Source organism: Hypanus sabinus, chromosome 2 (assembly GCF_030144855.1).
Source record: "Hypanus sabinus isolate sHypSab1 chromosome 2, sHypSab1.hap1, whole genome shotgun sequence".
NCBI lineage: Eukaryota > Metazoa > Chordata > Chondrichthyes > Myliobatiformes > Dasyatidae > Hypanus > Hypanus sabinus.
This window is the reverse complement of record NC_082707.1, coordinates 58123725-58195813: the sequence shown is the minus strand read 5'-3', so window position 1 is coordinate 58195813 and position 72089 is coordinate 58123725.

Here is a 72089-nt window from a genome sequence, read left to right as displayed (position 1 = left end):
TCAAATTCACCCTGAAATTTAAGAAGGAAAAGCTAAAATAAGAAGTATTAGTATTACAGTGGTGTAAAGGGAATTACAGAGGCATAAGAGAGGAGCTGACCAGAATTGACTGGAAAAGAACACTGGCAGGGATGGCAGCACAGCAGCAATAGTTGGAATTTCTGGAAGCAATTTGAAAGGCACAGGATATACACATCCCAAAGAGGAAGAAATATTCTAAAAGCAGGATGATACAACGGTGGCTGACAAGAGAAGTCAAAGTCAACATAAAGCTAATGAGAGGGCATATAATAAAGCAACAATTAGTGGAAAGTTGGAGGATTGGGAAGCTTTTAAAGAACAACAGAAAGCAACTAAAAAGTCAAAAAGAAGGTAAAGAAGGTAAGAAGGTAAGCTAGCCAGTAATATTAAAGAGTATACCAAAAATTTCTTCAGATGCATGAAGTATAAAAGAGAGGTAAGAGTTGATATTGGACTGCTGGAAAACTATGCTGGAGAGGTAGTACTGGAGAACAAAGAAATGGGGGATGAACTGATTAAGTATATTGCATCAATCTTCACTGTGAAAGACACTAACAGTATGGTAAAAATTCCAGGTGTCAGGGGTCATGAAATATGTGAAGTTACCATTACTAGGGAGAAGATTCTTGGAAACCTGAAAGGTCTGAAGGTAGATACATCACCATATCCCAGGATTCTGCAAAAGCTGGCTGAGGAGATTATTAATGATCTTTCAAGAATCACCGGATTCTGGAATGATTCCGGAAGACTGGAGAATTGCAAATGTCACTCCACTCTTCAAGAAGGGAAAGAGGCAGGAGAAAGGAAAGTATAGGCCAGTTAGTCTGACCTCAGTGCTTGGGAAGATATTGGAGTCAATTGTCAAGGATGTGGCTTTGGGATACCTGGAGGCACTTGGTCCGCATGGTTTCCCCAAGGGTCTTGTGAGAAGGCTGGCCTCTCACTTAATTGGGAACTACTATATCAACACATCCATCCAGAAGGATGGCTTCCTGGGTTTTCCTGGTTGCCTTAAACACACCTCAATAATTAGCCAATTGATCTGCGAGGCTAGGCAGAAGAAAAGCAACCTAACAGTCGTCCGGTTAAATCTAGCCAATGCTTACAGATCATTTCCGCACAACCTCATTCAGGCTAGCCTGGACCACTACCATATCCAGTCAGTAACGCAAAACATAATCACCAGCTCCATAAGAGGATTCGAGCTACGCCTCATTTCAGTGCACTATACAACCAGGTGGTAAGACCTCCAAAATGGAATTCCAATGGGCTGTACCATCTTGTTTGTCATGGGTAGGAACTTCCTCATATCAACAGCAGCAAACGCAACCTGAAGCCCAGTGTTGGAGCCCGGCATCCGCTAACCTGCAATATGGGGGTTCATGGATTACATCGTAGTAACTACTGTAATCCATGTTCAAGCAAGAAGTAAGAGTTCAAGGTGGCAGTGTAGAGTTGTGTTATCACTGAGGGGCTTCGATGACAAGCTAACAAACCAAGCAGGATTCACAAACAAAAGGACGAAAGTGGGCCACCAGCTTGGCAGACCAGGCAGTGAGCTCCCTGCAATTGAGAGACATCATTGGCAAACCATGAAAAGCCTCGGCTCTGCACACTTCCAATGATGGGGGAGTGCAAGTGTGAGGGATAGGTGTGGCATGGTCCAGCAGAGGTACGGAATTGCAGGGATAAAAGGTGGGTATTGAAAGCAGTGGGGTTGGGGTCACAGGGCCCCTGGACAAAGTAGGATCATCCCAAGCACAAGATCACTTGGGGAGAGCTTTGGAGTCTGGAGCCCTTCTGCATTTCTTTCCTCCTGTGAACCATATATGACACTTTCCCGACACCATCACGGCTGCACACATGGGGGCTGAGAGAGGACACTAACTGCAAGCTTTGTGGTCAGTGGGGTTCACCGGCACACAAACTCTCAGGATGTAAAACAGCTTTAGCATAAGGACGGTATAGGAGCTGCCATAAGATCCTGCTGTCCCTTGCTGACACACTGGAGTGAGAGAGGTGTAAAAAGAGACCAGCTGGCAGAGAGGCAGACAGGAGAGTCATTTTCATAAAGGAAATGGCCATGCCAGCCATATCAAAGAGGCCTAAATCTAATCTGCTGCAAACTGCCAAATCATGGGACATGGGCATTGATGTGGATAGGAAGATACAGTTCCCAGAGGTGGTACAAACCACACTTTGACCAGATATTGTACTATGGTACACTGAAGACAAGGAAATCATCCTGGTGGAGCTCACAGTACCATGGGAGGAAGGATGTGAGGAGGCTCATGAGAGGAAGGCCCTGAAGTACCAGTCCTTAGTTCAGGAGTGCAGGGACAAAGGATGGCAGACGTGGCTATTCCCCGTGGAGATCGGCTGTAGAGGGTTCCTGACAAGGTCAGCATGGAGGTTTCTGACTGCACTGGGCCTGATGAGAAGAGCAAGAACCAAGCAGCTCGCAGGATGGGGTAGGAAGCAGAAAGAACCTCTTGCTGGATTTGGAGCAGGTGAGAGGAGCTGAGCTGGAAGTCGGGAGCAGATGGGTAGTGACTTGGCCACTACTGCTGACCCACCAACTGGAGAGTGGAGTGGTTAAGGGTTGAAACACTGTATGAAGGTTGGGCACTTCCTGATGACATCTGCCCCAGCCAAAGGCTACAGTTACCTCATCAGGTAAATGAAGAGAGCACCCCAGTTTATGATGCAAGTGCCCGACAAATCTGTTGGAAATCTTTGAAGAAATAACAAGCAAAATAGACAAAGGAGAATCAGTTGATGTTGTGTTCTTGGATTTTCAGACGGCCTTTGTCAAGGTGCCACACATGAGGCTGCTTAATAAGCTATGAGTCCATGGTTTACATAGAGTGGTGACATAGAAAAACTACAGCACAATACAGGCCCTTCTGCCCACAAAGCTTTGCCGAACATGGCCCTACCTTAGAAATTACTAGGGTTACCCATAGCCCTCTATTTTTCTAAGCTCCATGTACCTATCCAAAAGTCTCTTAAAAGACCCTACTGTATCTGCCTCTACCACATTTGCCGGCAGTCCATTCCACGCACTCACCACTCTCTGCATAAAAAAAAACTTATCCATGATATTTCCTCTGCACCTACTCCCAAGTACCTTAAACCTGCACCCTCTTGCAGCAGCCATTTCAGCCCTGGGAAAAAGCCTCTGACTATCCACACGATCAATGCCTCTCATCATCTTATACAACTCTATCAGGTCACTTCTCATCCTCCATCACTCCAGACCGAGTTCACTCAACCTGTTTTCATAAGGCTTGCTCCCCATTCCAAGCAACATCCTTGTAAATCTCCTCTGCACTCTTTCTATGGTTTCCACATCCTTCCTATAGTGAGGCGACCAGTACTGAGCACAGTACTCCAAGTGGGGTCTGACCAGGGTCCTATATAGCTGCAACATTACCTCTGGGCTCCTAAATTCAATTCCACAATTGATGAAGACCAATACACCGTACAATTGCTTAACCACAGTCAACCTGCGCAGTTGCTTTGAGCGTCCTATGGACTTGGACCCCAAGATCCCTCTGATCCTCCACACTGCCAAGAGTCTTACCATTAATACTATATTCTGCCATCATATTTGACCTACCAAAATGAACCACTTCACACTTACCTGGGTTGAACTCCAACTGCCGCTTCTCAGCTCAGTTTTGTATCCTATCAATGTCCCACTGTAAACCCTGACAGCCCTCCACACTATCCACAACACCTCCAACCTTTGTGTCATCAGCAAACTTACTAACCCATCCCTCCACTTCCTCATCCAGGTCATTTATAAAAATCACAAAGAGTAGGGGTCCCAGAACGGATCCCTGAGGTACACCACTGGTCACCGACCTCCATGCAGAATATGACCTGTCTACAACTACACTTTGTCTTCTGTGGGCAAGCCAGTTCTGGATCCACAAAGCAATGTCCCCTTGGATTCCGTGCTTCCTTACTTTATCAATAAGCCTTGCAATGGGGTACCTTATCAAATGCCTTGCTGAAATCCATATACATTACATCTACTGCTCATCCTTCATCAATGTGTTTAGTCACATCCTCAAAAAAGTGTATTACAGGAAAGATTCTAGCATGGATAAAGCAGTGGCTAATTGGCAGGAGGCAAAGACTGAGAATAAAGAGAGCCTTTTTCAGTTGACTGCCCATGACTAATGCTGTTCCAGGGTATCTGTGTTGGGACTGATTCTTTTTATGCTATATGTCAATGATTTGGGTGATGGAATTGATAGCTTTGTTGCAAAGTTTGCAGACAATACAAAGATAGGTGGAGGGGCAGGTAGTTTTGAGGAAGTAGAGAGACTACAGAAGGGCTTAGGCAGATGAGGAGAATAGACAAAGAAGTGGCAGATGGAATATAGTGTTGGGAAGTGTATTGTCATGCACTTTGGTAGAAGAAATAAAAGGGTGAATGGAGAGAGGAACAGAGGCCACAGCCTCAGAATAGAGGGGTGGCCTTTTAGAACAGAGATGAAAGGGATTTCTTTAGCCAGAGAGTGGTGAATCTGTGGAATTCCTTGCCATAGACAGCTGGTAAGGTCAAGTCTACATGTATGTTTAAGTTAGAGGTTGATAGCCTCTTGATTGGTTAGGGCATGAAGCGATATGGATGAGGTGGGTGGTGTGAAGGCAGGAGATTGGGACTGAGAGGAAACGTGGATCAGCCATGATGAAATGGCAGAGTAGACTCAATTGACCAGATGGCTTAATTCTGCTCCTATATCTTATGGTCTTATGGAATTTCTCTGATCTGACCCTTAGCAGATTGTGGATCTTATGGTTCATCCAGGGTTCTGGTTGGGGAAGGCTCTGAAAGATTTTATGGAGACACAGTCATCCACAACTGTTTTAATAAAGTCCATATCAACCATGGTGTATTCATCGTGTATTTACTGTGAATGCCCACAAGAAAGTGAATCACAGGGTTATATATGGTGAGATATATGTACTTTGATAATAAATTTATTTTGAACTTTGAACTTTGTTTACTTTTTCTTAAAATAGAGCGGAGTAGAGGAGGGTACTTTAGAGTTTTAACTTTACATTTTGGTTTCCTTTAATGTACTGAGATCCTAACTAGGTAGTTCTATTATGATTACGAAAGTAAGAAGAAAGGTTATATTTCCTGTTAAGTCACACAAGATCTTTCTCTCTTGCCTGGGATTCTTTTTGTCCATTAGCCTCTCATCTATCCTGCTTGTGATGCCAAGTTGTAAATCTGGAGATGATGTTGTTCAAAGGTTCTTCTGAATGAAGGGCAGATCTTATGGTTACTGTTGTTTTATTAGATGTTCATCAGAGTATAGGTCAGACAGGGTCAGCCTGGACCAGCAAGCAAAGCAAGTAAAAAGAAATAAGGTATTTGGCTGCCTCCCTTTATCCTGCAAAGCAGTCTAAAGCAATTTAGATAAGAAAATTTGTGAATAGGTAGTCTGATTGGCACTTCATCTTTTCAATCAAAGGAACTCCAGAGATACTGAACAAAAATGGTAACAATTTATTAAACGTTCATAGACTAACAGAAAGCTAAAATTACAAGGACAAACACAATAAAAAAAAACAACAATCTGAACACTAATCCAACAGAGATTAACTGTTTATTGTCAGTTTTTCTCTTCATTAACGTTTTGTTGAATAGCAGAGATTCAACTTTGTGGAGAGGAACTACTCCTTACTACAGATGATATAGTGCTGTTGAGAGCCTAGCCACACAAAAGGCTGCATTGCCAATATATTTAGACAGAAGGACACAGTTACAGCAGAATTTAAAATGTTAACTAAGAAGAATTCAAAATCTAAGATTTGCTGGACATATATTGATTCTTTCTACAGTACATTTTAGCACATGTACAAAATGGTCAGCAACTACTGACCAAGACATCTCTAATGGGACTTCATAAACCCACAGTAAAAGCAAGGACAGAAAGCAAATCGGACCATTTTCACCCACAGATTCCCTTCCAAGTCATACATCATAATGACTTGGAAATATACTGGGTTAGGTTCCCTTTATACTTCATCTACTGCAGTCACACATCAGGTTAGCCCTACACGTCCCAAAATTGTGCTGTTTTCACTGTTGTAGTCAGTCCCTGAGACAGTGTAAAAGGTCAACACAAGGTCAGAACACATCTATGGATTTGCTTAACAGCCTGTTCTCTCAGAAAATCTTACGATTCCAAATATACCTGCTAATTAGGGACTTTCGGAAACAATATTTAAACATCAATAATTAATAGACTAAATATTACTAATACATTCAAGCAAAAACCTTTAAAATATATTAAATTACTATTAATTAATTTAAAGTTATCTATTGTAAAGTAATGAAAATCAAACATAAAACTTGCTCAAACTCACCTTTCAAATAAAGATTACAAAGCTATTCAGATGAACCTCATGTTCAACCTGAAAAGCCAAATACAAACTGAATCCTCAACTCAGCAGGTAAAATAGCACGTAAGTGCCATTACAAAGACAGCACAGCACTGTCTTCAAAGTTTGTGTAGATTTGGCACGGCATCTAAAACTTTGACAGACTTCTGTCAACACCAAGTGGAGAGTACCCTGACTGGTTGCATCACGGCCTGGTATGGAAATATCAGTGCCCAAGAATGGATACAACCTAGTGCATCATAGGAAAAGCCATCCCATCTTTGAGTACATTTACATGAAGCACTGCCACAAGAAAGCATTATCCATCATCAAAGAACCCCACCATTTAGACCATACTCTCTTCTTGCTCCTGCCTTTGGGAAAGAGGTACAGGAGCCTTGGATCCCAAACCTTTAGGTTCAGGAACAGTTATTACCCTTAAATCTTCAAGCTCTTGAACCAGCATGGACAACTTCACTCACATCAACACCGAACTGATTGCACAACCTTCACTTAGCGAAAGGGCTCACTTTCAACTTATCTCTGACACATGTTCTCAGTGCTACTTATTTATTATTATTATTATTATTAGCTTCCTATTTTGTATTTGGACAGCTTGTTTCCTTTTGCACATTGGTTGTTTTTCAGTCTTTGAGTTGTTACGAATTCCTAACATACCAGCAGCGAGAGATGACAAATTGAGTTGGGTTTTAATATTGAAACCACTATATTTATTTACATCTACTCAAAAATATAGAAAATTAAATAAACCACTTTCTTAAACAGAAGTTAACAGCCTTATGTGCCTATAGTTCCCAAACAGTCAAACTTAGAACCCGTTCTTAACAAATCTTACTCAAGCACAGTCATAAAGTGGCAGTTCAACAAGTCCCAGTAATTCAAGATATAGGTGAGAGGAGAAACTTGTGGATTCACAGTGCAGTGAAGAGACGATCTCGAAGAAATGAAGAAACAGTTACCACAGATCCTAGCCGAAGAGTACTGTCCCGAAATCCACAAAGAGCAATTTCACCAAGAGGCTGTCACGAAATCCACGCTCATGTATCATACAAAGGACAGACACATCTCCACAATGCACAGTGTGTCGCTGATTACCCCAATCCTTTGGGTTAATGGGTCAGCATTAGACTTTACCTTTCTTGATTGTAAGTTGTTCCCTAATAGCTCGAAGTCTGCAGTCTTCACTCTCTCTCTCTTTCCTGCAACTCTCCTTTATAGCACTCTGTCCACATTTGTTTTATACCATTGGCATACATCATAAGGTAACACTCACAGAAACAAAACTATGGATACATAACCAGGTGTAGTTTTTTATTGGTTCTATTGAAATTCTTTGTACTACTCTGAATGCCTGTGAGAAAATTAATTTCATGGTAGTATATGGCGACATATACATACTTTGAACATTGTAGAATGCTTAATCAAACCAAAAAGCCCATGTCCCATCATTTCTTCCATCTGAAATGTTGAATGCTAAAACCAACAGCCATGATGAAATACCTTTATCTGAAGACCTGCAGCAATCTGAAAAAGTAGGTCACCACTAGAACCTCAGGGTGATCGGGAATAGGCAATGAATATTGACCTTGCCAGCAGTGCCTGAATCCTATAAATAAACTCTAAGATTGCAATCCTTATTAGAAATTGCTAAATCCACCAGTGCATAAAATATATTCTTGTACATTTAAACAGTTCATTGATGCTGTATTGCATATTTAAACAACTTACATCACAAGTTTATTTCCCCTCACTAACAGGTTACAATGTTCATATTAAATAAGGGAAAGTTTTTAAGGGGTATCAAACTGACATGTGGATTCCCGCCTGCATCAAAAGGACAGCAATTGTAACAGTGTACAAGAGGAGCAGGGAGAGACTGCTCTAGGATTATCACTTGGTAGCACTCACATCTACCATAATGAAGTGCTTTGAGAGGTTGGTTATGGCTGTAATTAAGTCCCTTTCTGAGTAAGGACTTGAACCCTTTGTAATTCATCTACCACTGCAATAGGTGCACAGCAGGCACAATCTCACTGGCTTTCCACTCTGCTTTGGAGCAACTAGACAACAACAAAATATATCTCAGGCTGCTCTTTATCGATTACAGCTTGGCATTCAATACCATCATCCGCTCTGTACTAATCACCAAGTTTCAAACCCGAGCCTGTATCCCTACCTCTGCAAATGGCTCATCGACTTCCCCATTAGGAAATCACAGTCAGTGCGGATCAGTAATAGCATCTCCTCCTTGCTGCCAATCAACACAGCTACACCTCAAGGATATGTACTGCTCTTCTATCTTAACGCTCCTGTCTATGTGGCTGAACAAAGATCAAACGCCATCTATAAATTTGCAGCCGAAACCACTATTGTTAGTGAAATCTCGGGTGATAACAAGAAGGTGTCCAGGAGTGGGATAGATCAGCTGGGTGACTGGTATCACAACAATCACAACACTCAACATCAGCAAGACCAAGGAATTGATATGCACTTTCAGAACAGGAAGTCAGGAGAACACACATCAGTCCTTATTGAAGGATCAGGGTGGAAAGAATGAGCAGCTGCAAATTCCCAGGTTTTAACTTCTCAGAGGATCTATTCTGGACTCAACACATAGATGCAATCACAAGAAGGCTTACCCATGGCTCTTCTTCATTAGGAGCACCACACTGTTCCTTTTGTTTTGCACTATTTACTTGGTAGTTTCATGTCTTTGAATTGTATACTGCCCCAAAACAACACATTTCACATCATATAAGCTAGTGATATTAAGCCTGATTCTGATTCCAGTCTCCAAAACAATATTAAATATCATAAAAGGCACCACATGATCTTTTTTCTAGCCTTTGTACAGAATATACAAGATTTCTTTTTCTGGCATGACAGTTTGTGATCAAGTAAGTCAGTGAAGTTTAGTAAAGGAGGAATAATCTCTTTGAAGGATACAAGGTTCAGTGACAGGGCGCAAGAATGTACACTGAGGTAAATTCTTTCTCATGGAGAATCCAGAAGTAGGGGGCATAAGGTTTAGCAATTTAGAGCTGATAAATTTTAAGTACAGTAATTGGAATTCTCCACTTCTAGAATTGTGGATGCTTATTCGTTGAATATATTTTCAAGGATGATATTGGTTGCTTTTTTGGACCCTGATATATGGCTATTGTTTGTGAAAGTGGACACAAGGCACAGGATCAGCTATTTTGAAGGGTGGAATAGTCTCAAAGGGCCAAATGGCTTCCATTTCACATTCCTTTGATATCCTTTTGTTGTTGGCATCCTTCAATTCCAGTTTACAGAGCAGCTGTTGGAGTAAAATCCATGAAAGTAATACCATTTCTTAGATCATATGACGACTCTTACATTTATAGTTAAACCTTTGTATTCACTTTCAAACTCCAGACAATTCCATATATTGCTGCCAGGCTTCAGTATTAGCCAATGCACCAGTGCTAATTATCTAGCCACACTGTTTGCATTGCTTATAATTAGTATGATTACTTTTTAGAATCACACATGAACTTGAAGCAAAGAGTTCCAGTGTTATTAAATATTTGTTTGTGTCAACAACATATCTTGATATTTCTTCATTGTATTAATATAGTTTGCCTCTGTCTATCTCTAAGTAACCAATGTACTGGACAATTAAATGTACCATTGTAAACAGCATTAAAATTAAACATGTGGAAAATTATAAATAGCAGCTACCAACTATGGCTTCGTGGTGTGTTTGCTTACTAACATTGGTTTTATTCTGGCTCCTCTGGGGAGAAATCAAGGAGTCAAGATAATGAAGTCAATTTACCTTTATCCAAACAAGTTTTGTAACAAATTGTCTATAAAATCATCTTCATGCCCACAGTTAACTAGGCCTCATGTGGAGGGCAGTATTACTGGTCTTCCGTGGCCCAGAGACGAACAACGTGGTCATAATGGCAATGGAAATGGATGGTGCCATGCCTCCAAAGTATGTCAAACTGATTTTGGCCACTAGCAAAACTGGATCAAGATGTTACCAGCCATAAAAATTAATTGCTTTTTAAAATAGATGTAAATGTCTCTAATTATTAGAAATTATTAAATCATTAAAACAAAGAATCAAGAAAAAAATTTAATATGTGAGTCATAAACACAAAAGAATCTGCAGATGCTGGAAATCTTGAGGAACATACACAAACTGCTGGAGGAATTCAGCAGGACAGGAAGTATCTATGGAGAAAAACAACCAATTGACAGTAGGCCAAGACCCTTCATCAGGATAGGAAAGGAGGAGTGAAGAAGTCAGAATTAGTGAATATAGAACTAATATGTAGATGTAGAAAACCTAACAAAATCATTTATAAAATAGTAAATGAAGACAAAATAAATGTAAAGAAACAACTTACATAACCGCATGCCTATAATATCTTTACCCTGTGACCTGTACTGAAACACAAGATGCTATTTCAGCTCTGAGCTGATACTAAGCTAAGAGACAATTCACCAGCACAGTAACAGAGAGCTCAGTGGCTGGGCAAACAGGTAACTGTCACATTATGAACTTGTCAGCAAGTTCGGGACTTCTACCTTTCTTCACACACTTGGATAGAAGACTAATGTTTACTTTAATTTGAGTACTCCGATGCTAGTAGTTCCATTTAGAGTTACTGGGAAAAATCTAGCTGAATATGTTTCAAAGTATTTCATACAAGATGAGTAAATTGAACAGTTAGAATGCAAATATACCTCTGTAGCGATGTGCTACACACAGAGCTAGAAGTTACGACACGCAATCTGTAAGTTGCACTCCAGACTAGTTTATTCAAACTTCACATCACTGGCTTTTACGCAGTTTCTTTCCCACCCTCTCTGGGCAGAAATGACGTCAGAGGCGCATTACAAAAGTCTCTTCCCACACATGGGCTTTCTCCCCTTGCTGGTGAAGAAAAAGGCCCACCGCCATTTTGGGGCTGACCTCTCTGCTGATGTGCGTGCCATTTTGTGAGCCGGTTCGCCTGCGTAGAAAGTGGGTTGCCACACCTCAATGTTTTCATATTAATGTAACTTTAACATCTAACTAAAATCTCTCACCCTCAGCAGCATAACACACATGTAAACAAACTGGTCATAATTCCAAGCAAACTTACAGCAAGGTTGGTGATATGTGACAACATGCTTATTGATATTCCCTGTTGTTTGTAGCAAAGCATCATAAAAATCTGAAAGTTATAGCACAAGGGCAGACAAGACAAAACTCCTACATCTATTCCTCTTCCTCTTCATCTCTTTCTCTTCCTCCCTTCACTTTCCTCCTCCTAGCTTTGCCTCCCTTCTCCCTCTTGTTCTGTTTCTCCTTCTTCCCTTCTTTCCTCACTACCCTTAAAAAATGTATTCACACTTGAAATTTTTCTGTATTACTATTTTAATAGTCTTGCTATTAAAACACAATGATAGTGAAATATATTTGCTATTTCACAGTTTGATTTGTTGCAACAAAAACTGAGTCACAGATGTACAGCATAAATTACATAGTATTCAAAGAATTTGCACTGTTTGACAAAAATATTTTATTAAGCTGCATTTCTTTAATCTGATATGTGAGCTGGCTTGTGCAATAGAAAAGTATGTAATAGTCCAATTATATTTAAGTTACCAAGTGCACCCATTCTTCTTATCCTGAACCGCAAACTATAATTTGCAATAGATCAATTGCACCATATCTTTGACGGGAAGGTAAAAATTTAGCTTTAAGGTCAAGTCTGTTCTCTGTTTTTAACCTATTCTATTGCTTGCAAAAATTGTATTCCTTGTATTTTTCAAGTTTATCAAAACTGTCACATATCCTTCAGCTCCAAAACATTCCTACATTGAGCTGCATCAAAAATAATTTAAATTCATTGAATTACTGAAATTGAATTACTACAGCAGATGTAACCTCACGGGCTCTCCACTCAGCCTTGGATCACCTGGACAATAGTAATACATACGTCAAGCTTTCGTTTATTGACTACACCTCAGCATCCAAAGCAATCATGCCCTCTGTTCTAATCAACAATCTCCAAAACCTGGGCCTCTGTACCTTCCTCTGCAAATTGGTAGATAGTTCCTTTTCTTCCACTGAGCCCTTCCAGCAGATTAAAGTTCCTGGGTGTCAATGTATCTGAGGATCAATCCTGGGCCTAGCATCTTGATACAACTGCAAAGAGAGCACAACAGTGGATATACTTCATTAAGAATTGGAGCAGAATTGGTATGTCACCAAAGGCACACAAATTTCCACAGATGGACCGTGGAGAGCATTGTAACTGGTTGCTTCATCCTCTGGAAATAAGGGGCACAGGATCAGAAAAATCCGCAGGGAAGTTGCAAACTCTGTCAGCTCCCTAATGGGCACTAGAGTCCCCAGCATCCAGGACATCTTCAAAAGGCAGCATCCATCATTAAGGACCGGCATCACCCAGGATATGCCCTCTTCTCATTGCTACCATCAAGAAGGTAGTACAGGAGCCTGAAGATACACACTCAATGTTTTAGAAACAGTTTCTTCTCCTCTGCCATCAGATTTCTGAATAGACAATGAATCCATAAACACTACTTCAGTATTTTTTCCTCTCTTTATGCACTACTTATTTAATTTAATTTCCATTTTTATATATACTTCTTATTGTAATTTATAGTTTATATTTATAGTTATAATTTATATATATTGCAATATGCTGCTGCTGCAAAACAACAAATTTCACGACGTATTCCAGTGATATTAAATGTGATTCTCATTCTGATATGTCATATTTCAGTCTTGATTCCAGTCTCTTTGGTTTTCTTATGTATTACATTAATGATCAGTTAACTCCACCATTTATAGAAATTAATAATAACAGAAAATTTAAATATGAAGTAAAAAGAAAGCAAAAGAAAAATGAATGGAGTGTGGTAGAATGTTGAAGCTTATTCTAAATGACAGCCCCCCCCCCCAATATCAACCCCCACCAACACCACTGCTGAATATTACATGACAAAAATATCTTTGTAGTAAGTTTCAATCCATTGTACAGAACATAGGTCTGGGCTGGACCACCTTGCTGCTGAAGTTCCATCTCAAGTTATCAATCTAACTGATTATCAAAAGCAGGTAGCTAATTCTATTAATAAAGTGCTTGGATCTTTTCCAAAAGCCCACATTCTATAATAGTAAACTATTCAGATACTACCTTCAATGAGAATTTTTTTTAAATCTAGATCAGGAAATATCCAGGTGGTTAGTTGAAACATTTAATAAATCCTTGGGCCTACAGAGAACTTTAGTCTGAAGATTGGTAATTTCAAACATTGAAATATATTTTATTCACTTATGCCCCAAAATATTTCCTCAACTGTACCACACTAATTTCTCTGTGAAAGCCTAGGGCCAGGCAATTTACATTCCCCAGGCTGCTGCCTGCAGTGGTATCTTTTGTGCATACTAAGTGAGGCTAAACAGTAATTCCAATGTCAGTCAATAGTTTGACTGATACCTTGATAAGACTACTTGCAGCTGAAGGTTAAAATTAGCTCATTCGTAAGAGGGCCAGTTGTCTCTTTGGAATCTGTTTGGAGAGATCGGAGATTATGATCCCATCTATTGATACCAGCTATTCAGCTCTGCCCTGGTGAGCCTTTTGTGAACTAGAGCCAGGAGCAATGGGAATAGGACTGGAGGTGCTGCTCGGCAGTCCCACCTATTTTTTAATGGTTTCAAATATCTATCAGCTGTTGTCATTGATGACAGCCACAGGAGTTGGTAGATCTTATGTCATTGTAAGAGGATCTTCAGCACAAGCAGGATATGATAGAGTTCTCTAAAATTACACATCCTGGCCATTGAATAGATTATATATGAATAGCAAGACTTCAATAAATATTATGAATGCCTGGTTGTTTCAGGACCAGAATTACGGATGGAACACATCTGAAACTAAAAGGAAGGGTGATAGCACAATAGCTTTACTGTGCCAGCTGTAAGATTGGGTTCGATTCCTGCAGCTGGCTGTGAAGAATTTTCACATTCGCCCTGTGATCACGTGCGTTTTCTCAGGGTGTTCTGGTTTCCTCCCACATTCAAAGATGTACAGTTATGGTTAGTGAGTTGTGGCCATGTTATGTTGGAGGCAGAAGCTTGGCAACACTTGTGGGCTACTTAGCATGATCCTTACAGATTTGATTTGATGCCTGTCACTGCATGTGTCAATGGACATGTGACAAATAAAACTAACGTATCTCACCTTTTAATAGGAATGCAGTTATAAACCATTCTGGTGTAGTGACTCTTCCTTGACTGTATGCAAAGCAAAATTCCCCTCGTTATTTCCTAATTAGCTAATGCTTACTTTTCTTCTCTTTTTTGACTCCACAATTTTCACCAACAAGCTATAAACTCTGCAACTTTCTCCTGAAGCTGCTGCACTTCTTTCTCCTTTAAAAATGTTCCTCAAAAGTATTGAGTGTCATCTGTGTGGGAGCTAAAATATATCATTAGCAGTTATGGACTCCTAACTAGGCATCTTAAAGTGCAAGCAAAACAACAGAATGGGAGCTTCAACAAACAAAATTTAACACACAGGAAATACTGGGCAGAAAAACAAAGATTTGGGCCAGAAAGATAAATTTTGAGGAACATTATTAAAGAAGAAAGAACTGTAGCAGCTTCAGGAGAGTGTTGCTGAGTTTATAGCTGGGTGATGAAAACTGTGGAACACTCAAAAACACAGGAGTTGGAGGAAGCACAAGGGTCCATTGTGGGAATGGCACAACCTCAAAATACAAGAATATTCCTTTAGAACAGAGATCAAGAGGAATTTCTTTAGCCGGAGAATGGTACATCTCTGGCATTCATTGCTGCATGCGGCTATGGGGGCCAAATTATTGAGTATATTTAAAGCAGCGGTTCTTGATTACTAAGGCTGTCAAAGATTACAGGGCAGGGGCAGGGTGGGAAGGAAGACAGGAAGATGGAGTTGAGAGGGAAAATAAATCAGCCATGATGGAATGGCAGAGCAGATTCGATGGGCTGAATGGCCTAATTCTGCTTCTATTTATGCCTCATTATTTTGGCAGGGTAAGGATACAGTATGAATGACATTTGATAAAGGCTTTGATGCAGGCAGCAGTTATTTGAATAAATTTGAATGCTAAGCTTTCAAACCAATTACTCCACCCAGCTTACCAGCTGATATCAGAGTTCCATGATCTATAACCACTTGCGTCATACCTCCCCCCACCCCCACTATATTTTGGTTGTCATCTATAAACATTATCTTGCCCACAAACTCTAGACCAACTTCCCTAAAGAGCTCCACTTTGCTGTTCTATAAAAATGTTCCTTAAAACCTAAATCTTTGGTTCTTTGCCTTACACAGCCTTGATGATAAATTGTTTGCAGAGACTGCTATAGACATTTTACATTAAAGACAAAAATATTGTTGCTTTGGTAAGCAAAATTCACTTAAAATTTAACACAAGAAAGTGGATTCTTATAATTATGCTCCAAGTATGTCAATTTTACTAAGATATATCAAAATGTTGAAAATATTACTTTCTAGTCCACCAGCATGATACAAAAAGGCCACCAAAAACCAGGCTCTGCTCCTGACACATACACTCTGCAAAGAGCAACAGAAATGGAAATGCATCCAGACAAGAATACAAATCAACGTCAGAATGATTCTTAAAGTTCAGAATTGCTGAAAAATCTCTGGAAGTAGATACTATGGTATTCAAGGTCATTGTTTAATTCATTTTCTTCATCAGGTTTTCTTTTAAACATTGAATATCCTGAATTTCAGTAGAAAATATCCGATATTTGAAACAAATTATGATGTTATTATGAAGGGACACCTACTAAATGTGGTTATCAAGTTTACATTTGAACTAAATATGCATTTAAAAACATCAGTTTGACATTTTCAGATTTAAATTTCCAGCAATCACATTCATTCAAATGTATAATTGTTGCAGAGTGCAGAGAGCAAAAATCTAGTCTACAGTGAAGTGATTAACATTCCTCTCTATGCTTCAGACAGGCAAAATATCATTAATTGGTTTGTGACTGCAGGCGTGCATTCTAAGACAGAATTAAGCTCTTGGTTGCCAATCACTACAAAAAAAAAAATTCTTCTTTCTGTTTAAAAATAGATGCTTCTCAAGTAATCCATCAACACATTGTGGCGTTTGTCATCCATTTTTAATTTTTGGATCTGAAAAATCATGATGATTGTGTAAAAGTTCAGTTAGCAGATACAACAGCGTTGAATTATCTGGTACATTAATTAATTACCTTACTTGTTTTACAGAAATAGGAAAGGAACTTCAAGTGCGCCAGCACTGGCTGTAATGGTAAAGTGGCAGATCATGTCTAGTGATAGATAAACACAAAGAATGTTTATTTCCTACCATACAAATCCATTTGATATGAATTTGCTTATTTATTCCAACCAGAAAGTAACATAGATTTCAGTACAATTACACAAGCTGGTATCAATTGTACCATAAGATCCATGACTTACTAATGGAGAGAATCCATTGTTGGCAGCGTAAAACTCTATAGTTCAAGGATAAATAGACCTTACATCCAAATATCCTCCAACACTTTGAATCCTGTCTTGTGATCCGCTGAACATTTTTTTTATTAAGCTGGTGTGCTGCTGACCCCAAGAGGAAGATTTCTGCAAGTACCACTCAATATTCCCTAGAAATATTTTTCCTATGTAGGCAGGTAGACCGTTAAAAATTTCCATGACATACTTGTTAATTGCAAATATTGGATTACAATTCTTTTAAGTCTTTAGTATAATGTATTATTAATATGAATGAACTTAGAGCAAATGAGTTATATAATTGGATTCCATACGAACATGTAAAACAATAATAGTTTCTTTTAAGCAGTTTTACATATATGAATAAAGGAAATCAGGGCTGAGAGAAAGCAATTCCACTAACTAAAACTCAGCTGATTAATACATTAACACTCCCATCAGTTTATCCAAATTCTATTTTAAATAAGCTCAGAAAGTCATTTTAATCTAAGATGCTCAATAGAAAACTAATGGAATCCTGCCTATTTTGAACATGAATGTGTGAAATCCCAGGTGAGTTCATACCACTACTGCGATGATTGGCTGCCTGCAGAATGGCTTGTAACTATTACATGATGGCATGCAAACAGACCCGATCTCAGAGCAGACAGGTGTAAAGCAAGGTTACAGCTTTGCCTCAAATATTTTTTTCAATTTTTCTTACCGTGATGCTGTGTTTCATCACCAATATGTTTCCCACTAGAGTAGAACTAATCTGGAAAGCTAATGGGAAATTGTTCAACCTGTATCACCCCCACTCCAGAAGCAAGGTTATCCCAACAGCAATAATCACACGGCAGTGTGCAGACAACATGCGTGTAAACAGCTGAGTGAATGAACTCCTGATCATCATCAGCTCATTCACTGAAGCATACAAGAAAATCAGACTTACTCATAACATCTGCAAAGCATAGGTCTCCTATTAACCTCCTGCACTGAACAATGCGGTGCTGACAATAAGGATCTGTGACAAGACCCTGGAAAGCAAAGACTGCTACCCATACCTTGAGAAATCTCTGTCAGCAAAGAGAGACATGATGAAAACCACTACACCTTGGTGCAGACTTAACTATCCAAGGAAAACAGTGATCATAAATTAAGAACTCAAGCTCAGCACTAAGCTCATGATTTGCTAAAGAGCAGCACTCTCAAAATTCTACTAATCCACTGGTGGAATAAATGAGGCAATGTCAGTGACCTCTTGCAAGCCAATAACCATAGCAAGGAAGCTGTTAATCAGCTCTGATGGATGGGTCACATCATGGGGAAACATGAGAAACAGCAGATACTGGAACCTGGAGGAATAGCTAAGCTGCTGGAAGAACTCAACAAGTCAAGCAGCAGCTATGGAGTTAAGGGGGATCGACACTTCAGGCTGAGATCCTGCATCAAGGCAATTTGTTTGTTTAGCAAGGAACCCAGAAATAAGACACTTACTTGAAGATTCAAGATTGAACCTTCAAAATTATTGCTTATTTTCATTCTTCAGTAGATGTGTGTAATGGAGAACAAAATAATTGTTACTGTAGATCCAATACAACATAAAAAAGTGCAATCAGCGTAAAAGCATAATAAATATAAATATAAAAGCAATCTTATAAAGCACAATGTACAAGTAATAGAACCATAGAACACTACAGCACAGTACAGGCCCTTCAGCCCTCCATGTTGTGCCAACACATATAATCTTTAAAAAAGTACTAAACACACACTATCCCATAACCCTCCATTTTTCTTTCATCCATGTGCCTGTCCAAGAGACTCTTAAATACCCCTAATGTTTTAGCCTCCACCACCATCCCTGGCAAGTCATTCCATGAACTCACAACCCTCTGTGTAAAAAATTTACCCCTGATGTCTCCCCTAAACTTCCCTCCCTTAATTTTGTACGTATGCCCTCTGGTGTTTGCTATTGGTGCCCTGGGAAACAGGTACTGACTATCCACCCTATCTATGCCTCTCATAATCTTGTAGACCTCTATCAAGTCCCCTCTCATTCTTCTACGCTCCAAAGAGAAAAGTCCCAGCTCTGCTAACCTTGCTTCATATGACTTGTTCTCCAAACCAGGCAACATCCTAGTAAAACTCCTCTGCACCCTCTCCATAGCTTCCACATCCTTCCTATAATGAGGTGACCAGAATTGAACACAATACTCTAAGTGCAGTCTCACCAGAGACTTGTGGAGTTGCAACATGACCTGTCTACTTTTGAACTCAATCCCGTTGTTAATGAAGCCTAGCATCCCATAGGCCTTCTTAACTACCCTATCAACCTGTGCAGTGACCTTGAGGGATGTATGGATTTGAACCCCAAGGTCCCTTTGTTCATCCACACTCTTAAGTAACTGACCATTAATCCTGTACTCAGAATTCTGGTTTGTCCTTCCAAACTACATCACCTCACACTTGTCCGGATTGAACTCCATCTGCCATTTTTCTGCCCAAATCTGCAGCCTGTCTATATCCTCTTGTAACCTTCAACAACCTACAGCTCCATCCACAACTCCACTAATCTTCGTGTCATCCGCAAACTTACTCACCCATCCTTCTGCCTCTACATCCAGGTCATTTATAAAAATCACAAATAGCAGGGGTCCCAGGACAGATCCCTGCGGCACTCCACTAGTCACTGACCTCCAAGCAGAATACTTTCCTTCCACAACTACCCTCTGCTTTCTTCCTTTAAGCCAATTTTTTATCCAAACAGCCAAGTTTCCACTTACCCCATGCCTCATGACTTTCTGGATGAGTCTCTCATGAGGGACCTTGTCAAATGCTTTGCTAAAGTCCATGTAAACCACATCCACTGCCCTACCCTCATCAATTTCTTTTGTTACCTCTTCAAAAAACTCAATCCGGCTCATGAGGCACGATCTTCTCTTCACAAAGCCATATTGTCTATGTACAATCTTCCCTTCACAAAGCCATGTTGACTATAAGTACGTGTGGAGTGTGGCTGTATATACAGCTAATATACATGGACTGATATATACATAAGGTGATACTAGGTGCAGGTGCCCCTGAACATAATGTGACGCTGACAGTAAATGATCAAGTGACAGAGTGACTCTTGAAAAGAGGAACTCTTCTAAGTAGCAGCAGGTCAGATGAAAACACAGTAGGGTGTTTCAGTGTAAGTATGAGGTGTGGAGTGCAAGTGTGGATGGGATGTAGAGAGGAGTGGTTAATGTGGATGTAGTGATGGTGTGTGTCGGTGGACTAGGTGGATATGTTGATCATCCTGATGGCTTAGAGAAAGCAACTGCTTTTGAGTGCAATGGTGCTGGCATTGATACCACATAGCCTCCTCCCTCATGGAAGTGGGACAAACAATCCATAAGCAGAGTGGGTTGGATCTTTGGTGATTTTGATGGTCTTTGTCCAGCACCTTTCTGCATACATGTCCTTAATGGCAGGTAGTCTAGTGCCAATGATGTATTAGGCAGTTATAAGTACCCATGGTAGAACTCTCCCGTCAATCAAGAGATTACCAGGTAGACAGATTTTAAAAAAGTCACTGATGTTCTCAAACCCTCTTTGAAATATTATTACATTCTCAACAACTGAAGAGATTCCTTGCTTGTTACCAGTCAGAATGATGAAGGTACATTCAGGGTGGAATTGATAATCTCCAGTCCATGCACCAGGAATACACAGAAGCCCAGTGACATCAGAAATTACAAAACTCATGAAGGCACTCTTGTTATAACTAGTGAAAATCATTCCAATATGCCTTACAAAACCATATTTACTATCTTTCAAAATGAGCTTTCCTGCGATATTGACATTACAAGCAAGGTTAACATTTATTAATCATACTAGTTTCCTTGGAGAAATTACCAATGAACTTTGATTTGTTGCAGTTTACAAACTGAATCTTTCTCATTTATGGTTAAGTAGAGAGTTCCAGGATTTTCACACCTTATCTGTAATGGATAAGTAACAAATGTCCATATCATGTTAATACGTGACCTTAAGAGACACTTAAAGATAAAGGTATCCCTGTGTAATTTCTGCCCCTACGCTTCTGATTGGTAAAGGTGTGGAGGAGTGTGATGTAGCCATTGAGATCTAGGTGATTCTTGTAGACACATAATTTAGGTTTAAATGTAAATAAAAAAATAATAGTATACACGTTATGTGGATATATAAAGGTGTCTGCCATGTTGATTTTGCTAAATTGTGTATTTGTGCGTTTTATGCAATTGGATAATGAGAAGTTCAACAACAGAATAGGTTCACAAAAGATCCTGTCACTAAGAACACACACAAAATGCTGATGGAACACAGCAGGCCAGGCAGCATCTATAAGGAGAAGCACTGTCGACGTTTCGGGCTGAGACCCTTCGTCAAACCCTTCATCAGGACTTCATTAGTCCTGACGAAGGGTTGCGGCCCAAAAAATCGACAGTGCTTCTCCTTATGGATGCTGCCTGGCCTGCTGTGTTTCACCAGCATTTTGTGTGTGTTGTTGTTTGAATTTCCAGCATCTGCAGATTTCATCATGTTTGCTGTCACTAAGAAATTTGATTTTCCTTTTTACAAGAGTAGGTACAGTGTGGGGGTGGGGGGTGGGTTGAGGTGACTTGTTTAAGTCTTTGTGGTGAGGAAACTCCCAAGAGCAATTAGTTGGGCAGCTCCAGCGTTCTGAACAAAGTAAAACAGAAGAGGATGGTGTGCAATTTCACATGGTGGACAACCCAGACAATTTCTGCTCATGAGATGAAATCTTACTGTAATTCACACCGTCAGTGGGGTGAGATACTTATCATAACTTAGCTGCGCACTGCCAACACATCCCTAGAAGAACCCTTTTCATTGCAGTCTGCTATAATTCTCTTTCTGACTTTCTTCTTCTGGCTATTATTAGCAAGCAAGAACTATGCCCTAATGACATCCAGACTGTAATGGATGCAAAAACTTGCAGTGGTAGGAGACCCTTTATCAGTTGTCCTTCAGGGCATCTCCTGACTGGCACAAGCGATTAGTGTGTTTGAAGTTCCCGGTGATTGTTTCTCCAAACTTCCACACAACTTTATGACTGGTTGTTCCTGCCCTCTCCAGCACTTTCAGTAAACCTGCACGGATGTGAAGGATCATGGACATACAGATAACCATAATGTCCCCAAAAACCAGTTCTCCATTGGTCTGTCACAGTTGGCAAATGGTATTAGCCACTGCAGCCTTCAGGAGAAGGGAAATTCCTCTGCTATTGAGGAGAAAGTCTACAACAGATCAGAACATAGTGGTGACCTCAAATTATCATATATGGCGCATATCATCTGCTGGGTGTAGGCATGCTACATTTCCATAGGTGGGGCTGTCCATGGAGGAGCTCTACCAGCAAGATCTGGTGGATCACTGCCACAGCTCCCTTTGTACACACAGTTCTTCAGATTGACAAATCTGGAATTGTTGTCACTAAAGAACTCCAAGGCATAGACCCTTCTTTGACCTCTGCAATTGAAGCCTTGAATCCAGTTGTGCGGGAGGTTGCACAAAACCATATTTAGAGGACACATATATTTGCAAAGTATAGCAACATTTAATATACCAATGGAAGTGCAAGATCCTGGCAAATTCAAAAACCGGTTGCCTAAGAAACAAAGAAGTCTTCTCCACAAATAATTATGGATCATTTTACATCACACAGACCCTAGTCTTCTTGCAGCTGTTTAAACGAAGTTTCCTGAGTGCATCCCACAGCAAATGTTAGGTATGTAACATGGTCAAACATGGCAATTGGGCATCAAATTATTAATGAAATAGGACCAATGTGGCTACAGCAAACAGCAATGACACAGCTATGCATGTCAATGCTACATGTAGGTTGTCTGTATTATTGTGAATAGAAAAACCGCTCCTCTGTAGAACTTCTTCAAAAGGTATTCATATCACCTACAGCAACATTGCAGTGTCTCATCAGTCAAGTCTTCAGCAGAACCTCTGTCAGAAAAAAATTGAATCCAGCTGCCGATGTTATTGGCAGGGAACAAGCTGCACTGACAACTCTTTACCCTCACCCTTCAATAGCCTTCTGAATGGAGTGGCACTAATTACATCAACTTCTTACATCATGACAGCCTTCTCTGTGAATTCCTCTCGAAATTCTTCCTTTCCGCTGGAATATCCCAGGAGACGGTGAATGTTATTACACTGCTATGTGCAGATTTTGAATGCAAAGTTATCGGGACAACCATCTTACAGGCATTTTCAGTATCACTGCTGGGTAAGCAAGGTTTGTTTCCTTTCATTGGTGCCATGAATTGGAATATAAAAGAAATGGTAACAAACAACAGAGGGGGAAGCTGATGGACCAGAACTCCTTACCTGATGGATCCAGACTGTGCTCTCAAGTAGCCAGAAATACATGTAGCACGTGTTAGTGAAGTCAGACTTGAAAATGTGGATGAGAAATGAACCACCCATTCCATTAGTGTCAACTATAATAGTATTCAAGAATTAAGCAAAGTTCACCTAACTAGCAAGATTCAAGATTGCTCAAGTGGATGGAGATGTTGCTCAGCCTTACTGATTGGGGAAAGTAACTGGTTTTGAGTCTAGTCATCTTAGTAGCTACCTCCCTGATGGGAATGGGACAAACAGTCCATGAGCAGGGTGGGTGGAAGCCTTCGTGATGATAATGGTCCCTTTCTGGAATCTTTCTCTATATCATTAATAGTCGATTATGATTCTTCTCCTGGTGGTTTGGTGGATGATCTGGTCACTTATGGGTCTTGAGTTAACTAAAGAGGCCGATCCATAGTCCACAAGTCCGAATGCAGTGTTGGCAGGTGTGGTGGATTTAGCTGGCTGGGCCTTTCCCCATCTCTCCTTGCATTGAAACCACTTTGTCTCAGCAGTATGGTGGAGGTAGTCTTAATTAGTGTTAATTTCTCCCATCTATTCAGGTTGATGTGGCACTTCCTCAGGTGGGTCTTGATATTGTCCTTGAACTGCTTTCTCTGCCCTCCATTGGTGCACTTGCTTCCTTGAGTTGGCTGACCAGGAGTTGTTTAGGGAGGCAGGAGTCAGGCATACGGATGATATGGTTGACCCATCGCAACTGGCATTGAGTCACGATTGTGGCTATGGAGTTAATGCTCGCTTTTTCCAGGATGCTGGAGTTAGTACGTCTGTTCTTCCGGCTAACTCTCAGAATCTTTCAGAGGTATCTCTGATGGTAAGTTTCTAAGGATTTTATGTGCCTGCTGTATGTTGTCCATGACTCCATTCCATATAGCAAGGAGGTCTACAGCTTTATAGACCAGAAGCTTAGTGTTGGTCTTCATATCCCAATCTTCAAAAACCCTCTTTCTCAGCCTGGCAAAAGCTCCACTCACACAGCCTATTCTGTGATTTATTCCAAGGTCAATGTTGGCGCTTGAAAAAAGAAGCTGACAAGATATGGGAAATGACCAGAGTTCTTCAGAGAGATGTTGTAAACCTAGATGGTTGGAGGTTTAGGAACTTGACGTTGGTTGCAGGTTGGTGCAGGACTTCCTTGATGCTTTGATCAAGTCCCAGGAGCTTGTGTGCTCTGGCAAGAACATCCATTATTCACTGCAGATCTTCCTCAGAGTGTAAGCTCTGAAGGTGCTGTCATCTGAATATTGGAGCTCCATGATGGAAGTGATTGACGCCGTGCTTGTAGTCTTGAGATGGCAAGTAAGCTGGTGCCAGTGACGCATTGGGCAGTTTGACTACCTGTTGTAAAGCCCTACTGTCTGCTGGGGTACAGTTTCCACACCGTGCAGTGATGCAGCTTGTCAGGATGCTCACTGCTGCCCATCTGTAGAATGATGTGAGTATGGACGTGCAAGGTCCAGCTCCCTTCAGCCTCCTCAGAAATTAGAGATATTAGTGAGTTTTCTTGACTGTGTAAGATGTGTTCCGGGACATGAAAGGCTCTGGATGATGTGCAATCCCATGAGTTTGAAACTGCTTGCTGTTTCCACTGCTGTGCCACTGATATAAAGGGGGCTGTGAGTGTTTCATGTTTTCCTGAATTTGATAACCATCCCCTTTGTTTTGTTGATATTAAAGAAGATATTATTTGTCTGGCATCAGGTCTCGAGCTCTTTCACATGTTCTCTGTCAGCCATCTTATTGTTGTTGATGATGATCCCTATCACTGTCGTGTCATTGGCAAACTTGACAATGTGATTGTTTAGGTATTTGACCATGCAGTCATGTGTGAGCAGAGCAATGGGCTTAGCACGCAGTCCTGGGAGATACCCGTGTTCAGGCTGATGGGGGGGGGGGGGGGGGTGCTGAGTTGGGGGTAGGGTTGTCCTGACTATCTGAGGTTGTTTGTTAGGAAGTTGCACAGTGGTGTATTTAGACCAAGAAGTAGGAGCCTGTTCACCAAAGTATGGGCAAATAGTGTGGAATATCAAAATGAAATCCAGAAACAGCATTCTGACATAAATGTACTTGCTTTCCAGGTGATGACAGATGCCATGCCATCTGTTATTGAGGGTTCTGTCAGTAAGCATATTGCTGATTGTCCATTGTGGCAGGAATGGAGCAAGGAAGATTACCACAAATATAGACACAGTGAGAAAAATTAAATTAAAAAAAAATCAAATTTAACCCAATTTTTTCCATGCTGAAGAACAGCAAGATATCAAAACAAGTGGCAAGGAAACTGTTGCCAAAGATTTGCACCAACAGTGCATTGATGCAATTTCACATTCTAGAGGCTGGACATTACAACAAAATTAGTTTGCTAGCAAGACACATCTGAAGTAAGTGTTTGTGGAAGGTCCCATTGGTGTAGTTATTTGTGCATCTACTAGAGAAACTGTGATCCTGTTGGATAGGAAAACCATTTGGTGTGCCAGTTTTGTAACAAGGAAGTGGAACTGAGCCTAAGGAGGAGGTTGAAGTCTCAAGTTGAATATATTCAGGGTGTAGAATATAGGTAAAGTATTCTTCCTTGAAAAGAAAACATCCTGTATTAATGAATATTTGCTGTGTCTTAATGAATTTGTGCAACCACTATGTGTACATGAACGTTAAATCTAACAAGCTCAGAAGAGGAATGGCAGCTCTAGTCTGGTCTACCATTCATTAACTATTGATGACCTGATTGTAACCACAATTCCATATTTTCTCCTATATCTGATGTTGTTTCTCCTACTTGCCTACCTACGTGGCTATAAGAATGAAATCTAAGGCAGATTTATTTTGGTATTGTTGAAATGCATTGATAACTGTCACTTGGCAAGTTTTAAGTGAGTACACAACACTAAACCTTTTTTTTAGTGTTTTCCTTGGACCAGTCTCATGAAAATTTGTATAAGGCTTCATCATGTATTGAAAACATGACACAACACAGCACAGTGGCAATGAACACCAGTGTAAATAGACTCTCTCATGAATCAAATTTAATCACTTGTCACTGTTGGGGAGATTAGGGCAGAATGGAACCAGAGACAGGTTTAATATCATTGGTATGTGTCGTGAAATTTGTTAACTTAGCAGCAGCAGCACAATGCAATACCTGATAACACAGAAAAAACAAGTAAACCGATTACAGCACGTATGCATGTATATTAACTAGTTAAATTGAAAAGTGCAAAAACAAAAAAAAACACATATTAGATTATTAATTATGAAAAATAATATTAATTCAACATATTATAATTAGACACCCAAAACAATATATGAGTGCTCTAAAGTATCAAGAAACTCAGACAACAAATACCTTCCTGGAAGTAAAATGAATCATGGAAACTGAAGGAGAATGAGAGCCCAAAATTATGTGATATGCAAGTATAAAAATGATAATCCTGTTGCAGAATGGACAAGAAGCAAATGTCATGCTGGCAAGTGTTCTGGCACTGTCAAAGAAATGCAGAAAATGGAAGATCATCTTAATCCAAAGCCATTAAAAGTTGCTGAAAATCATAACAAGAAACCAGAAGCAGGCAAGACATTTAGTTTAGTACATTATTTCTTTAAAAAATTAACTGTGTATGTTAGTTCATCAAAGAACTTAACTATACTAAGAAATTTGGATGTCCTTTAATTCTACCTTACATAACACGTATATGCATGGATTGGTAAATGAACAAATACAACGCACAAATTTTAGTATTTGAACTGTGTGTAATTGCTGAGCTGGTAGAAATAACATCAAGAAGAGTTGAGAATTTTATTTAGCACAAACAACTAGGAAAACTGTAGTCCACATTTGGATGCCATGGAACAAATCCAAAAAGGTGAATCTGAAAAGCAGAATACTGATTTGATAAAATGGGCTTAGTCCAGTGCTATCATTATTTTGTAAGATTAGTGTTAACATTGCAATGTTAAAGCCAGCACAAAAATGAATCTCAGGGTAGTATATAGTGACATATATGTACTTTGATAATAAATTTACTTTGAACTTTGGTCAAGCTTTACTCTGTCAGGTTAGCACAGTCAAGGGTTTCAGTTGTCAAAAATAGGATCAAGTTTCAACAACTTGGTCAATGACAAGACAAGGCAGGCAACAAAATAGTTTCATTTGGTAACTCAAAGAAGCAACAGAAAAGAGAACTTCATACTTCAGAACTCAATTCAATCAATGTAGAAATTGGATTGAACAGTATCTGTGACACAGTAACTGTGACAAATAAGACAAATTTTGTAAATGAGTATATGTTATTAGTAATTAATACAAAAGCATGTAAATTGTCGTAATTCCACCCTAACAGTGAAATTTTACTAAATTTGGCAGTCAAATACAATAAGGAGTCTCTTCTTCACCTATATTGGATGAGACTCCAAATGAAATAGGGGAATCAGAGGAAAAGAATGAAGTGGACAACCAAATGGACAAAGAAAGCTATCACAGCTAAGGCAGAAACCTCCTAGGTAATACTTCATTAGAAAAGATTGGCAGGTGACGGTCACTGGTTCATACAAAATGTATTTCAATATCTGTCTGACCTAGAATATATTATATCCAAATTTGCTGAAAACCTGAGCTGCAGCAATGGTATGCATGAGATCAATATTTTCATTGTATTGTTTATATCTTGCAGTGTATATTGTAAATAGCTTTAATGCAAGTTGTAGTATGAAATTGAACAAAAAATGATGATCAGAAAACACAGTGGACTAACTCTTGGGTTTTCAGACTTTTTTTGCTATTTCTTCTACTATAACAAAGTCCACAATTTTAATAATGGGCCATTTACTGGAATAATTTATTTGATTATAAGACTTTTATGATTCATTATCCTTGAGTGGTATTTCAAGAATTCTTGGAAAAAATTCTGCAATCATTGCTAAATAAAGAAGTGGATCTGTAGAATAGCCAGACAAGTTGTGGTGAACAATGTGATTTCCCAGCAACACTTGGAACACTCTGTTGATATTCTGGAAGGTGTCATAATCTCAGTCACTGGAATCTGGATCAATGAAAATCCATTTTGATGAACTTACAGCATCTGAAATAAGATTCATATTTCATTACAAAATTCATATCCTATAACTATACTTTCAAGGTCAAGAAAAACTATTATATCCAGGGAATATGAAATGTAATACTAAATTTATCCTGAAGTAGGGATTGTTTTTGAATAGGAGACTTGTAAAAGGAAAAGAGCAGCTTAGTTGGCAAATTAACACATAATACTATGTTCATTAAGTGCTTCATTTAATAAGCAGAGAATAACAATTAGTTCCCCAGTACCATAGTCTATTCTTCTAGAATACTGCTAAGGACTGAATGAGACTTTAATTAGAGTCATGAGAAGGTAACATGTGTGCTTTGCACATCAGCTTCTTCAGAGACTGAAGACACCTGTTGTGAATTTGGCAAAACTTTTAACACCATCAAAATTTATTTTAGAAATAAATAGTTTGTAAAATATTAAAAGCAATTCATTTAGTATGTGGTTCTGCTTATATCTTTAACATCCAGGAAAGATGATTCCAATCTAAGTCAACATGGTTATATTTATCACCTTTGTCTCCAAGGGATGCTCACTTTCTTTAGGAACTTTAAAGAAGCCATAAAATGCCTGAAGCTTTGTTGAAATGGCAGGTGTACTTTATTGTTCTTGTTTTAGTCAGCAAAGTTTATCACTAATTTCTCTGGACTATTGTGGAAGTAACAGATGCATCTCTACTTACAGCTCTATTTATTTAATATGAAGAGTTATTTTAACCTAAATACGAAACTTATAAAGTGCCAGGGTAACAAAGTCATTGTAGCCCCAAGAATGGGACAGTTTATTGAAGAATTGCCTTGCCAAAATTTGTCAGAAAATGATGATTAATCAGAAATGTGCTACTCCCAGCCAGGGATGTTCCTTCAAAAAAATGTTGAAGTAACATTCACCTTAAGTATAGGGAGCTAAGTCCAAAGGTCTGGTGTTCTGCAATTTCTAACTTGGCAATTTGATTCACTTATTTTCATTCTTTGTTTCACACCCATAGGATTCTCAAATCAATAAATTTATTGTTAAATCTTATTTTTCCATTCAACACTTAATTTGTTTAAATTAAAGGACATTTTAGGGCTGAACTTAATTTATGATCCTTCTGAAAGCTTCTTGTCAGCCAGAACTCATCTGAAAGATAAATTATTGCCCAAATGATACAATGAGCATCATTAAAATTTAAGCAGTATTACAATTCAATCAATTTTGCTTTGGGAGATCTATTTTATTTATGTTTCTATGACTGAATAACTGCAATCAGTTCAGAACAAAATCTCTCCCCATTTTAAACTGCTTCAGTAACAAATAATACTTCATTTGACTGCTATAATAGAAACTACATAACCAGAGAACCAGAAGTGTGCAAAAAACTCAGTATGATTTTTATTTAAATAGAACATAAATCTTAAATTCTACAAAATGCAGCAGAAATCAATTTCATCTCATTTTTAGTTTGAGTAAACATGACTATCAAACATGTATTCTCTTTTTCAGTTGGGTAAGTCATAGCCAGTGGTTTAATATCAGTATATTCACAGGTTTCTTTATTATCAAAAAATGTATCCAAATACAACTCTGGGATTTGTCTTCACCAGATAGCCATGAAACAAAGAAAGGTCATGAAAGTCATTCAGAGAGAAACATCAAACCCACCTGTCCCTTGTACAAAAAAGAACAGCATCCCAATCATCAACCTCCAAAACCCTCCCCCCACTGAAAGCAGAACAGGAAAATCAACCCCTAAAAAACAACCACTTCCCTGCACAAAAAAAACTAACAAAACATCAACCCCAAACACTCTCCTCCTCATACAACGATACAGAAAAGCAATGGGGAATTAAAAAAAACACAGAATATAAAAACCATAAATCTGAAGAAGTCCACAATCCATAAACACAATAGTCAAATCCACTAACACAGAACCACAATACCATCCTCTGATATTCATCGAAAGAGAGGGACACCACACGAGGCAAAAAGGCCTACCCACCTGCCACAGCGAGCTACGTATTTCTTATTAATATATAATCTTAAATGTTAATTTTTTTTGTGCAAGGTGCCAAACTTTAAAAAATAATAAAACCATGTCAGAGCTTCTTTCATGATTTACTTAAACATATCTAGAGATACCAGAAATATCTAACATGTAAACCTTGCTGTTCTCAAGGAGTTGTTTTCTGTCATGTATTTATTAGCAGGAAACAACTCCTGATTTCTCATCTCCATTCCACTCCACTCTGTCACCACCAATATTGTTTAAATAGATTGTCAATTACCTGCAGTGCAGTTAATGATTGATTCCTACCAGCTGGAGGCCGCAGTTCAACAAGGTGATATGTGGAGTAATTTAATGTTGCCTGTGGCAGTCCAGGTATAGAAGGTCTGGTTTTGACATTAAGGCTACAGCACAAACTAGTAGCCAACACCGGTGAATAAGTAGGTAATTCCATCAGACTGGGTGAATGAGCAGAGGGTGCCTGGAGTAGAATAAACCACTAACTGAAGAAGAAGAAAGAGAGAGAAGGGTTTCAGACCAAGGGGCCATATCCTCCCAGTGTATTCAGGGGGCAATTCACCAACCTGAATTTTCATGAACACAGTTTACAGGATAGATACTTTAGAAAGAATAGCTTTATTAAATTATGCTAACTTACCCCTTACTAACTGAACTCAGGGCAGGATGAGGAAACAAGAGAAACTCAGCAGATGCTGGAAATCCAAGCAACACACACAAAATGCTGGAGGAACTCAGTGGGCCAGGCACCGTCTATGGTAAAGAGGAGAGTTGACGTTTCAGGCCAAGATACCATTCATCGGACCTGGAGAAGAACAAGATGAGGAGTCAGAGTAAGAAGGTGGGGGAAGAGGAGGAAGAAACACATGTGTGGGGAACTGCCACTCCCCCCCACCCCGCCCCCCCCCCAGGAGGAGGGAAGGAGTGAAGTAAAGAGCTGGAAAGTTGATTGATGAGATTGAGGAACATTGAATGTCAGAATTCCAAGCTTCCAAGCTGGATCACAAATGCTGTTGATCTGAGAGAGGGTAGAATTTTTACACCCTCATCACTGTCCTGTGCATGGTACCTCAACAATCTTAGTAATCTGTGAGAGGATGGACTGGTTATCTTCTGCAATTTGATTGATCTTTCATTGATCTTGTTATAGTTACAGTTCTATAGATTTGCTGAGGAAAATTAATCTCAGGGTTATATATAATGATATATATATGTACTTTAATAATAAACTTTGAACTTAAATTACTGTGAGTCTTTGCACGATTTGAAAAATTGTAACTGCTATTATCACATGTAGTACAAATACTTCAAGTGAGGTGATATATAGATAAACGCAAATAAGATTTGGCAGGAGCAATGCTGTGTATGGCTAACATCACAAAAACCACATCTTACTGTCCATCACTTGTATTACATAATAGACACAAATTTACCTTAACACATAAAATTGAATCTTGTCAGTGGCTTTCTCACAATTCAATTGTCACTGCTTTGTTTTCCCTAGTGATGGAAAATAACCATTACAAATACAAAGTCTTGGTCCTTAATTTGTGTATGGATGTTTTAAAAACACAAAATAACATGTTTGAATTTTCATTCTGTTTCCCTCTGAATTTTTATCACTGTTCCTGAATCCAATCAATCCTCTGTTTTTCTCTCAGAGCTTGAATTCAGGTGAAGTTCATCCACTTGTTAGCATCTTTTTCCATGTCCTCATGTGAATATTTTATATTCTTTTAATCTCATTGGTTCAAGAGTTTGACAGACACTGTCCCGGTCCACTCGGGTACCAGAGGCTTTGCTTCTCTCACAGGGTTCCAGTCAGCACAGGAACAGACCCTTCAGTCCATTGTGTCCATGTTGGCCTTGTGTGTAATTATCTTAATTAATCAGAATGAAGATAACTAAATCTGAACTTTCTTTCTGTTGCAAGATTATCTGAATAGGCTTCAATCTGACTTTGTGGATGTTGGAAATTTAGCAATGATGCAGCAAGCAGTGAAAAGCAGAACCATCCTTTACATAAAATGACACAGGCTATTTGACCCTTCAGGTGAACAATCCCACTTGTCACATTCCCCAACTCCTAGTTCCCTGTATCCTTAATTTTCTCTGCAACTGTAACACTACATTCTGATTTTTTTCTTCTTTTGTCCTGCCTCGATGTTCCTAATATGGAATGATCTGTCTGAATGGTGTGCAAATAATAGGTCTTCCCTGCTTCTAACTATATATGACAATAATAAACCAATTACAACCATGTAACCACTATTCTTTGTAAGATAATACCCTAAATCCATGCACATCAGCAAGTCACAGATTTAAATATTTTAACAAATGGATCCCGCCAACTTCCTTGGAATATGTTAGTCTTAATATCTGTTGATATTGAAAATGAATTATTTTCCTTTAAGAAACTGTGCCACTCACACTCAAGCTCAGGTTACAAATAAGTGACTTACTTATACGTACTCAGCATATGAATGATACGATATATTGACTCAGTTAAAAATATGTTTCTGATTGTTAACATAAAGAACAGTGAGTTAAAGGAATATAATGTTCTTTCTGAAATCGAAGATTTTAAAGTTTTATATGGTGGTAGGGACAAATCGATAGGTTGAATTTCTTCCATAATATTCCAGAAATCTGCTTCAGACTGTTGATCTTGTTATTGAATCAATAAACTCAAGAAACCACAGTGTTGGGTAGTGAATAGACAGTTTTTAAATGATATTGAATAAACTGGACAGTTCAAAATAAAGGCTTACTATTTTTTACTGCTCAGCCGCAGCATGTAATTCCTCAACTATTAGGCCAACCATCTTGGGTATAAATTGCAACCATTTGTTTTCAGATTCAAACAAGGGAAGATGCCACCACTCTACATTTAATTTCTGATTTTGTTGATGCAGCCTGGGAAAAGAAATCAAACTGATATCTGTGCAATTGAACATCCCGTTTGAACAAATCTGGAGCAACTAAGAGTCGATTTACACTGCATTTCATCCACTTGTTCAGAGTAAAAGCTGCATTCCAGTTATACCATGTGGCTCCTGAATAACTGGAACTCTATACCTTCTGCTAATAAGAACAACATACTCCTGTTATTTAGGCAGTTTAAGCATGTAAATACTAAAATACGTTAAGAGAAAAATCCCTGCTTTCTAATCATTTCAACTAAATTTAGGGTTTTATATTGAGATCAGAACGCCTTACAAAGTGGCTAGAACGTCAATAAATTCTAAATCTAGAATCATGTCACACCTGGTTTCACACATTGCATTTAGTATAAGTGGAAAGCTGAAATCAATTTGCACAAACATTAACCTGCAATTTAAATGCAGCCTGAGACTGCCCATTTGTTAACATTTCTTTAATATTTAGGAATTAATCTTAATAGCTAAATGTTGTTAAAAAGAGGAATTAAATTAATGCAAATTACTCAGATTCAGAAGCTGTTTGTCATGTCCAAGGAATAATAACATAACTGGGTGCATGGACTGAGAAGCAAAGATATTTTCTAAATTAGTGAAGGAGATCAACCAAGAAGAAAATCATTTCAATGTTTTCCAGTTTGCTTCTTTAATTCATGTCACAAATCTCAAACAAGCAAGCATTATCTTACATGTAAAATAAAATATTAGACTCAAATACCGGCACTTTGAGTTACAATTACAGGTCTAGTTACTGTCAGGATAGGCAAACAATTAACATCAAATAAAATGCAAACATGAATAGAATTTCTGCCTTGAGATCAGCATTTTTTTATATTTATAGATTACCATTTTTATTATGCATAAATATATGTATAACGCATTAAAAAACTGTATCAGAAACCAACAAATACCTGCTCATGCTTGAACTTAAAGTGGATGCAGGGATAACCAATATTTAGGAAGCTCAAGTAAGATGCTGTAAAATAAATGAATTTTATTTTGTTCAATCCTTGACCTTTGAAAAGGTGAAGGATCTTTGGCTCAAATTCATTTCCAACCTTCAGTGCCTGGGGACTGAGTTGATTTCTGTAATATTGCCTTAGTCTTATCTCTGGCCACAGCATGAATGTCCTTGGGGATAAATGTATATGTAGGTTCACTCACAAATCCAAATCTGGGACATCATTAAAAGTGTTACATCATGCTTTGCAAAGAGAAAGTTACTGCCTGGGAGGAATACTCAGCAATGAGAGTATATGGTACATTTTCCAGAATAGAAACTAAGTTAATCTTCAAGAAAACATTCTCCTTCATCTTGATAAAATGTTCCATTTCAACCACTTTTGCTGTCAATCAAGACATAAGACACATTCTAACAGATTCGATCATAATTTTACTCAAGTGGTGAGCCATGATCAAAAAAGTATGTTATTCTCATTAATGGGATTTTCCAGATTAAATTCAAAAATACAAACACAACAGGAACTTACATGCATATAGCACGTTTCAACATCTTAAGTCATCCAAAAAACCTGACTTCACTTTATAGAATACATGGAGTTTGCCTTAGCAAATTTTAAATTGAACTTAAGGAATAATGATTGTTTAGTTCAATTTTTGAAATCTGATTAATGTGCAATTCATTCACTGAATGATAATGAAAAATTACTCTGCATTTTTGTCAAGGACAAGTACTCAAGATATTAAGGAGACAAAGAGATACCAAATATCAATGCCCTTAATGTCTCTACATGGAAATATTTCAGTTACAGTTTATGCACATGTCATATTACAATTCATTTGGTGCAAAATGTGTAACTACCCTTTTGTATTATTCTGGCTCTTGTAGAATAAACTTAAATATCAAAGGAAGCAAGACATGTAATGTTACATTTTGAGGTGGAGACTGTCCTTGTTAAATTCAGATAAACTTATCATTTTTATCGAAAACATTTCTTAGTAAATACTTTTGTAGATATTTATTCAAGCAAAACATTCACACTGTACAATGGGTGGAGTAAATCAAAAACAAATAATGACTCGCAGCTGTATTTAACAGCTATAGCCATAAAATTTCTGATATAAACAATACTGTGCAAAAGTCTTAGGCTTAGGCAGTATATGGCTAGAGTGCCTAAGACTATTGCACAGTACTGCATTTGTCAATGTGGAGTGGACAGCGAAGTTGTAAATCAGGCGAGAGCAGAGGATGTTGTGAATGGAGAGGGTGGAGTGCCATTGGAGGGGTGTGGGCTGAGTGGCAGTGACCGAGTGCCAGGGATAGGAAGTGGCATGGGTACAGACACACCAAACTCTGAGACAGCAGGCAAGCTCATTTGGTTCCAAATGGTTAGTTTATTGATCATTGCAGACTGCTTTCTGGTGCTTCGTACTTCCTTCCCCCCTACCTTCCCTTTTTCCCAACCATGATCCCCCTCTCCCTGCCCCCATCCCACTCTCAGTCCACAATAGAGACCCACATCAGTATTAGGTTTATCATCATTCGCATATGTCAAGAAATTTGTTTTGCAGCAACAGCAGCAGTACAGTGCAATACATAAAATTACTATTGTACTGTGTAAAATTCTCAGGCACCCTGGCTATATATATGTGCCCAAGACTCTTGCAGAGTACTGTACATCAACTAGAGCATGTTTAAAGCCACCAACGTTAGTCAATGTTCATGTACATTTCAAACAAGAAGTGGTCATGCATTATGTTGCTTCACATTAACAATGCTAAAAATTATATTGAGTCATTTATTCACATTTTATAAATTATTCAAGTATGAGTATCAATATTCATATCAATATTCATTTGTTAGTTTAATGAAACTATTACACAAACCTATCCTAACTACTTATTTTTTGGTGGAGTATTCCTTACCTTCATTGAATTATGGCATAAAGAAATGACAACATTTCAACTTACACTGAGTGGCGACTTTATTATGTAGATTGTACAACTGCTCATTAATACAAATATCTAATCAGCCAATCATATTGCAGCGACTCAATGCATAAAAGCATGTAGATATGGTCAAGAGGTTCAGTTGTTGTCCAGCCCAACCATCAGAACATAGAACAGTTCACAACAGGAACAGTCTCTTCGGCCCACAATGTTATGCTGAACCAATTAAATTAGTAATCAAATGGCCAACAAACTGATCTTCTGCCTGTACAATGTCCACATCCTTCCTTTGTCTTCACATTCATGTGCCTATCCAAACTTCTCTGAGAAGTCTCTATTGTTTCTGACTCTACCACCACCACAGGCAGTGAATTCCAGCCACCCACCTCTCTCTGTGTAGAAAACCTGCCCCTCACATCTCCTTTGAAATTATCCCCTCTCACCTTAAATGTATGCCCTTTGGTAATATACATTTCAACTGTTGAAAAAAAGATATTGTCTGTCTACTCTATCTATGTCTCTCATAATCTTATAAACCTCTATCAGATCTCCTCCAAGCCTCCACTGCTCCAGAAAAAAACCTCTCACTATAAAACATGCCCTCCAATCCTGGCAATATCCTTGTAAACTTCTTCTGCACCCTCTCCAAAGCCCGGAAATCCTTCCCATAATGGGACAACCAGAACTGTATGCAATACTCTTGATGCAGCCTAACTAGAGTTTTATAAAGCTGCAACATAACTGCCTGGTCTTTGAATTCAGTGCCTCAACTAATAAAGGCAAGCATGCCATGTGCTTTCTTAACCAGCCTGTGTAGACACTTTCAGGGAGTTATGAACTTGAACTCCAAGATCCCTCTGATCAGCAACACTGTTGAGGATCTTGTCTTTTAACAGTGTACTGTCTTTTTGCATTTAACCTACTAAGGTGCAAAACTTCACACCTGACTGGTCTAAAGTCCAGCTACCATTTTTCCACATATTATATCCTGCTGTACTTTTTCCCATCTTCTACACTAACCACAATACCATCAACCTTCACATCATCTGCAAAATTATAAACCCATCCATCAAACCCACCCAGATTTCAAACTATCAGTCCCATTGTATCTATTATTTTTCTCTTGCCTAGTTTTTGCTGGCCCTGACATCTATCTTCCTCTCCATCCTTCCACCTGGTGTTCTGGTTCCCATGCCCCTGCCAAATGAGTTTAAACACTTCAGAGTAGCACTAGCAAATCTCCCAGTCAGGATATTGGTTCTCCTCCTGTTTAGGTGCAACAAGTCCCTCTTCTACAGGTCACCCCTGCCCCAGAAAAAGTTCCAATTATCTAAGAACCTGAAATACTATCATCCTATTCCTGCCCTGACTAGTACATAGCCCTGGGAGTAATCCAGAAATTACTACCTTGGAGGTCCTGCTCTTCATTCTCTTTCCGAACTCCCTACATTCTCTGTGCAGGACCTCTTCCTCTTTTCTACCTATGGCATTGTTGCCAATGTGCACCACCACCTCCGGCTGCTCTTCCTCCCTTGAGAATATTCTGCAGCTGCTCTGACACATCCTGGACCCTAGTACCTGGGAGGCAACACACCATCCTGGCATCTCTTTCGCAGCCACAGAACCTTTTGTCCATCCCCCTAACTATTGAGTCTCCTATCACTATCACTCTACCTGACTTTATCCTTCCCTATTGAGCCTCAGAGCCAGCCACAGTGCTACTGGCCTGGCTGCTGCTCCTATGCACTGGTAGGTCAACCCCTACCCCCCTCCCCCCCTCCCCTATCACAGTATTCAATGGGAAATACTTGTTGCTGAGGGGTAAGGCCACAAGGGAACCCTGCACTAATTGCTTACTCCCCTTATTTCTCTTGGAGGTCACACATTTATTTATTTAATATTGAGGTACAGTGTGAAGTAGGCCTTTGGCCCTTCAAACCGCACCGCCTAGCAATTCACCAATTTAATCCTAGCCTAATCATGGGACAATTTACAATAACTGATTAACCTACCAACCAGTATGTCCTTAGAGAACAGTCCTGAGTTGTCGATTCCTTGAATGTGAGTCTGTACAGTGTGTTCAAGTGTTATGGTGAGTGAAGATGTCCACACTGGTTCAGGAGTCTCATGGTTAATGGGTAGTAATTGGGCCTGAATCTGTTGGCATTGGACCGAAGGTTCCTGTATTCCTTCCTGATGTTACCAGTGAGAGGAGTGTATGGCGTGGCTTTGTAGGGCTCCTTGATGATGGATGCTGCTTTTTTTATTGCAGCTGTTGTGTGTTTAATATTTCAGTAGTATTTGAGTAATATTGTGAATATATTGTTTAATTAAGCATTCTTGTTCATTTAAAAAATTCATTATGGGTTATATGTATAAATAAGTGAATTGCATAAATCATGATGCTATCATGTGATACGCACACACCACGCTCAAAGTAAAAAACAAAGTTAGACTTGTATTCCTGGCTCCATCTTTGTCTTACAATTATGTTTATGTTTCGGAGTTACAAAGCATTGAGATATTTCTAAAACAAATCCAAGATGACTACCAAACTGTGGAAGCACAGCAAAATGGGTGAGTCTCAAAAAGTGCAATGCAGCATGTGTTCTTCAGAAGAGAAGACACAATTGGGTTTTTTTAAAGCAAAAAATGGAAGAATTCATGGGTTCATAATAATCATTATTATCACTGGGTGATAATAATCATTAAACAAAAGAGCAGAAATGGCTGGCCAAATTTGAAAGATTGACACTTCCCATTACACAACAAATAATTTTGTATACTGAATGGATTAAGCAATATTTTAAAGCAAATGGAATAGCCAATGAAAAGCGAGTGCCAATTTGCTGAGTGCATTGGGTTTAAAGGCATACAGTTTGCTTAGACATTTGACTGCTTCTATCAAACCAGCTAAAATGAGTTTTGCCAACATTGTAAAAGTAATGCAGAAACATTTAGAACTAAAAAAATTATTGATTGCAAAAAATTTCAGGTTTCAAAAGTGGAATCAGAAAGAAGGGGTGTCCAGTTCAGTGTACATGACTCAATTGAAGAGATTGTCTGAGCATTGTCGATTTGGAAACAGGCCTAATGATGCACTGAGAGTTTGTTTAATTTGTAGAATCTTGCAAGAAAGCATTCCAAACCAGCTCCTACATTTAAAGGAGCAGATGAAATAGCTGTATCAATAGAAACTGCAGACAGAGGCACATTTGTGTTGCTGTCAGAAATGAAAGTGAGTGTGAACAAAATGGCAGTGTCTAAACAGCAACCAAGTCTGGCCAAAAAAATTGTGTTACCATATTGGCAGGAGCTCACATACACCAAACAAATGTAGTTTTAAAGGTGAAACTTGCAGAAAAGGCAACAAAGTAGGACGCATACACAGAGCATGTCAGGCAGACAAAAATAAATGAACTGCACAGGGAAGAAAAAAACTAAAAAGTCAAGTTGCCGTTTCAAAAACAGAACTAAAGTGCACGCTGTTGATAAAGTCAGCTTAACTTCCTTATGGAAAAATCTTGCCTGACAAACCTGTTGGAATTCTTTGAGGAGACTACATGTAGGATAGATAAAGGGAATGCAGTGGATGTTGTATATTTGGACTTTCAGTAGGCCTTTGACAAGATGCCACACATGAGGCTGCTTTCCAAGTTAAGAGACCATGGTATTACAGGAAAGTTACTGGCACGATTGGTAGGAGATAGCAAAGAGGAATGAAAGGATACTTTTCTGGTTGGCTTTCAGTTGATTAGTGGTCTTACACAGGGGTTGGTGTTGGGACCACTTCTTTTTATGCTATATATCAAATATTTAGATGATGGAATAGATGGCTATGTTTCCAATTTTGCAGATGGTACTAAGTTTAGTGGAGAGGCAGGTGGTGTTGAGGAAACAGGTAGGATGCAGAAGGACATAGACAGCTCAGGAGAATGGCCAAGAGAGTGGAAATGAAATGCATTATTGGAAAATGCATGGCCATGCACCTTGGTAGAAGAAATAAACATGCAGACTATTTTCTAAATGGGGAGAAAATCCAAAAATCTGAGATGCAAAGGGATTTGGGAGTCCTCTGAAGAGGTCTAGAATACAAGAGCAGGGATGTGATGCTGAGGCTTTATAAGGCACTGGTGAGGCCTCACCTTGAGTATTGTGAACAGTTTTGGGCTCCTCAGAAAAGATGTGCTGGCATTGGAGAAGGTTCAGAGGAGGTTCACAAGGAAGATTTCAGGAATGAAAGGGTTATCTATGAGGATCATTTGATCGCTCTGGGTCTGTACTCACTGGAATTCAGAAGGATGAATCTCATTGAAACATTTCAAATGTTGAAAGGCCTAGACAGAATAGATGTGGAGAGGATGTTTCCCATGGTGGGGGAGTCTAGGACAAGAGGGCACAACCTCAGGACAGAGTGGCATCCAATAAAAACAGAGATGTGGAGAAATTTCTTAAGCAAGAGGTTGGTGAAGATGTGGAACTTAATACCAAGGCAACTGAGGAGGCCAGGTCATTGGGTGTATTTAAAACAGAGTTTTATAGGTTCCTAATTGGACATGGCTTCAAAGGTTATGGGGAGAAGGCCATGGAGTGTGCCAAAATGCCATAATTCTACTCCTATGTCTTAAGTTCTTAAGGTCCTATAATTGAAATGACATTTACATACTGGTTTCAAGACAGGTCATCTGATATGAGACATAGAACATAGAAATCTACAGCACATTTCAGGCCCTTTGGCCCGCAATATTGTGCCGACCATGTAACCTATTCTAGAAACTGCCTAGAATTTCCCTACCTCATAGCCCTCTTTTTTTAAGCTTTATATACCTATTTAAAGACCCTTTTGTATCCACCTCTACCACCATCACTGGCAGTGTGTTCTACACACCCACCACTCTCTGTGTGAAAAATTTAACTGACATCCCCCCTATACCGGCTTCCAAGCACCTTAAAAATATGCCCCCTCATGTTAGTCATTTCAGCCTTGGAAAAGAGCCTCTGCTATCCACACGATCAATGCCTCTCATCATCTTATACACCTCTATCAGGTTACCTCTCATCCCACATCACCCCATGGGGAAAAGGCCAAGTTCACTCGACCTATTCCCATAAGGCATGCTTTCCAATCCAGGCAACATCCTTGTAAATCTCTCATGGTCCAGTCCGTGAAGTCCGCATTCTGGTTCACGGTCCGGTCCATGGACTCCGGACTCCAGGTCTTCTGGCTGTCCATTGTTTCAGTTGGGATTAATCACAGGCACCTGATTCTCATATTGGGGCTGGAATATGTGTGGCCCTGGGTTTGAGTATGGTTGCTGGTTTGTCTCATCAGTATCCTGTCCTTGTCTCTGTTGGGTAAGCCAGGCTGTCTTTGCCGTTACCCTGCAGTTGGATCTGTCCCTTCCTGTCCTTGCCTCTTAGGGTAAGACGGGCGGTCTTTGCCGTTACCCTGCGGTTGGATCTGTCCCTTTCTGTCCTTGCCTCTGTTGGGTAAGCCGGGCTGTCTTTGCCGTTACCCTGCAGTTGGATCTGTCCCTTTCTGTCCTTGTCTCTGTTGGGTAAGCCAGGCTGTCTTTGCCGTTACCCTGCAGTTGGATCTGTCCCTTTCTGTCCTTGCCTCTGTTGGGTAAGACGGGCTGTCTTTGCCATTACCCTGCGGTTGGATCTGTCCCTTTCTGTCCTTGCCTCTGTTGGGTAAGACGGGCGGTCTTTGCCATTACCCTGCGGTTGGATCTGTCCCTTCCTGTCCTTGCCTCTTAGGGTAAGCCAGGCTGTCTTTGCTGTTACCCTGAGGCTGGACTGTTCCCTTCCCATCCCCTTCTTTCAGCAACTCACACCTGAAGCCTCGCCTGTGTCCTTGCCTGTATCGCTGTCAAGTTTAGCCACTGTAGTGAGACCGGAGCCTTGCCACGCCAACGGAAGGAACTATCTATTGTTGAGCTTGTAACTGTCTCGTTGTGTCCCTGTGTTTAGTGTCCGTGTATGAGTCCCGGCCCTATGTGCTGTCCCCAAGGAGGTGTCCTGACTCTGTAAGCCCCGGCCCTAGGTCCTGTTCCTAAGGAGGGGTCTGGGCTCTGTTCAGTGTTCCTGTGCTCGGGTCAAAGGCTCAGCAGGCAGGCGGTTTGCCGCTACTCAAATGGACTGTGGTTGTTTTGTCGTTTCATATCCAGCTCAGTAGGCAGGCCGTTTGCTGCTACTATCATTGTTTGTTGTTCCGTGTCCAAGTCCAGTCCAAGTCTCAAGCTCTGAGTCACGTCCAGTCTGGGTCAAAGACTCCAAGGAGGTTCCAGTCCGTGTCCATGTCCAAGTCCTAGCCCAGGGACTGTATCCTAGTCTTGTCCAGCGTTGTTTCTCCCCCACTTCCCTTGCTTTCTGACACACCAGGTCCCACTTTCCCTAGTACTTCAGAGTCTGTGTCTTGCATTTGGATCTGTTCCCAATGCCCACCTTTTGACAAAATCTGTTCTGCCCCCTTCCTATAGTTTCCATATCCTTCCCGCAGTGAGGTGACCAGAACTGAACACAGTACTCCAAGTAGTGTCTATATAACTAAAATCTTATATAGCTGTAAATTACCTCATGGGTCTTGAACTCAATCCCATGGTTGATGAATACAACACACCATATGCTGCCTTAACAACACTGTCAAGCTGTGCAGCAGCTTTTAGTGTCCTATAGACATGGTCCCCAAGATCTCACTGACCCTCCACACTGCCAAGAGTTTTACCATTAATATTATATTCTATCTTCAAATTTGACCTACTGAAACAAACCACTTCATACTTATCTGGGTTGAACTCCATCTGCCACTTCTCAGCCCAGTTATGCATCATTTCGATGTCTCCTTGTAACTTCTGACAACCTACTAAACTATCCACAACACCCACAACTTTTGTGTCATCCACAAACTTACTAATCTACCCTTCTACTTCCTCATCCAGGTCATTTCTAAACATTACAAAGAAGAGGGGTTCCAGAACAAATCCCTGTGGAACACCACTGGTCACTGATCTCCATGCAGAATATGAACCATCTACAACCACCCTTTGCCTTCTGTTGGAAAGCCAGTTCTGGATCTACAAAACAAGGTCTCCTTGGATCCCATGCCTCCTTACTTTCTGAATGAGCCTTGCATGGGGAACCTTATCAAAAATACCTTACTGAAATCTATAAACACTGCTTCACCTTCATTGATGTGTTTTGTTACATCCTCAAAGAATTCAGTCAGGCTTGTAAGGCACAGCCTGTCCTTGACAACGCCATGTTGACTATCCCTAATCAGATTATGTCTCTCCAAATACTTATAAATTCTGCCTCTCAGGATCTTCTCCATCAATTTGCCCACCACTGAAGTAAGACTCACTGGTTTATAATTTCCTGGGTTTTCTCTTCTGCCTTTCTTGAACAAGGGAAAAACATTGGCAACCCTCCAGTTCTCTGGTACTTCTCCTGTCCCCATTGATAATGCAAAGATCATCACAAGAGGCTCAGCAATCTCCTCCCTTGCTTGCCACAGTGGATAGCGGTATATTTGATCCGGACCCTGTGACTTATCTAACTTAACGCTTTTTAAAAGCTCCAGCACATCCTCTTTCTTAATGTTTATATATTCTGGAGTGTCAGTCCACTGCAAGTCATCCCTTCAATTGCCAAGGGACCTTTCACTGGTGAACACTGAAGCAAAGTATTCACTAAGTACCTCCACTACTTCCTCCAACTCCATGCACACGTTTCCACTATGGCTCCTGATTGGTCCTATTCTCACACAGCTCATCCTCTTGCTCTTCACATACTTGTAGAATCCCTTGGAGTTTCCCTTAATCCTGCTCACCAAGGTCTTCTCATAGCCCCTTCTAGCTCTCCTACTTCCATTCTTAAGTTCCTTCCTAGCAACCTGTAATTTTCTGGATTTCCGATAGTACCTAGTTTATTGAATCTTTTGTAAGCTTTTTCTCTTCTTCTTAACTAGATATGCTACATCCTTTATATACCATGGTTCTTTTACCCTACCATCCTTTCCCTGCTTCAATGGAACATACCAATGCAGACACCATGCAAATGTTCCCTGAACATTTGCCATATTTCTGCTCCCAATTAAAGCTCCTGACTGTCTGCCTAATAGCATCATAATTGTCCCTATCTCAATTAAATGTTTTCCCAAATTGTCTGCTCCTATCCCTCTCCAGCACTATGTTAAGGTAGACAGAGTTGTGATCACAACCTCCAAAATGCTCCCCACCAAGAGATCTGACACCTGACCAGAATCATTTCCCAATATCAAATCAAGTATCTCTCCTCTAGTTGACTTATCTACATATTGCGTCAGGAAACTTTCCTGAACACACCTAACAAACTCCACCCCACCCAAACTCCTTGGTCTAAGGAGATGCCAGTCAACATTAGGAAAGTTAAAATCACCTAACACAACAACCCTATTTTTATTGCACCGTTCCAGAATCTGCCTCCCTATCTGCTCCTTGAAGTCCCTGTTATGATTTGGGGTCTATAAAGAATACCCAGTAGAATTATTGCTCCTTTCCTGTTTCTGACTTCCAACCACACTGACTCAGTAGACAATCCGTCCATGAATTCCTCCTTTTGTGCAGCTGCGATACTATCCCTGATTAGCAATGCCATGCCCCCACCTCTTCTTCCTCCTCCCCTGTCCTCTTTGAAACATCTCAAGCCCCGCACACTCAACAGCCATTCCTACCCCTGAGACATCCAACTCTCGTTAATAGCAGCAACATCATAGTTCCGCATATTGATCCATACTCTGTTCATCTGCCTTGATGATGATACTCTGCATTAAAATAGACACATCTCAAACCATCAGGCTGAATGCATCTTTCCTCTATTATCTGCCTATCCTTTCTCACAAACTCCCTACAAGCTGTCTGTACTTGTGTGCCAACCACCCCATCCCCTGCCACTTCACTTAGGTTCCCATGCCTCTTGCAAATCTAGTTTAAACCCTTCCCAATAGCATTAGCAAATCTCTCTCCCAAGGTATTGGTTTGCCTCTAGTTCAGGTGCAACATATCCAACTTGTACAGGTCACTCCTTCCTCAAAAAATGTTCCAATGATCCAAGAATTTGAAACCCTGCTCTATCTCCTCAGCCTCTCATTCATCTGCCCTATCTTCCTGTTTTGACCATCCCTAGCTCATCACACTTGGAGCAATCCAGAGATTACCACCTTGGAGTTCCTGCTCTTCAGCCTCCTTCCTTGCTCCCTAAACTTACTGTGCAAGATGTCCAGGCTTTTAAAGTTACTGAAGGTCTCCACCTCTGATCCCCTAATGGTCACTGGCTCATGGACCCCAAACTTCTTCCTCCTGTCGTCAATAATCAGCTCTATGGTTTTTCTGATGAGAAGTGGTTGTTGTGGCACCACTCAGCCAGATTTTCAGTCTCCCTCCAATATGCCAATTCATCGCCATCTTTGATTCAGCCAACAACAATGGTGATGACAGCAAATTTAAATATGGTATTGAAGCTGTGCTTAGCCTCACAGTCATAAGTATAAAGCAAGTAAATCAGGGGGCTATGTATAGACTCTTGTGGTGCATCTGTGCTGATGGTGATTATGGAGGAGATATTGTTGCCAATCCATAGTGACTAGAGTCTGCAATCGAGGATCCAGTTACTCAAGGGGCTATCAAGGCTAAGGGCTCAAAGCTATTGATTAGTTTTGAGGGTATGTTAGTTGTTAAATGCTGAGCTGTAGCCAATGAAAAGCATCCTGATACATGCATTATCACTTTTCAGATGTTTAGGAGCTGAGTGGAGAGCCAATGAAATGTATCTAGTGTTGACCTGTTGTGATGGAGGTAAATTGGAGCAGATTCTTCTTCCTCGGGTAGGTGCTGATATGATTCATCACCAACCTCTCAAATCATTTCATCATAGTGGATATATGTGCTACTGGATGTTAGTCATTGAGGCAAATTACCAGGTTCTTCTTGGGCACTGGCATGATTGAAGTCTGCTTGAAGCAGCTGGGTATCTCAGACTGCCAAAGTCAGAGGTTAAGGATACCAGTAAACACTCCAGCCAGTTGATTAACACTGGTCTTCAGTATCGGCCAGGTACCCATTCTAGACTAGATGATTTTTGAGGGTTCATCCTCCTGAAGGATGCTCTCATATCAGCCTCAAAGATTGAAATCACACAGATGTTGGGGGCTGTGGGTGTTTGTGAATGTGTCTCCAGGTTTTGTCAGTTAAAGCGAGCATAGAAGGCATTGAACTGATTTGGGAGTGAAACTCCATTGTCACCTATGTCACTTGGTTTCACTTTGTAGGAGGTGATTTAATTCAAGCCTTGCCACAGCTGTTGAGCATCCATCAGTGATTCAATTTTGGTCCCAAATCGCACCACACGTGAGATGGCTTTCCGGAGATCATATCTGGACCTCTTGTATCTTACTTGTTGCTAGACCTGAATGCCTCTGATCTGGCCTGCAGCAGATTGCAGATATCATGGCTCATTCTGGTTGGGGAAGACTCTCAGTGATCTCATGGATACCATTCATCTACAAGTCTCTCTATAAAGTCTGTACAACTGACTCATTCCCTGAACATGACCCTGTCCAAAAGCAATCCCATAGCTGGTCCTCTGCTTCCCATGCCTCCCTCTTTATTGTGCTTACCTCTGGAGCCCTGCTCTTTAGCCTCTGCCTGCACACAGGTAGGAGGAGGACAACCAGATGATCAGCTTACCTGATCATTTTTCTCAGATTGTAACCTATCTGAGGGTTACATCTCTTCCCTCCCCTAGCATTGAGTTCAATACGAAGTATTTTATACAAAATAAGAGAGTAACTCCTAATAATTCATCTGGCCAAACTCTCCTGTCTTTAAAAGTGGACTTTTGATAGTGATATATTTGAAGTTTGAAGTCCTGCACTCACACAGATTAATGTACTTGCTCACAGCGTAGAGAGAAATGTTTGTAGCACACCTATTTATAATTTGGCCAGTACTCTCAATCTCAGATTGAGTGGCATAAGATTCATCATTATGATTTGTTTCCCAAGAAAGTCTTGAAAATGTCATCAATATGCTACTTGAATAGTGTCAAAATAGTCATGCAAAAATGTCACCTTGTGGTGCCAAAAGGAATAACTCTGTAGATAAGTTAAAGAATTTCTGCAGTTGTCTTAAGGAGCTCTGGATTTTGTTGCTTACTTAATGGATAAAAAAATGAATAAATCAATGTATACTTCCTGTTGAAGAAGCTACTATTCCCATTCCTTCATTTGATGGCATTCAAAAACACAGAGCTAGGTTAGTGTAGCAAGTGGCATGAAGCAGAAAGATTGAAGTGATGGGCTAAATTTACACAGCCTCAAGATCCAGTTCAACATTACTGTCATTCAACCATACACATGTATAGTCCAAATGAAACAACATTCCTCTGGACTAAGGTGCACAATACAGTATATATAACTCACACGCAACACATAAAAATATTACTACAAATAAATTAACAAGCAATAAGGTGCATTTATGATTCAAGTTAAAAAATAAACTGTATAACATTACTTGTGCTTCATGCATGATGAGACCTGGATAGCGGCAGGGAGTCAATAATCTCGCGGCGCGGGTGAAGAAACTGCTTTCCATCCTAAAAGTTCTTGTCCTAATGCTGCGGTACCTCCTGCTTGATGGTAGGAGAATCAATGAGATTGTTGGACAGATGGGAGGAATCATTGACAGTACCTGATAAATATCTCTGATGGGTGGAAAAGAGACCCCCATGTTTCTCTCAGCAGTCCTTGCAATCCTTTCAATTCCCATACCGGATGGAGATGCAGTTGGTCATGACACTCTCAATCATGCTCCCGTAAAAATTGTTTAGAATGGTGGAAGGGTGCCTCGCTCAACTCAGTCTCCTCAGGAAGTCCAAAGGGCTTTTCTTGACCAAAGGGCTGCTGTTGAGGGACCAGGTGAGATTGTCCTTTACGTGCACTCTCAGAAACTTGTGTTCCCAACTCTCTGCTCAAAGGAGCCATTTATGTGCAGAGAAGAGTTGTCAGTCTGCAACTTTCTACAGTACATAATTATCTCTTTGGTCTTGTCCATGTTGAGACTCATGTTTTAGTACTTGCACCATTCTATCAGCTGCTCTACTTCCTCCCTGTACACTGTCTCATATTCGCTGTTGACAAGGCCAATCAATGCACATTTTGACTTCAATATATTTTTCTATGAGCTGAAAATGGTGAAACTGAGAGCTGACTAAACAGGCCATCTCCTTTGAGATACAGGAGAGCATTGATGCTGTAGAAAGAACTTCATATATTAGGAGGGAACAAAAAGGGATGGGGGAGAACAATTTACCAGAATTTGGAGAATTCATTGTTCAGCCAGAAACAATAGATATCAATCAGAATTGGCAAATTCATTTTCAAGTCAAATACAAAAAGAGATAGAAGAAAGGAAAGATCAAATTGAGGAAGAAGTAAAACTCAAAAAAGCAAATAATGAAAATGAGACTGGTGAAGCTTGTGTTGTATTGCTCAATATTAATTTTTGATGATTGCAGAAGTTTGAATCGAGTTTCCATGACCTTTCATGCCACTTTAAAAATCATAATACTAAGGTCGATTCTACCGACAAGACTGATCCCATCTTCAAGTCAAGTTAGTTGTAATAAGCTGGATCTCTGAAAACAAATGGTTGCTGGCTATTTTCTAAGTAGTTATGGCTGCTCTACTGGCAATTGCTTTGTCTTGCTGAATATATGATGAAGTTTGGCAAAGAGCTTGTCTGGTAAATCCAATACAATATAGTCATGATGATGCACCCTGAAGACCAAGCCAACAGTCTACATGTATGTATGCTGATAAAGATGAGAAAATCTGCAGATGCTGGAAAGCCAAAGCAACACACACAAAATGGTGGAGGACCAACTGCAAACTATGACAAGGAGCAAGGGGGAATCCATCACCAATACCTGCTGGAAGGTGAGTGATGCTAGAAGAGAGTGAGTGCCCATCTGTGAATGCAAAATCCACCCAAGTCTAGATGACTGCATTAGTGTGGTAGTGCGGTTGATAGCTCACTGGAGACATAGGGAATATGCAGTATCTTCTTGCCTCCATGTAGCCTCATCAGCATCTAGCTAAATGTCTGGTCTTGGGACATAGGTGCTTGCCTCTCTTCTGCAAGTGCAACAGAATGCCCTCACCACTCACAAACCCACTCAGACTGAAATGGATTCTGGGGAGTCGAGTGGAGGCACCCAGTCATCCAGTGATACCAATCAATCACTGTCAGTTAGTTCCTTGAATGTTTCTCTGTGTGTGGAGATTCAGAACATTGATGACACCACTCTTGAGGTCAGCTATTTGCCTCCCACCATGACCACCCAGACAGAATGCCCATTATGTTCCACAGCTAGCCAACCTTCAGTTGACCAGGACCAGCAGCAGGAATTTGGCTGAAAGGGTACATCTCTGCAAATCCAAGTGGAAGGGAGGGCCCTGCTACCTACCACACATTCAGTATGCTGTAGTGCTCAGACATCAAAAGCCATTTAAGGCTGCCAACTTGTAAACCACAAGCAAGTTATTCTTAATAAGTAAGTTTCATTTATTTGGTTTTGCTCTGTTATAAGTAGCTCTAAAATCACCAGCGATGTTTAAGTGCATTGTGATTTAGAGCACGTAATATGTTTCAGCCAGCAGGGATAAGTGACACAGGTGTGACAGTTTCTTACACTGCACCATGCTCTGATGCATCACTGAGAAAGGTTGCTATTGTCGCACATCGCATGCGATCAAAGCCTTTATTGCAGCTAGCCAGTGAGGAATACTTTTCTGTTGAAAGTAATTGCCTCACTGAAACAGAGCCTATGCTTTAGTGATTTTTTTTATTACTGACTGTGTAATTCTGGCAATTAATGATCATAACCTCCAGTGGGAAATTGCTGGCTATCTTTGAGTTTCTCTCCCTGCTTGCTCTTCTTTGACAAACCTTCAGATTCAGATTCAAATTGATGTACGTGTACATTAAAACACAGAGTGAAATGTATTGTTTGCATTAACAAGGAACACAACCTAATGGTGTGCTTGGCGTAGCCTGCAGGTGTTGCTGTACATTTCAAAGCCAACATAGCATGCTCATAATGCTCTCCAGAACAACACAGAACACAACAACAACAACAACAAGCTCCAGCTCTAGCCATTGGGCTTCAACTTGTGGACGTCCAATCAACCTTCAGTATCAAACCCTGGACTGGCTGATGGCAGGATCCAAAACTCCAGGCTCTAACTCCGGGCTCACCAACTCACTGTCCCTCATGCCTCCTGCTCACACATACATCGTTCCCAGAATTCACTGAACTGTGATAGACCAACATTTAAGGATGTCATACATCCACATTGCTGTCCTTTGAGCATGGAGCAGAGGCTTAGACTAGGGATGTCCTTTGTCACCTATCCGCATCTCTGGCTTTCAAATGCGGAGCATGGAGCAGAAGCTTAGACTCCGGCCTAATCTCTAGCACCTCCATATCGCTGCTCTAAACCCATAAAATGACCTCTAACTCCCCACACTCCTGTCATTAAACCCAAACTGATCCCTAACGCCCTTAACTCCCTTCTCTGTCCCCAAAACCATCCTTACGAACTTAAAAAGCAACTACATCTGAGCCACAACCTCAATGGAACTGCAGCTTGGTGCCATCTTGACCAGAGATCTATTAAAATCTAAGGATGCTGAGAAATATGAGCCAAGTTCAATGATGAAATAAAATATCTGCATTTATGCTATTATTTTATTGGAACGTACCACACCATTTCCACCACTACTTTCCACCTGACCTGGAATTAACAAAAGTAGATTATATGACATCAATCCAAAGTCAATACTTGTGTAGGTAACCTTGACTCTGCACTGACCACTGTAGCTAATGTGAGCAAAATAAAATACAGTGTTTGTGTGGCTATGCTTCCATTAATTATTTTCCCATTAATATGTTCCTTTTTCACAGCAAGCCTGACCTGGAGTTCATGAGGGACTTCTCACTGTTGACTGAGAATGGAATTCAGTGGCTTGGAATGTTATCATCTCAGGGATATCCCGACACATGGCACACCAATCTGATCAAAATGTTATGATATGTATTGCTCTGAGGTGCATGGGCTGCACTGAACAATGTTGAGCAGCATTCAGAAGCTTTCAACTTCCAACGAATGTTTACAACTGCAGAGGTCTCTTGAGGGAAGTTAATTTTATGCAAAAGTCATTGCTATTTAGACCAGGTGTCTTTCATCAGGCGAAAGATATGGTGGCATGACCTCTAAGTCAAAGGATCAGGGATTCATTCATTTGCGTAATATGATAAGTATCTGAGGGATTATTAAGTATTGTCTGGGCTCACCCAGTTGCTACTTGATTATATTGGATTGCACGGGGAAAAATGGTATTTGGCAATGCATCAAGAACCATTATTTTGCAAGTAGCTTAGGAGAGTCATCTCTCAATGTGTCCCTTCGTGTCCATCTGGAAAGGCTTTCCACCTCTACTCAGCTGGGAGATTAGGTTGATTATGGTGGATAGGCAAATCCTTCTCGTAGTCTCCATCGTCCTTCTATCCCTCTTTCTCCTTCTATCCTGCTGAATTTTAAGTCTACCTCAATGCTCTCAGCCTCCAGGCCTTTGATTTTCAATAAAATTTTGAAATGTAAGAATTGCTGGCAAGGACGGTATTTAATGCTAATCCCTAATTGCCCTTCAAAAGATTGTGAGTTACATTCTCAAACCACTTCAGAACTTCCAGTGAAGTTTCTCAAACAGTGCTATAGAGCTTGGGGATTTAAACTCTCCTGTGATGAAGGAATAGTGTTTCCAGGTCAGGATGGGATGCAGCTTGGAAGAGAACTTGTGGATGATAGTATTTCTGTGCATCCTTTTCTCTACCATCAAGAAGCCCTTTTCCATAAAACCTTAAGACCTAGGAACAGAATTAGACTATATGATCCATTGAGTCTGTCCATAGACTCTGTTCCTACTTGATAGCAAAGAAAGAAAAGGGTTTCAGCTGCAGAAGAATCTGAAACCCATAGTGGATCCTCACAGAATAGGATTCACTAATAATCACATTGCATGTTGCAAGTGGAATATATTTCAGTTGCGGAAAACAGGTAAAGAGAATAAACATTTGCAGTGATGAAGGGTGGGCTACTGAAGCAGACTGCTTAGTCCTGTTTTGGGTTTGAACTTCTTGAATATTGTTGAAGCTCACTCATCCAATCAAATAGAAGGCATTTAATTGAGGTCCAAGATGAAGTTTTCATAATAATAGAAAAATGCTATGACTTCAACATGAAAGATTAACTCAATTTCTCTTTCCACAGAAGATGCCTGACTTGCTAAGTATTTCCAGTACTTTCAGGGTTATTTTTTTCAGTTTTTCAGCATCTGCAGTGTTTTCTTTATTAATTTCAGTCTGTGACTTGCATTAGGGTGCATGACTGATGCTGGGAAAAATTCTTGTACACTAATATGGATGGCAACCTAAAGTACTCTATCCAATTTCCCAATTGCTATGTTTTCACCCCAGAATAATCTTAGAGCAATCAGCATGACAATAAAAGAGTACTATGTGTTCCAATTTCAAGACTAGAATGTCATTAAAAGTGCAAGTGGACTGAAATTGGCAAGACTTAAAGACAAAAATCTCCTGGAAACAATCAAGTCAGGCACTATCTATCACAGAGAAACAGCAAGTTAGGGCAGCAACAGTTGCAAAGGAAAGACGAAAGGAAAGAAGAGAATAAATTGAAAGATGCTGCTGAAATGGAAAGCAGAAGAGATTAGTAATATAAAGAACAATGGACAAAACAAAATAAGATGACAATGTGGCAGTAGAGGGAATATTCCACATAACTTTCCACTGAACCTGATTATATAAAATTATTTTGTACATCTCTACTCATGGACACAACAAAGTTTCAATTTATAAATTCTAATAGTAAAAAAATCAAATGCAAAGATAAAGCTGAGATTTTTCAAAGACTGAAAACATTTTATAACTCTCTGACCAAAGCATGAAAACAATAGAGATTAATAGCCAGGTCAGATGGAAATTATTACAAAGCCCTATGCCATTTTTGACTAGCCTCATCTGATTCGTGACTCAAATGGTGATTGATATCCATTTTAGACCTTTCTAGAGTTCATTTCCCGTTCTCTGTGGGGCTGGGGTGAAGTGTAAGGGGAGGTGTTAATTAGTTTCCCATGGAACTAGAAAGGTTAAAATTGCTCCTTTGGAAGCCAGAGCATCAAACTGCCTGGTGTGAAGGTAGTTACAGAAATATTATTAGAACCAATAGGTACAAAGTCAATAATCACAAAGAACATTACAGCACAGCCCCAGGCTGTGCATCTTAACTGGCCTGAATCATCAGCTGAACTCCAGGTGGAACTACCCTCCAGCATTTCTTACTTCGCCTTATACTTTATTATCTCCTTCTGTTCTTTCTGCCCTTGTAAAGTTTCATGCGGTTGGAGACCAACATAAGGTGCATTACCGCCGTATACTGAGGTGGAGTGAAGAGCAAGGAGACAGGAAGTATACCCACAAAATCCCTCCTAACAAAAGCTCAAATAATATCAAAAATTCCAATGCTGTACAGAAAGTCAAAAACTCGAGTTACTACGATGACTGTGATATCGTAACAAACTTCACATGTTAAATTGTGTCTGTCCCAGAGAACTCAATTTAGCAACAAGATGCTTCCTTTCCACCTCATAGGAACTGCATTCAAACAATATATGCAGCACTGTTTCTTGATAAGTGCACTCCCTACAAATCCTGGTATCAGGTATATTAATTCTGAAGAAGGATTTATTCAACCTAGTTGGTTCAATACATGTAACTTTAACTTCTTCCCTCTTTTCTACCCGTCTCCCAGATGAGTTCCCACCATCCTCTGAATTTTATATAAGTGCCATCCTTTCTTTTCTTTATCCCAACTTTGTTGCCACAGTGATTGAATAGACTTTTTAATTATGACTGTCATCTCACCTTTATGCAAAGGAACCACTACATTTATATCCTCTGTTCCTTTCTAGATCTGCATTAAATGTAACTGTGTTAACAACCTCAACTTTCCTAGTGAAGTTTACATGGCCATTACTCTACATTTAAGTATATATTATGTAATTCTCATTTACAAACTGTATTTGAACCATGTGATATTTTAAACAATCATCTGGTTCTCTAAGCTATATCTGAAGGTCCAAATACCTGAATATTAATTCATTTTATTTCCTTGAATAATTGAACATGGCTTAAAATGAATAGTGATCCAAAGTGAATTGTAATAGGAATAATGGGCTCTGACACTTCTATTAAAATATAATGTGGTTCATGACTTGTTGATAAAGATAGAGTCTGATTGTCTCATTTTCTAAAATAAACATAAAAATATCTCATTGCTTTAAAATGCAGTGACTAAAATCCAAAATGCCAGGTGGTGAATTAATTAGCTTTCATACATAATGAATTATTGTAGTCAACTCTTCACGATGTTGTGCGATCTAGTCTAATGGGATCCAATGAATTTATTTTTAAAACTACTAATTGTCTAAGTGGTTATTAGTATTATTCAATGATGTACAATTTACACTCCTGGGATATCTATTATTGCAGTATAATTACAGTCAAAATGAATAATAAATGGTGTCATTAAAAGAATACAAATCAATGTATATGTTTTGACAATATCCAAAATACAAAATTCTTCCGAGTATAAGTCACTTTTTCAATAAATTCTCATCAGTGAGTCAAGAGATCCAACTAGAAATATATTCTTTAGTCTAAACCAGTTTATGTCAATTTTGTCATGACATTGTTAAAAGAAAAAGTTGAGATCAAAGTGAATTATTTGTAAAGTTTTTACTGATAAAGTGCTATTGTGCTCATTCAGTTTTATAATTTGAAGTTTTGATCATTATATAAGTAGATTAAATACCTGATTCGAGAATATACAGTGGCCCCCAAATATGATCAGTATCTACTTTTTTTAATCAACTAAGGTTAACAAATTACTTTAGAATTGGAATTGGTTTACCATTGTCACATGTGCTGAGATACAGCAAAAAGTTTTTCTTGCATATTGTTCAAATCATTACACAACGTATTGAGGTAGAACAAAGCAAAACAGTAATAATGCAGAATAAAGTGTAACAGCTAAAGAGAAAGTGAAGTGCAGATAAACAATAAGGTGCAAGATCTTAACAAGGCAGATTATGAGGTCAAGAGTCCCTCTTATCATACTAGGGAGTGATTTAATAGTCTTAAAACAGTGGGGTAGAAGTTCTCCTTGAGCCTAGTGGGACATGCTCTTTAATTTACAGCTGCCTAGCACTGTGCCAGTAGTTTGATGGTATCAAATTATTAATTCACATTTACCATATTTTATGCGGTGTATTACTATAGAAACTTAACCAGCCATGGTCTATAAATTATAAATTAGGTATTAATGCACAAAGATTGTTTTACTCATTATTATAAGAAGCCCTTTTTTGTAAATGCTATGTACAATTGAGAAGGTAGTTGAGAAATAACTTTATCTTCTGCATTCAAAACTTCAAGAAGCTTTGAATGTAACTTACATCTAAACAAGATCAAATCTATGAATTTTCCTTTAACTTGTTAGCTTGACCTTTTTTTCCACAGAGGCAAGAAAATTGTCCTACTTTATATTGAAAAAACTTGCAGTAAGATTCTATCCCAGTGATTCTAACAAGATCTGTACAAGTGTTAATTTCTGCTAACAATTTTAATGTTAAATTGTAGTGTAACTCCTACCTTACGTCACCAGGTTAAGAACCATTGTTCTCTCAGTCTTGTTAAAATTGTTGTTATGCAAATTACAAAGCAAAAGAAACATCTTCCAATAATGCTTTGAATCTAACATTTTAGTGATTGCCATATTGTTATGAGGGGTGATTGATAAGTTTGTGGCCTAAGGTAGAAGGAGTAAATTTTAGAAAACCTAGCACACTTATTTTTTAACATATCCCCCTCCTACTTAGCGGTCATGGAGCATATGGATCCCTTCTTTGTAGAAGTGGTCCACACCAGGGGTGATTGAAAAGTTTGTGGCCTAAGGTACAGGAGATGAGTTATACAGCTCTTGTTACATGCACATGCAGTTCAACTCTTTGAGTGAAAATGCAGAAAGTTTGAAGTTAAGAACTCATCTCCTTCTATCTTAGGCCACGAACTTATCAATTACCCCTCGTATTCCCGTTGAATTGTTGTTGACTAATGGCAACCGTATGAATAGTGTAGTTGTCCATAGGGTTTTCGTGGCACGACATGGAAATAGATTACCAGGCCTTTGTTCTGCACAGATACTGCCGCTGCTCAAATTCAAACTCAAGATCATCCACCTTTAAGTCCAGTGCTGATGCCGTTACACCACCAGCTGGGCATATTAATGTTATATTAATACTAATGTCACATTAATCACCTATAAACTCTGTAAAATTTATAAGGTAATACACAACGTCCCCCATTAATGAGCTCCCACCCACAAGCACAAAATAGGCATTTGTAAATGTTTCAGCTTCAAATCAGTGCAAAGGTAGAATCTATCTGAATCAGGCACTTAATCTAGGCTTACAGCATTGAAAAGTTTGTCTTACATCAGCACAGGAAAGCAACTCTAAAGTACAGATAATTGGGCCTTTGTTTTTGCCTGAGCCTAGGAGAGGATAATTAATGTATCATGACAAACAACAGCTTCAGTAAGTGTAACCAGATAGTCATGTACCTCAAGTGGAGAGCTGTAATATTGTGAAGAATCAGATGATTGTTGGCATTGAGACTTGCTTTTGATGCACTTGGGAAAAATATTGAGGTTACTTATATATATTTTTCCACTTGGTGAATTAAGCAGTTTCATACCATGTGAAGTAACCATATCACTGAGAGGCAATTTATTTCTAAATTAAGCAAATGTCATAAGGATCTTTCATGGAAATGCTGCCATTTGGCTGTCTTTAATTGGTAATGGTTCCTTAAGTTTGTCATAGCTGGGGTTGAGGTTATGGTTAGTGGGGATAAGTTTCCACTACTTATTAAATGCTCCCAATGCCATGCACCTCAAATAGCCTCTGACAACCAAGTCCAGCACCTGGCCTTCACATGTGGTTTATCTACAAAGCCCAGTGGAACAATTTCTACTGACGGGAGAAGGGGCAAAGGTGAGTTACTGGTGCCTCAAAATCATTCGCTTTGGGCAGATGTGGCTCATCAGCCATAGATGGTAGCTCAGCTAGGATGAGGAAAACTCTGTACCCACTCAAGTGGAAGGGATTGGGAGTGAACCCTGAAAAAGTATCTGGAGCTGAAGTCACTAAGGCAGCCTATGATGAGTTCAGTGCTGACTGGCAAGTCCTGTATTGATGCTGCTGCAAAACTGTATCAGTGTCTGCTGTTCCTTTGGATTCATCAGCTGCACGGAGGGGGGGAGCCTGCTGTGTGGGCAACAGCTTGCTCTCCATATTGCACTGCCCTGGCGTTCCTATTGACATGGTCAACTAGAATGGACCATCCATAATTGACCTCAATCAGCAGATGACCTCCAGTTGCTAGAACAAAGAAAGAGCAAAAAGAAATGGAAAAACTAATGTTGTATACGGATCACCACAGAGACACGTCTTCATTTTCTATTCATTAGTAAAATTACTACAATTTAAAGTTTTCCACTTTTTGGAGATACCTAATGACTTTGTAAGATGTTGATTTTGTTGCCTAACTAATGCACTTTTCTAATATTCTTTCTGACTGAAGTAACAGGAAAATAACACACAATTCATTGGTTTGAAAAGACATTAATTGGACTGGACAGCAATATAGAAATTTTTGTCAAGCAAATTAAAGTATAGAGTGTTTACAATTCAAAGACCAAAAGCTATAATTAAATTTTTGTTGTGTATTTTTATTGGAGCCATGTCTTGTCATTGATTTCTATTAAATATGATTTGTAGGTTTAGATAATCACATCTTAACTATTAGAATTTTCTAAATTCTAATTACCAATGCCAAGCTAAAGTAAACATTTTCCAAAGTTCGATGAAAAGACTGCAGCGTGGTGACAGCAGAAGATGTAAAAGAGAGGAGGCAGAGGGCTTCATTCATGTTCTACAGCTTGTTGCCAAAGTATCACCATTAGACAGAGCCAAGGTAGGTTGACAAATTGATCTGAACTAATGAGAAAAAAATGAGTCATCATAAACAGAGTCAGCAAAAGAAAGATGTGGAAAAAATAATTAGACTGACAAATACAATCCCAAGAAAGAGAAGAGAGGAACATTAAAATAATATGAAGGAAATCATTCCATGAGCAACAGGAAAATAAAAATGACAGATTATTTTGTCTGTTTGTGTGGGACAGAGGGAGAGAAGAATAGAGAGTGGATGCCGATGAAGCTGTCACTTGGATTGTGTTAAGTGGTCTGAAGTTAGGAGGCTGCTTATGGTAGACTTTTCAGACAGTAGTTTTGACAGCTGGTGACCTGCTCACATAACTGATGCTTTGCTGCATAGATTCCATGCCACTATCCAGCTGTGTGAAGTTTGCCTCTACAATACAACTTGCTTCTCACAGCACCTTTATGTCCAAATATGATAGATGTCAATCTTGCACTCTTATCTCATGCTATCCCATTGTCTACTGCCCAAACAGTCTGTCCATTTGAAGCAGCCATTCATTTTTACTTCTAATTTGGTGTACTGCACTCAGTCGCAAGATCTTCTCTTCTCTCCATCAGTTAACCATAGGTGTACTGGATGACTTCTTGCAGAACACTTACGTTCAGTGTATGAGTGTACATCTGCCCCAAGTTATCAAGTATAAATTCACTGACAGGTTTTCAAAGCACAAATCTTCAATGTGAAGGAGCTAATCTATTACCTGCAACTTATTCTATATCATACTCTCATTTTAATCTGTCCATGAACCCCTGTACTGCTTTAATAGTGCCCAATAGGATCTTGAAGAACAACACCTCATTGCAATGTTCTGGACTCACTATCACATTCTACAAACTCAGATAAGTTACTTTCTTGGCTTGCATCAGAACTGACTAGCTCTGCTGTCATTCCAGCTCTTCACTTAACAGCTTTTAAGTTCTTTGTTCATGTTCCTCTTTATAATGTCTTCATTAACCCATCTATTTAACTAACACTATAACCTTGTCCTCACCCTATGAGAAATATTCCCTTTGTCTTGTCACTAAAGCCAAAGGGCATCAATATTTCTGCAGCAGATGTTCTGTACAATAAGAAAACAAACCCTGCTTAACTGAAAATAATATTCTGAAATATATCTGACATGAGAAGTGACACAGAGGTGAAAATAAGTGCCATCAACAACTCTGATATTGCATCTGAAGTGAATGCAATATGCCAAAATAGGTACCTCTAAAGTCAGTGGTGGAGGTTCTTTTATTTCAACCAAAGTGATACAGCACATGAATAATTTACATCAACTATTTCAAATATCAGTGCTTATCATATTACTTGCTACTTGAGTCACAGAAGATAATGAAGACAGCAGCCAGGGTAGAAAGATGATGTGAGAGGGGTTAAGGCCACTGTAGTGTTGAAAGGCAAGGGGGGCTTGAAGGGATAGGTGGCCTACTTCTGCTCCCATTTTGTTGTTTGCTTTGGTCAAACAAGTCAACTGTCCAAAACGTATTTTTAAACAAAGCATGGAGGGTTTATGGGATGTCTAATTGAAATGTAAATTACAAAAGATTCAGAACCAGAATGAAATTCTAAAATCAGAAATAAAGTTTGGCTTCTTAAAAAGGAATTGCCCAGATGAACTCAGATGAATTAACACATAAGGCAACATATTTTAAGTTCCTTCTAATTTGTTAAATGAAAGCTGTGGTGAATTTGAAATATTTTGCAACTGTGAGCTTAATGAAAAAACTTCAAGTAAGAAATATTTGTATACTTCTATTCAATGTTATTTGATCTTTAACTTTTATAATCCACATTATAATCCCAAATGATACGAAATAAAGCTGGAATTTACAATGCCTGACCATAAATGAAAGTCAAATTGTAATCATGAACATGAGTACATGCAACTGCACTACCATTCTAGCAACGACTTTATCTAATTATTATCATGAGTAAAGACCTACTGTGGTGAAACGAGCTGAACCATAGCATTGCCAAGTACAATGGACTACAGAGGGAAATCTGAGACCTCTTGTTTGACATAATTGGAAAGATAGCATTTTATCTATGACCAATCAATAGGTTGGCAACCAAATTAGTCAACAGGCTCCCTAGATATGCAAATCAGAGACTGGTAGTATATAGAGTACACTAGCTGCCTTTTCTGGACTCAGCTGGTTGAATGTACATTTTGAATGTTCACCTCAGTTGCAGCTAGAATACAACTTTAACAGAAAAGCTAAAGGTTATTGTTGTAAAGGAGGTCAGATAGGATATAAAACTTCAAAGTTTGATCTGTTGCTTGTGTGCTGTCACTAAAGATGATTTCACACTGTAGTGTTTACAGTCTGATTTTAAATTATCAGCCATGATCTGAACACTTTGTCCTTGCATTAATGGAAGTGAAAAATAAGAATGCTAAATGAGCAACTAAATCAATATTGATCATTTTACACCCATATCAAAATTACATAATTAAATAAGATATCTACTAACAATATCACTTTAGTGTTATATATTGTTGAACCATTTATGTTGGTATGGTTTATTTTGTTGTCAACGTTTGAATTAATGACAGTTCATTTCCTCTGTACCCAGGTTTCACTGTGAATATAATCACTCTGTATCCAGATTAAGATACCATTTCACACAATATGGTTCACAAGAGTATTTTGGAGCCTACAATTACCAATTATGTTCAACGACTGTACATTCCACAACCCTGAATGGCCTTGAGATGGTGGTACCAAATGCCACTTTAATTATACAATTTATTTATTACACACAGAAAAATGTCACAGTAGTCACTGAGTTCAAACTAGAATCTCCTGTTAAGCAAATAAGTTATATTTTGTTTGTGCCACAGAGCTGAAGTGCTAAAGGTATCCAAAAGTACATAACATTAGCAATTTAATGAAACATTTCAGCATTACAGCCTCTGGGCATTTAGCAAATTCAAATGAAGCAGAGGATATTATTAGTATTAATAAAAAACAGGTTTAAAATAATTTCCAATTAGTAAACCAGGAAACAATTATTTGTATAAATTCCATATATTTTTCTAATCACACGTGAAGTGTTTTTGAAAGTATGTTACCATTAAATATGCAAATCGGTTTAGTATTGTTGCATGTACTGAGGTACAGTGAAAAAATTGTCATGTATATCAGTGCATTTAGGTAGAACAAGGCACAAAAATAATATTGTGCAGAATAAGTGTTACATTTACAGAGAAAGTGCAGTGCACTTAGACACCAAGATGCAAGGAAGATTGCTGGGTCAAGAGTCTATCTTACCATACAAGCAAACTCTTTGACAGTCTTACAGCAGTGGGAAAGACTTGAGCTCAGTTGTATGTGCTTTCAGGCTTTAGTATCATCCGTCTGATGGAAAGGGTGAGAAGGGAAAATGTCCAGGGCACTGAGGCAGCAACAACTGCAGACAGGCTGGTTTCCATGATGTGCTGAACTTGCAGTTCCTTGTGCACAGCTATTGCCATACCAACCCATGGTGCATCTGGATACAAAATCAGTGAGGAGTGAAGCAACATGCTGAATTTCTTCAGCCACCTATGGAAGTAGAGATGATGATGAACTTTCTTAGCTGCGTCACCAACATGGACAATCTACAGATGGATGATCTACAGGTCAATCTATGAGTATTGTTCACTCCTAGGAGCTTGATGTTCTAGACCTCTGCACTGCTGATGTATACAGGAGCATATGCACCACCCCCATTTCTGAGATGAATAACCAGCTCTTTCATTTTGCTGACAGTGAGAGAAAAGTTGTTGCCATGACTTAATGTTATATGAGATACAGCTGACTATGATGGTGTCATCCACAAACCCATAGATGGAGTTAGTGCAGAATCTGGCCACACAGTTGTGAGTGTACGCGGGATAGAGTAGAAAGCTGAGGACACAGATTTGTGGGGCACCAGGATTTGGAATAGACAGGAAGTCACTGATCCATTGCAAAGGGAGATGTTGAGTCCCAGGTCTAGGAGTTATACAACATAGAAAACAGGGCCTTCAGATCAACATGTCCATATCATCAAAGCACCTACCTAAAGGCTTCCATGTTCCATCTAAGATGGAACACAATGGTACAGGATAGATGGAACATAAAACTATACAGGATAAGAATAAGGAAACTGTGTTAGGAATGATAGGAATTGTAAGGCACTGGTGTGAGAACAATGGTCAAGTATGCTCAACTTGATTCTGGATAATATAATTTTGCCGGACAAAGATGGCCAGGTTTTCATGTTCTATGGATACCCGATGTCCATCACAGCTAAGTGGATGTCTTTGAAGTAGTTCCATTATAATGCATGAAACATGGGACCAGATATGTAAGTAATTGACTAGACCAGGACTGATTAGGGATAGTCAACATGGCAGCTAAGTTGCATGTAGCAAGCTTCCATAAACTTTGGACCTCATTATATTGGGTCTGGTTTACTGCCTGAGGTGTGGATATAAAGGGACTATTGATATGGGTCGCTGGGTCCAAGTTTCCTTCCGCTGGGTAGACTGGGCCACAAGTGACAACCAGGCCTCAGGAACCGAAGGTTGTGCCCTGTATTGCTCTAACGATCTTAGCTGTGATTAAGGATGCTTGAGCTGTTTTAAATATAACTAATAATGAAATATGTAAAAACAGTTTAAACAGTATTAAATAATTTACGGAAACAAAAATTATGAAGGTATGAGTTTAATTAAATTATATTGAAGAACAAGAAGTTAATTTAAAACATTAACTAAAATAAAGAAAATTAAACAAAGCAGTTGATCTAGATTTATCTATTCACTGAAGTTCTATATCTCATTGCACTGCCAAAGCTAGCTGATGCAGGTCAGCTACCCCAGTGTCTAACTTCCAGTTTGTCTTGTGTTGCAGTGTTCCAGTGTGGACGAGAGCTAATTAAAAATTCCGCTAATATCTGTAGAAACCCTTCTGATACTCCTTCACCTTGTCTACTAGAGCACACTCATGCCAACTTTTAGTTATCCTGATTTTCCTCAAAAGTGTTATCTTGCATTTCCCATACTCCACAAGTACCTAAAGTGTTCCTTTCTGCATATACCTACTACACACCCCCGTCTTCTTAATCAGGACCTCAATATCTCTCAAAGACCAAGGTTCCTTAAACCCAGTATCATTGCCTTTTATTCTGACAGGAACATGCAAACATTGTATTCTCAAAATTTCATTTTTGAAGACTACACAATTACCAAGGACACCTTTGCCAGGAAGCAACATGTCCAAATCCAAAACCAACATGTACCAAACCCACAAACTACATGTACCAAACCCACAAACAACATGTTCCAAACCCACAAACTACATGTACCAAACCCACAAACAACCTGTACAAAACCCACAAACAACATGTACCAAACCCAAAAGCAACAAGTACCAAACCCACAAACTACATGTACCGAACCCACAAACAACATGTACCAAACCCACAAACAACATGTACCAAACACACAAACAACATGTCCAAACCCACAAACAACATGTACCAAACCCACAAACAACATGTACCAAACCCACAAACAACATGTACCAAACCCACAAAGAACATGTACCAAACCCACAAACAACATGTTCCAAACACAAAAGCAACATGTACCAAACCCACAAACAATATGTACCAAACCCACAAACAACATGTCCAAACCCAAAAGAAACATGTACCAAACCCACAAACAATATGTACAAACCCAAAAGTAACATGTCCAAACCCACAAACAATATGTAGCAAACCCACAAACAACATGTACCAAACCCACAAACAACATGTTCCAAACCAAGAAACAACATGTACCAAACCCAAAAGCAACATGTACCAAACCCACAAACTACATGTACCGAACCCACAAACAACATGTACCAAACCCACAAACAACATGTACCAAACACACAAACAACATGTCCAAACCCACAAACAACATGTACCAAACCCACAAACAACATGTACCTAACACACAAACAACATGTCCAAACCCACAAACAACATGTACCAAACCCACAAACAACATGTACCAAACCCACAAACAACATGTAGCAAACCCACAAACAACATGTACCAAACCCAAAAGCAACATGTACCAAACCCAAAAGCAACATGTACCAAACCCACAAACAACATGTACCAAACCCACAAACAACATGTACCAAACCCACAAAGAACATGTACCAAACCCACAAACAACATGTTCCAAACCCAAAAGCAACATGTACCAAACCCACAAACAATATGTACCAAACCCACAAACAACATGTCCAAACCCAAAAGAAACATGTACCAAACCCATAAACAATATGTACAAACCCAAAAGTAACATGTCCAAACCCACAAACAATATGTACCAAACCCACAAACAACATGTACCAAACCCACAAACAACATGTTCCAAACCCAGAAACAACATGTATCAAACGCACAAACTACATGTACCAAACCCAAAAGCAACATGTACCAAACCCACAAACAACATGTACCAAACCCACAAACAACATGTACCAAACCCACAAATAACATGTACCAAACCCACAAACAACATGCACCAAACCCACAAACAACATGTACCAAACATACAAACAACATGACCAAGCCAACAAACAACATGTACCAAACCCACAAACAACATCTCCAAGCCCACAAACAACATGTACCAAACCCACAAACAACATGTACCAAACCCACAAACAACATGTACCAAACCCACAATCAACATGTACAAACCCACAGGCAACATGTACAAACCCACAAGCAACATGTCCAAATCCACAAGCAACATGTCCAAACCCAAAAGTAACATGTACCAAACCCACAGGAAACATGTACAAACCCACAGGCAACATGTCCAAACCCACAAGCAACATGTCCAAACCCAAAAGCAACATGTACCAAACCCACAGAAAAGTCCAAACCCAAAAGTAACATGTCCAAACCCAAAAGCAACATGTACCAAACCCAAAAAACATGTCCAAACGCACAAACAACATGTCCAAACCCACAAACAACATGTACCAAACCCACAAACAACATGTACCAAACCCACAAACAACATGTTCCAAACACAAAAGCAACATGTACCAAACCCACAAACAATATGTACCAAACCCACAAACAACATGTCCAAACCCAAAAGAAACATGTACCAAACCCACAAACAATATGTACAAACCCAAAAGTAACATGTCCAAACCCACAAACAATATGTAGCAAACCCACAAACAACATGTACCAAACCCACAAACAACATGTTCCAAACCAAGAAACAACATGTACCAAACCCAAAAGCAACATGTACCAAACCCACAAACTACATGTACCGAACCCACAAACAACATGTACCAAACCCACAAACAACATGTACCAAACACACAAACAACATGTCCAAACCCACAAACAACATGTACCAAACCCACAAACAACATGTACCAAACACACAAACAACATGTCCAAACCCACAAACAACATGTACCAAACCCACAAACAACATGTACCAAACCCACAAACAACATGTAGCAAACCCACAAACAACATGTACCAAACCCAAAAGCAACATGTACCAAACCCAAAAGCAACATGTACCAAACCCACAAACAACATGTACCAAACCCACAAACAACATGTACCAAACCCACAAAGAACATGTACCAAACCCACAAACAACATGTTCCAAACCCAAAAGCAACATGTACCAAACCCACAAACAATATGTACCAAACCCACAAACAACATGTCCAAACCCAAAAGAAACATGTACCAAACCCATAAACAATATGTACAAACCCAAAAGTAACATGTCCAAACCCACAAACAATATGTACCAAACCCACAAACAACATGTACCAAACCCACAAACAACATGTTCCAAACCCAGAAACAACATGTATCAAACGCACAAACTACATGTACCAAACCCAAAAGCAACATGTACCAAACCCACAAACAACATGTACCAAACCCACAGACAACATGTACCAAACCCACAAATAACATGTACCAAACCCACAAACAACATGCACCAAACCCACAAACAACATGTACCAAACATACAAACAACATGACCAAGCCAACAAACAACATGTACCAAACCCACAAACAACATCTCCAAGCCCACAAACAACATGTACCAAACCCACAAACAACATGTACCAAACCCACAAACAACATGTACCAAACCCACAATCAACATGTACAAACCCACAGGCAACATGTACAAACCCACAAGCAACATGTCCAAATCCACAAGCAACATGTCCAAACCCAAAAGTAACATGTACCAAACCCACAGGAAACATGTACAAACCCACAGGCAACATGTCCAAACCCACAAGCAACATGTCCAAACCCAAAAGCAACATGTACCAAACCCACAGAAAAGTCCAAACCCAAAAGTAACATGTCCAAACCCAAAAGCAACATGTACCAAACCCAAAAAACATGTCCAAACGCACAAACAACATGTCCAAACCCACAAACAACATGTACCAAACCCACAAACAACATGTACCAAACCCAAAAGCAACATGTACCAAACCCACAGACAACAAGTCCAAACCCAAAAGTAACATGTCCAAACCCAAAAGCAATATGTACCAAACCCACAAACAACATGTCCAAACCCACAAACAACATGTCCAAACCAACAAACAACATGTACCAAACCCAAAAGCAACATGTACCAAACCCCCAAACAACATGTCCCAAACCCAAAAGCAACATATACCAAACCCAAATGCAACATGTACCAAACCCACAAACAACATGTAACAAACCCACAAACAACATGTCCAAACCCACAAACAACATGTACCAAACCCACAAACAACATGTTCCAAACCCACAAACAACATGTACCAAACCCACAAACAACATGTCCCAAACCCACAGACAACAAGTCCAAACCCAAAAGTAACATGTCCAAACCCAAAAGCAACATGTACCAAACCCACAAAGAAAATGTTCCAAACCCACAAACAACATGTACCAAACCCACAAACAACATGTACCAAACCCAAAAGTAACATGTCCAAACCCAAAAGCAACATGTACCAAACCCACAAACAACATGTCCAAACCCACAAACAACATGTCCAAACCCACAAACAACATGTACCAAACCCACAAACAACATGTACCAATCCCACAAACAACATGTACCAAACCCACAAACAACATGTACCAAACCCACAAACAACAGGTACAAACCCACAGGCAACATGTACAAACCCACAAGCAACATGTCCAAACCCACAAGCAACATGTCCAAACCCAAAAGTAACATGTACCAAACCCACAGGCAACATGTACAAACCCACAGGCAACATGTCCAAACCCACAAGCAACATGTCCAAACCCAAAAGCAACATGTACCAAACCCACAGACAACAAGTCCAAACCCAAAAGTAACATGTCCAAACCCAAAAGCAACATGTACCAAACCCAAAAAACATGTCCAAGCGCACAAACAACATGTCCAAACCCACAAACATGTACCAAACCCACAAACAACATGTACCAAACCTAAAAGCAACATGTACCAAACCCACAGACAACAAGTCCAAACCCAAAAGTAACATGTCCAAACCCAAAAGCAATATGTACCAAATCCACAAACAACATGTCCAAACCCACAAACAACATGTCCAAACCCACAAACAACATGTACCAAACCCAAAAGCAACATGTACCAAACCCCCAAACAACATGTCCCAAACCCAAAAGCAACATATACCAAACCCAAATGCAACATGTACCAAACCCACAAACAACATGTACCAAACCCACAAACAACATGTCCAAACCCACAAACAACATGTACAAAACCCACAAACAACATGTTCCAAACCCACAAACAACATGTACCAAACCCACAAACAACATGTCCCAAACCCACAGACAAGTCCAAACCCAAAAGTAACATGTCCAAACCCAAAAGCAACATGTACCAAACCCACAAACAGCATGTTCCAAACCCACAAACAACATGTACCAAACCCACAAACAACATGTAACAAACCCAAAAGTAACATGTCCAAACCCAAAAGCAACATGTACCAAACCCACAAACAACATGTCCAAACCCACAAACAACATGTCCAAACCCACAAACAACATGTCCAAACCCACAAACAACATGTACCAAACCCACAAACAACATGTACCAATCCCACAAACAACATGTACCAAACCCACAAACAACATGTACCAAACCCACAAACAACAGGTACAAACCCACAGGCAACATGTACAAACCCACAAGCAACATGTCCAAACCCACAAGCAACATGTCCAAACCCAAAAGTAACATGTACCAAACCCACAGGCAACATGTACAAACCCACAGGCAACATGTCCAAACCCACAAGCAACATGTCCAAACCCAAAAGCAACATGTACCAAACCCACAGACAACAAGTCCAAACCCAAAAGTAACATGTCCAAACCCAAAAGCAACATGTACCAAACCCAAAAAACATGTCCAAGCGCACAAACAACATGTCCAAACCCACAAACATGTACTAAACCCACAAACAACATGTACCAAACCCAAAAGCAACATGTACCAAACCCACAGACAACAAGTCCAAACCCAAAAGTAACATGTCCAAACCCAAAAGCAATATGTTCCAAACCCACAAACAACATGTACCAAACCCACAAACAACATGTACCAATCCCACAAACAACATGTACCAAACCCACAAACAACATGTACCAATCCCACAAACAACATGTACCAAACCCACAAACAACATGTACCAAACACACAAACAACATGTTCCAAACCCACAAACAACATGTACCAAACCCACAAACAACATGTAGCAATACCACAAACAACATGTACCAAACCCACAAACAACATGTTCCAAACCCACAAACAACATGTACCAAACCCATAAGAAACATGTCGAAACACACAAAAAATATGTACCAAACCCACAAACAACATGTACCAAACCCACAAACAGCATGTTCCAAACCCACAAACAACATGTACCAAACCCACAAACAACATGTAATAAACCCAAAAGTAACATGTCCAAACCCAAAAGCAACATGTACCAAACCCACAAACAACATGTCCAAACCCACAAACAACATGTCCAAACCCACAAACAACATGTCCAAACCCACAAACAACATGTACCAAACCCACAAACAACATGTACCAATCCCACAAACAACATGTACCAAACCCACAAACAACATGTACCAAACACACAAACAACATGTTCCAAACCCACAAACAACATGTACCAAACCCACAAACAACATGTACCAAACCCACAAACAACATGTAGCAATACCACAAACAACATGTACCAAACCCACAAACAACATGTTCCAAACCCACAAACAACATGTACCAAACCCATAAGAAACATGTCGAAACACACAAAAAATATGTACCAAACCCACAAACAACATGTACCAAACCCACAAACAGCATGTTCCAAACCCACAAACAACATGTACCAAACCCACAAACAACATGTAACAAACCCAAAAGTAACATGTCCAAACCCAAAAGCAACATGTACCAAACCCACAAACAACATGTCCAAACCCACAAACAACATGTCCAAACCCACAAACAACATGTCCAAACCCACAAACAACATGTACCAAACCCACAAACAACATGTACCAATCCCACAAACAACATGTACCAAACCCACAAACAACATGTACCAAACACACAAACAACATGTTCCAAACCCACAAACAACATGTACCAAACCCACAAACAACATGTAGCAATACCACAAACAACATGTACCAAACCCACAAACAACATGTTCCAAACCCACAAACAACATGTACCAAACCCATAAGAAACATGTCGAAACACACAAAAAATATGTACCAAACCCACAAACAACATGTACCAAACCCACAAACACCTTGTCCAAACCCACAAACAACATGTCCAAACCCACAAACAACATGTACCAAACCCACAAACAACATGTCCAAACCCACAAACAACATGTACCAAACCCACAAAAAAATGTCCAAACCCACAAACAACATGTCCAAACCCAAAAGCAACATGTACCAAACCCACAAACAACATGTACCAAACCCACAAACAACATGTACCAAACCCACAAACAACATGTACCAAACCCACAAACAACATGTACCAAACCCACAAAAAAATGTCCAAACCCACAAACAACATGTCCAAACCCAAAAGCAACATGTACCAAACCCAAAAACAACATGTACCAAACCCACAAACAACATGTACCAAACCCACAAACAACATGTACCAAACCCACAAACAACATGTACCAAACCCAAAAACAACATGTCCAAACTCACAAACAATATGTACCAAAACCACAAACAACATGTCCAAGCCCACAAACAACATGTTCCAAACCCAAAAGCAACATCTACCAAACCCAAAAACAACATGTACCAAACCCACAAACAACATGTACCAAACCCAAAAACAACATGTCCAAACACACAAACAATATGTACCAAACCCACAAACACATGTACCAAACCCACAAACAACATGTACCAAACCCACAAACAACATGTACCAAACCCACAAACGACATGTACCAAACCCAAAAACAACATGTCCAAACCCAAAAGCAACATGTACCAAACCCAAAAACAACATGTACCAAACCCACAAACAACATGTCCAAACACACAAACAATAGGTACCAAACCCAAAAACAACATGTACCAAACCCAAAAACAACATGTCCAAACACACAAACAATATGTACCAAACCCACAAACAACATGTACCAAACCCACAAACAACATGTCCCAAACCCACAAACAACATGTACCAAACCCAAAAACAACATGTACCAAAACCACAAACAACATGTCCAAACCCACAAACAACATGTCCAAACCCACAAACAACATGTACCAAACCCACAAACAACATGTACCAATCCCACAAACAACATGTACCAAACCCACAAACAACATGTACCAAACCCACAAACAACATGTTCCAAACCCACAAACAACATGTACCAAACCCACAAACAACATGTACCAAACGCACAAACAACATGTTCCAATCCCACAAACAACATGTACCAAACCCACAAACAACATGTTCCAAACCCACAAACAACATGTACCAAACCCACAAGAAACATGTCGAAACACACAAAAAATATGTACCAAACCCACAAACAACATGTACCAAACTCACAAACTACATGTACCAAACCCACAAACAACATGTTCCAAACCCACAAACTACATGTACCAAACCCACAAACAACCTGTACCAAACCCACAAACAACATGTCCAAACCCACAAACAACATGTTCCAAACCCACAAACAACATGTACCGAACCCACAAACAACATGTCCAAACCCACAAACAACATGTACCAAACCCACAAACAACATGTACCAATCCCACAAACAACATGTACCAAACACACAAACAACATGTCCAAACCCACAAACAACATGTACCAAACCCACAAACA